Source organism: Anser brachyrhynchus (assembly GCF_964034855.1).
Source record: "Anser brachyrhynchus genome assembly, chromosome: Z".
Classification (NCBI taxonomy): Eukaryota; Metazoa; Chordata; class Aves; order Anseriformes; family Anatidae; genus Anser; species Anser brachyrhynchus.
In genome coordinates this window covers 36,524,395-36,596,483 of record NC_137697.1, presented here as the reverse complement: position 1 = coordinate 36,596,483, position 72,089 = coordinate 36,524,395, and positions in this window count along the sequence as shown.

Here is a 72,089-nt window from a genome sequence, read left to right as displayed (position 1 = left end):
GAGTGAAACACATCCTCCCAAAGCGTGTCTAGAAAACATATACAAAGCTGGATAGACCAGTGTGTGCCTACCTGGCAGCATGGCTCTAGGCCTTTCCAGAAAGTGAAAATCACACAGTCACAGACTTCTTGAGGTTGGAAGTGATGACTGGAGGCCATCTGGTCCCTTGCCCCTGCTCAAGCAGGGTCACCTAGAGCAGGTTGCTCAGGACCATGTCCAGGCAGCTTTTGAAGATATCCAAGACTCCACAATCTCTCTGGGCAACCTGTGATAGTGCTCTGTCACCTGCACAGTAAAGAAGGGTTTCCTGCTTTGCAGGCAAATTATTGTATTCCAGTTTTTGCCTATTACCTTTTGTTCTGGCATTGGGCACCACTGAAAACAAAACAAAACAAAACAAAATCAAAACCAAACCAACCAACCAAAACCAACCAAACAAAAAATAACAAGCCAGAGGACTTTATTTATTTTTCAGTGTGTCACAAGCCCCTGGCTCTTTTCATCTTTGGAAGGAGCCATGGCTTTTCAACAGTTTGAAAAATTAGAATCCAAATGTTTTGGGCTCTGGGCTCAAATTTGCTATGGTGGAATGGAAAAACCTGGCAGGTTTATTTCTTCCCTCCATTGCTGTTGGCTGGGGATGTTCACCCTCTCCTGCCATTGTTGGTCACTCACAAGCCCTACCTGTGCTTGTGAAGTTATGCCACTTCCCTCGTAGACAAAATACGGGAGGGATGGGAAAGTAGTATCCCTGCTGGGCCCCCCTTATCCACTGCTATGTATTAACTGGCCACCACCTCAATCACCGTGATATCATTTGCTCTCAGCACGACCCTAGACTATATCTGTCATTCATCTCTATGAAATAAACAGATGAGGCTATGACAGCAAAATTAAACAGGGTGTGGACAGGGGACTTGCATGCAGGTCCAAAAGCAACAGATTTACAGGAGGTGGGAAGGACTTCTAGCTCCTAATTAGACCCTGCACAGGCAGTGTGGGCTCCTCATTGTGGGAGGTGGGAGCATCATGGCTTTACCTGGCTTTGAAAGGTAGACTTACCATCCGTGTTTTAATGGTGGATCCTTCTCACCTTCTATCTCCTGAGAAGGTGGCCAGAATACTTTGTGCAACAAAAAACATCACTAACATTATTTTCTCCTCTCTGCTCTTTCACAGGAACAGTAACTAACTCTTTTCATTTGTGTTAAATTGCTTTGTTAAAAATGACTGAAAAGATGTGAAATGTCTTGCCTTGGATCAAAAGATAATTTTATTAAGATCTCAAACAAAAAATATAAAAGAAATAATAGCATTTCTACTTAAATTAACAATTTTTTTTTTTTTTTTAAGAAAACTGTCACTCACTTTGGCAATAACACGCTGCCTAGGGCTTATGCAGCTAAGTTTTGGTAGCAGGGGGGCTGCAGGGGTGGCCTCTGTGAGCAGAGCCCAGCAGCTGCCCCATGTCAGATGAGGGTCAGCACCAGCAAGCTCCAAAAGGGACTCACCGCTGGCCAAAGCCAAGCCAGTGAGAGAGACTGGTTGGGCCTCTGGGACAGCAGATTTAAGGAAGGGAAAAAAAATCTGCTGTGTAACTGCAGCTGGGAGAGAGAAGTGAGAAACAGCCCTGCAGACCCCAAGGTCAGTGCAGCAGGAGGGCAGGAGGTGCTCCAGGCATGCAGCAGCAGTTCCCCTGCGGCCTGTGGAGAGGCCCCTGGTGGAGCAGGCTGTCCCCCTGCAGCCCATGGGTCCCACACGGAGCAGATCTCCACGCTGCAGCCCGTGGAGGAGCCCCCGGTGGAGCAGGTGGAGGTGGCCTGGAGGAGGCTGCGGCCCATGGAGAGCCCCCGCAGGAGCAGGCCCCGGGCCGGAGCTGCAGCCCGTGGAGAGGAGCCCACGCAGGAGCAGGGGGTCTGGGGGGAGCTGCCGCCCACCCGTGGGGGACCCGTGCTGGAGCAGTTTGCTCCTGGGGGATGGACCCCATGGTACGGAGCCATGTGGGAGCACATCTTGAAGGGCTGCTGCCTGTGGGCAGCCCTGGTAGGATCAGTTCGGGAAGCATCCCGTGGGAGGGACCCCACGTGGGGCAGGGGCAGAGAGTGACCATGAAGGAGCGGCGGAGATGAAGCTTTAGGGTGGAAGTCCTAACCATAACTGTTCCCCTGCACTGCTAGAGAGGAGGTGGTAGAAGAGGGTGGATACAGTGGAAGGTGTTTATAGTTTGCTTTTAGTTTCTCACTGTTCTAGTCTGCTAGTAATAGGCAATAAATTACATCAATATCCCTACATTGAGTATGTTTTGCCCATGATTTTAACTGGAGAGTGATCTCCCTGGCCTTACCTCAGCCTATGAGCCTTTTTTCACCGTATTTTCTCCCTCTGTCCTTCTGAAGAAGGGGAGTGAGAGAGTAGCTTGGTGGTGCTAAGCTACCTACTGGAGTGAAACCACCACACCCATATAAAGTAAAAATTTGTAATTATCCTAAATTTACATGCTTTTTTATAAGAATACATTTATACTCCATAAAACTTCTGGCTACTTTTTTTAGCCATATACATGGCCAAGATCAATACCTTGGTGAAATATTGTTATGATGTATTCCACAAACTAATTACAGACTGAAGGCCTTCTTGAAATTTGGTTGTTTTCATTTTCCACATGCTCTCATGCTGTTTGGAAGAATAAATCAGAGGTCATGGTTTACTTTACCTAAATTGTTGTATGTGCCTCTGACTTCATCTCCCTGATGAACAAAATTATCTCATTTTGTCATCTCTCCCTATTTTGTTCTTCGGCCTCTTCTACCTTATATTTATTTCTCTCACAAGAAACTATGCTTGGCCCAATTTGCAGGCTCTGAAAACACTTTAGAATCAGTTTCTGTCGGTGTGATTCTTTTGAAATGATTTTCAAAAGAGTTTTCCTATTTTATAAAAATTATAGCAACACATTTCCTGTAAGAATTATTTGCTAGTAAAACTTCTATAAATGTAAACTTCAAATTATTCATAACATAAATTGTAGTAAAAAACATCAGGTTTTGACCATTGAAGATCAAAAACATTTAAAATTTCCTTTTTATTTTCTCTGATACATTTCAAATATTTGTTTAATGCTAATTACAATATTCAGACACTTCATAGAGAGTGAGGCACTTCTTAAGATTTACAGTTATGATAATTAAATACAATGGTGTGAAATGGTGTGAAACCAACATCTCTCTCTGATCAGGTGCAGTAGTATCTATCTGATAACTTTGATGCCTTGCTACCTATGTTTCACCTCCCAGTGCAGGAGCTATACATAATACATATATAGGATATATGCTTATATATATATGTATATATATTGCCACTTTGTTAGTTGGAGACCTGAGAAAAGCAATTCCAAGAGATTGCTAGGCTGGGGGAAATGAAAGAGAAGATTGATTGCTTAATTGTAGTTGAAAAATGCAAGCTGACTTGCTAGAGCAAGAACACAGCAGAAAAAAATACTAACTTGCTTAAGCCCTGTCCAGCCAAAGCCTGGGATTCCTTGCCCCTCACCCCCTTGAGATACGAGTTGATCCTTAGCAGAGATCACATTTGGTCAAGGTCTGGTTGCTGTGACTGGGCAGCCCCTGAAGGGCTGTGCATAGCTGGGGCCACCCAGGTGTGTGTCTGAGGAAATTAAACAGCTGCAGCTGCGGTGGAGGTGAGGAGAAGAAGCTGTGGATTATTTATTCCCAGCAACAGATGGGAAAGTGCTATTTTGCCTCTCCTAGAAGGTAGGTTTGGATTGTTTTGCGGTGACCATGCCGTCAGCATTTCTGCTGTTTGCAGAGTTATTTAGCACTGCCTGGTAGCAGGTAGGAATGGGTCAAGCTAACAGAAACCTGTCAGTGCCAAAAAGTGAGGACTTGTCTCAGTGACACCCCCCCATCAGGCTCCCACTTTGCCTGTTGCATAAGCGGGGTTCAAGAATATATTTCAGATCACTGAGATGGTGTTTGTGTAGTGTTAAGCCAATCAGAAACTGATAAGATTGATTAATTATTAGCAGATCACATTAATGAGGCTGTAAATGTCTACCTTCCCATGTCTACTACTTTGCTGTCTAGGAAGAGCAGCCCCCTAGCCAATTGGACATTTCTAAAATTAAAATAATGAAATTTGTTCTGATTCATATCCATCTTGTTTTTAAAGCTAGATGTCATTATCCCAAATAGCAATATGCTATTTCTTTCCTACTACTGACTTCTGTTATTGATTGCCTTTGGTGATTCAGTCAGCAAACATGCTTTCATCCCAGGTGGCCTTTCAAACCAGATCTCATTGACCTAGGTTGTATCTGAAAACATGCTCAAGGAAGGAATTGGCTGCCTTTTAACTATGCAACTGGCAAGCCTTATTATTTCTGTTTAGCATCAAATTAAACTGTTTCCAGCAGCTGCCTCTAAGTTTGTGAGGCTTCAGAAGCAGCTACACATCCTACTCTGCTTTGGATAGAAAGTTCAACTGTTGCTGCATTTTTTTAAAACAGCAGAGTGCCTTCAAGTTACCTCATTAAGTCTGTATTTCCTAGCTATAACGTTGCCACTTCCCTCCAGGTCCCCAAAATCTTTGATCAGAGATCCAGGCTGAGAATCAGAGGCTGGAGGCTGAGTCCCAGAGATGATGCTCAGTAACATGTGTTCTTGGTCCCTTTTCCTGAGGCAGTTTTGTGTAGCTAGGCTTTTCTCTGTCCTCTGTTACAGGAAGAAATGTGCGTTGTTTTTTTTTTTTTTTTTCTTCCCCTCCTTTCAATCTTATTGCTGTTCTGTCTCCTCTACTTTCACTTGACTGTTGTCTGGCTATGTTGATGAGAATTGTAGCATGAGAGGCAAAATAGGCAGCATTTCAGAGGTCCCTCTGACAGCAGTGCCAAACACATGCATGGGAACAGCTGCAGGCTCATGGCAATGTGAGGGCCAGGAGGGAGTGGTATCTGGAAAACCTAGCACAGCTGGTAAATGCCAGAGGATGCCCCGAACAGCATAGCATCCCAATAGGCAATCGATGCCTGCCCAGAGAACAAGAAATCTCCTCCTTTTCCTCTGCTTAGGCCTCCAAAGTGATGTGTATTCACGTCTATATCTATCTGACAAAATGAACACAAACTTTCACACATTATATGCCTAGGCATATAATTTTGGATATTAAGTGGGCTGCTGGGAAACTGCAGGTTATGTTGTAGCTCAGATACCTCTCACGTAACCATATTGGATCATGTGTAAAATATAAATACAGAGTCATATCCACTACTTTTTCTAATTGTTAGAGTGAAGCAATTTCAGTTTCTGTCAAAGAAGCTTATGTTGCTGACATCAGAAAGTGGTAGTATGTCTTTAGTCTAACCACTTAATTATATATATAGACGTAATCACATAATGTGTCAGTGTTCTGAAAAAAATAATAATAATCCTGTGTCTGAAGTTGTTTGAGAGAAACCCATGGAAATATGAACAGTACTGCCTTCTCCCAAAAGTAACTTCCAGAAGTAGCTGAAAAATCATATTTTTTTTCCTATGAGGGCTGCACAATATCTCAAAAGTAGCTTTGTTGTAAGTTGAGCTAAAGCCAACCAAATATCAAGGACCTTCCTTGAGTGGGATATTATCTAGGAAGGGCCAACAATTAATGCAATAAGCTGTTTTAATTTTAATCAATGCAAAATGTTGTCTCCACAAATGTTTAGCAGAAGAGCCAGGAACCTTAGGGAAAAAAAAAAGAAAAAAAAAAAAAAAGGACACTTTCTAGTGAGAAATACCAAAATCAACTTCTTTCAAATCAGTCTTTGAAAATTAATTTTATTTTAAAAACAGGGAAGATGTTAACAATTTGATTTTCCATTCTCTATTTGTATGCAGACATTCCATTTAAAAAAAAAAAAAAAGTTTTCCTATTTTTGTAGTGTAAAAATCAATCCAAGAGATCGAACATGGTAAGCTGTTTGAATAGCATTAGTTTATTATTTTTTAAGGTTTCTATACCTCTTTTAGTACTGCCTAACAGAAAGGTAGGTTTTGGTGGGAAGTATTGTGAGGAAAAATGATTTTCATTATGTGTAGATAAAATTGCATCCTCTTTGACCTTTATGAAGGGACAGGCTAGGATTTGAGTGATACCATCTAATCCAGACAAGGAATGCAGACAATTAAACAATGCTTCATACTTAGGAGGTCATATCAAATATTGTTAAAAGCTTTAAAATATATTGTCTGTGCTGGCATGTGATTTAAAAATAAAAAATAAAAATTACACAACCACAGGAGCCAAGGAGGCTAGTTGCATGGAGGTGTAAGCCTTGCTGAAATGGACTGAGGAAACCTGATAGGTGTCTTGTTATCATTAACTAAGCAATATTCCACTAGAGGGAAAGAAGAGATGGGAAGGGAGATGAAACAAGCCTTCTATCAGGATCACCTCTAGTGTTTCTTCTCTCCTCTGGCACAGGGTGCTCCCCATTAGTGGCCTCTCCTTGCAAGAGTGATTAAGGGTCATGTTGATCAGAATCTTAATTATCTGTGCCATGATATACCTATTTGCAGCAAAATACATGTAAATGGAAGGAAAATAATTAGTAATTCTAAGCATCATGGTGATAATAAGACACCTGCAGGAAAATCATCCAAATCAAATATTTGTCTCAGCTTCTTCAGATGACCTCTCTTCCTGCAGCCGCTGAATGGCAGTGGAACAGAGCATGCACTGAAAAGCAAGGACACCAACTTGACAAAGGCAGCAATCCGCCTACATGCAGCAGCAAACCCCTCCTTCCCAGTCACTGTCACACTTTGCCCTCAGTAGCAGCTTATATTTTGAAGGGAATTAGCAGTCTTCCACTGCATGAAGAAAGAGAAACTGATGCACTCTAGGCCTGAGTACAAAAGCTTCCACATTCAGCCATTTACACAGCTGATATACTGGTAGGAGTGAGTTTTCTTGATGTGTACACTGCATATAGGATATTGTCTTGCGAAGGCTCTCAGGCAATATGAAGATGTGATATCCGGGTCCTGCACCTGGGAAGGGGCAACCCAGACTGGGGGACAAGAGGCTGGAGAGCAGCCCCACAGAGAGGGATCTGGGGGTTGTGGTTGATAGCAAGTTGAATATGAGCCAGCAGCATGACCTGGAAGCCTGGAGGGCCAACTGTACCCTGGGGTGGATCAAGCATGGCATCACTAGTCAGTTGAGGGAAGGGATTGTCCCACTACTTTGTGTTGGTGCAGCCTCACCTCAAGTACTGTGTTCAGTTCTGGGCAACACAGTACAAAAAGGACGTGAAACTATTGGAGAGTGCCCAGAGAAGGACTACAAAGATGGTGAAGGGCCTAGAGGGGAAGACGTATTAGGAGCGGCTGAGGTCACTTGGCCTGTTCAGCCTGGAAAAGAGGGGGCTGAGGGGAGACCTCATCATGGTCTACAGATTCCTCACGAAGGGGAGTGGAAGGGCAGGCATCAATCTATTCTCTTTAGTGACCAGTGATAGGACCTGAGGGAATGGAGTCAAGCTGTGACAGGAGAGGTTCAGGCTGGATATCAGGAAGAGGTTCTTCACTGAGAGGGTGGTCGCATACTAGAACAGGCTCCCCAGGGACATAGTCACAGCACCAAGCCTGGGGGAGTTTAAGAAGCATTTGGACTGGGCACTTAGTCATATGGTCTAAATTTTTGTGTAGACCGATGTGGTGCCAGGAGTTGGACTCAATGATCCTTATGGGTCCCTTCCAACTTGGGATATTCTATGATTCTATGATTTATCCTCATACAGAAAACTTTTTCAGCTCTGGAACCCTGCTTAGTATTTTTAAGAGTTTAATCAAGGGAAGATTAGCTTGAAGATAGGCTAAAGGTAGAACGATACATTTCTTTCTCCCAAATAGCTGGGAAAATAATTCAGTTGCATGTTTTTTTCCTCAGTCACTAAAAGGTCATATTTAGTGACTGGAAATTTCAACCGTGTTTAGCTTGGTTGAATAGTTATTTTCTAGAAATTAGGGGTAATGCTAGATGGTCTTGAAATCAGACATCTGAGAAGGGTTTCCTGGCATGGCCTCAGTGCTGCCCTCTGCACTATAATGATGGAGAGCTAAGGCAAACATACTCAATGCAATTTATTCTTTTTCTACAGAAAAGTAGAATTGGCACTGTTTTGTGTCGACAAGTGTTGCCACACTGGAGGAAACATTTACATTCAACTGTGGAGGATGCTTTCAAAATCCATTTGGGGTTCACAGGAATGCCTGCTGTCAGATGTTGCCAAGGAAATTTGCTGAATCAATACCTAAATCTGTTTCCTTTCTGCTTGCACTGCTTTGGGCAATTTCTAAGGTTGCAGTGGCCACCCTTCAGCTTCTTGGCAGAGACATTTTGTAGTTATCTGGAGTCATTGATTTCTTGGGCCCTAAATAATGATCTGGAGTGGACATAGGTATATTTCTATATCTCATAGAGTGTGCCTGCTTTTTCTTTTTCTTTCCTGAGAAGAAATATGTCCTGCAGCTACATTGTACATGTGATAGACCATTCAAAATATTTCAGATTTTTAAATCATCACATAGGACTTAACTGAATAAAAAAAAAAAAAAGTGACTACTGAGCAATTACAATTTTTATCAATGAAAGTGGGATTTCCCTATCCAATTTATTCAGACTTATTTGAAACTTCATGCCCATACCAGTACTTCACTACAGGTAGCAATAGTTCTGCCAAAACATTCTGTGTTTGTGGTTTTATCCAATGTTAGGAATTCATGTGAATAAAGTTTTAGCACTCCGAAATGCAAATAGTAGATTTGTCATCTTGTCACTCTACCTCCCTGTATTTCATGCTTCTCATGTGGGCTCACTGAGGACCACGAGAAGAAACATTAAACAAAACAACACTGTACTCTTTCTCAATCCTCTTTTTTTTGAACCCTGAATATCACATAGAAATATGTATACACTTGTGGTGATATTTTAGATGAAAGATCAGAGAGGTTTGGAAAATTATTTTTTTTTATTTTTTTAAAGCAACAGTGAAAACCTTTATAGATGATCATATTAGTTTTATGTAAATGCTAGGAACTTTATTCACTTCATAGAAATAAGTAGGGAGGGCAGAAATTTGATCTTTCTGAAAAAAAAAGAAAAAGAGTTTTCTCTTGATCTAGAATTATTTTCCATTTGACAGCCATTTAGGATATATATACTATGAGAAATATTTCTCATCAGGTAATAGTAAGCTATAAATACATACTATAGAATAAGCTCAAGGAATAAATTTTTCTTCATTTTGTCCAATGGACCATGCCAAATCTCTGGTAGCATACTATGAAATTGTTTGTGATTTGCCTCTCAGAAAATGTGTGTAAACAGCATCATTAAGCCAAGTTGTTCCTATTTCATGTATCTCTTCTGAGGTGAAGTGAAAATAAAAGGACTTGCCAAACTGAAGCCCACTCATGCCTATATTTAGCTTGTTCAGAAGGCCCTTTGTCCATTGCTAAAACATTGCTTGCCTTAGAGAATAGGGTGGGGGTGGTTTGCAATAGACGTATGAATTCCTTTGCAGGTAAATGCCTCACTCATACAACCTATATATATTATATAGATTATACACAGCTTCTTTTTCTCTCCCCCTTATTAAACTGATGAAGTAGTGGCATAAATTCCTTTTACAGATCCTGTTTCTTCTTCTGTAGCTATAAAGCTGGCAGAAAAGTAAAATCCATATTTTTTTTTTCTCCTTTCACATCATGAGCCTACAGATAGATCAGAAGACATTATGAATATGAGTTAGAGTGAATGTGACAACAGCCTGAAGCTATACTTCTTCAGGCTGTAATCTTGTTAAATCTTGCTAGCTAAGCAGTCAGACGTTTCCTGATACTTAAATGGAAGAACTCAGGTGTATATGGAAGGAGTGACTCTGCTGAATTTTCTTGTTGATATGGAGTTAATAGGTCACTGCTGATGGCATTAGCTCAGTCTGTGGCTTCTAAATTTACTATTAGAAGAATGTGTCAAACTGAATTGGTGAACTTTAAACAGGAAATCTCATTGCATAAAAAGCACTTTAAATGTTGCATCCCAACATAATTTTAGCAGTAATATCATTTGAATTGATTATTCAATTGAATATTTAATACTTTGTCCCCTTTTTTATGCCACAGTATCACTTTTAGATGGAGCTCTGCCTCCGTTCTGGGGACTAGTGGTTTGCAAGTCAAGAGTGCATTTTTCATTGAATAGTAGTAAAATACTTCTCATCTTTGTCTCCCAGACATTGAATAGGAGAATTCAAATATGGTAATAAAGTAGATAATGAGAAAAAATATGTATATGTAGACAGGAACTAAGAGAATTATGAAAATTAATTTTACATGAGATCTGCAAATGGAATCTCATTGCTTAATACTGATCAGTGTCTGCTTTGGAATTCTAATGCGTCATATCCCAAAGTCTGAAAGCATTTCCCTCATTTTGCTCACGTTCTTTCAACAAGAATCTGAAATGCAACTTTCTTAAAAGAAATCCAGAACAATTTCAGCTATCTGCCTTTTGACTCAGTTCTTAAGCTGAGCTACTGTTTAATCAGTGATTTTTCTAGAAAAGATAATACAGCTTTATGGATGCATACCCCTTCCCTATCTGTACATTATTCCTTCACTGTTTCTGATCATGTCAAGAACTTTTCATCAGGGACCTGACTGCCAGAAAGCCTGGGGACAGTTTACACTGAAAATTATTACACAACATATTGTAGTAGTCTGTGAAATGCTGATGTTGAAGGACTTTGCTGCAGGTGATAAGATGATGCACGCTCCAGGTGATAGATTTAAACTATGTTTAAAGACATAAAGACTTAATGAAAACCTAATCTGAAGATCCAGCAGGGTGACGTCTTTATCACTATGCACAGAAAAACAGCAACAATAAAGCTTTATAATAATTGACTTTAATCCTTGAGTCTCCTGAGGCCAGGGTGAATTATTTATTGATGTTATATAGACAGTTCTTATAGTTGTATAGACATGACCTTTAATCACAATGTGTGTATGTTAGAGTATAATATTCTTCAAAATTGTGTTATCTTAATTGTTTTTAATTTTTTAATATATTTTTAGCATATCTAGCATAATTTTAAAGTTCCTATCTTCTAAACTTGTGTTTGAACTTCAGACATAGTTATGTTGTTGTTGCTAATTTCCTGTGGTGTTAATTTACTGGCTGGCAGATTTGTTTTTCTGAATACGACAATTTAAGTAAGAATGGATCAAAAAGATTTTGTAAGTTAGCGTAGATGACCGTTTTTATGGTCTCCACCAGATCCTGTTTGTTTTTCATCTGTGTGAAAACAGATGTTCAAAAGGCAGGTAACTGTGCATTAATTTTGTGTTTCATGTTCCACTTGAGGTCAGGCATTTGAGCAATCTTTGTTGTAATTCTGGGCTGGTTCAGATACCCCATACCTTGGTAATCCATGGAATGGAAAAGCACGTTGAGAGTGTTCCTAAATCACTGTTCAGATGGTGCCTTATTTTAAGTAAATGATTCATATTAAATAAGCCTAAATTGCTCTCTCACACATTCTTCAAAAGGCTAAAATGATTGCATTTTTTCCATTTCTATCATGTCATTTAGAAAAGGGCTAAAGAAATAATGTTTCTTTAAGATGATAAACTTTTACTGATTTAAAATGGCTAAAATAATAACAAATTCAAGTAAAGTCAAGTAACATGCAATTTTAACGATTTACCATTTTTACTTCAAAGCTCCAAATCTGGAAATAGTCTAAGTGCTACTGGTTAGCACAGTACAGAGATCTGTATATATTTTTATGTTGAATTTAGCCACTGGCAAGAAAGCATTTTTATTTTTTTTTCCTGATTGAATGTACCAGTCTGCCACATAATAGCTGGAGCATCCCAGTGATCCGTTCATCCATTTGACTGAACCTTCTGAAACTAGCTAGGAGCATTCTACCCCCCATACTTCTTCCTGCATACGCTTCAAAATAAGAAAAGCCTGTAAAAGAGGACTTTTTACTGGCAGCCCTTTGCTGACAGCTCAGTACCACAAATCAGGTATGTTCACCCTTCCCACCCCCCACTCCTCAGCCTCCAGTTGTCATATTGAGTGTTTTTTTCCTGACCATTCCTATTTGGCAGCATTCAGACTGTTTTATAAGGGTCAGAGACAATGGCACTATTCTGGCAGTTGCTGGTAAAAAAATAAAAAAATAAATTTGAAAATACTCATGTTTATTTGAACAAAAGATATTTCCTTCCCCCTTATAATTCTTTAGCAAAAAACACAGAGACCTTTAATCAATGGGTTCAAAACTTTCGAAACCAAAATCTTCAGGAATTGTTAAAGCACTCGAAACAAGATGGGTGGCCCGTAGCTGTAGCTCTGTAAAGGCTGTCTGGGAATGCTATTAAGCGTTGTACAGAACAAATACTCTAAGAGTTCTTCAGAGAGTACTCAGTGTGACAGGAAGGGAGGAACAATGTATGGAGAGCCTGCAATGACACATTCTTCAAAAGCGTCTGTCATGAACCTAAGAATCACGTCTGTGTAGAGCTGTGTGAACTTGAGAAAACTGGCTTGCTGAACAGACTTAATTCGTCCCTGCTCACCTATCGTCTCTAATTCTTCTCCAGCATAGTTCAGTGAAGACAGACAAACCAAGAATCAACGGCTCCAAGAATGAATAGATATAGTTAGAAACATTTTGAAAAAACATGGATTGAAAATCCCTGGGAATAAGATAACGCAAAGATTAATGCATTTAGCATTTTTTCTCTGTGGATTTGGATTCTTTCCTTAGGCTGAACTGTGAATAGAAATTAATATACTGATCTCTCCCAAGGGTTTTATCCACAGCTGAGTAGGACTGTCTGTATTGACCTTAGTGACAGCCAGTCTTGGATTCTTAGTCTCATTTGTGCTATTTAATGTTTCAGAAACTGTGATATAATTTGCTACATTTGAAAATTATTGTACTATCGCCATCTAGGAATATACTAATGGAGACAGGTAGTCCAAGCTCTGATAACATGAGCAGCATTACAATAATGTTTATACAGCACTAGAGAAGTTAAAAACATTTTTGACAATAATTCCTTTGTAACTTTTTTTTTTTACTTAATACCATATAAAGAGTGTTTTCTGTGTCATAAGTTTTTTAATGAACATAAATAGTAAAAGAGTTTAGATTTACTCTGTTGGAACTTTTAATCATCCTTATCAATTTAAGGAGTAAAGGGCATCAAAGGGACAGAAAATACATGGAAGATAAAATATATACAAACAACTCTATACTCACAACAAATAACTGACACATCTAATGTCATTGGTTGTTTCTCTTCCAACCTCATACAAATAAGAATGAGCCTGCAAGGCGCCGAGCTCTACCAGTTTCACCAAAAGCTTTCAAACTTTCTCATGTGGCCAGTCAATCCTAAAGATTTCTAAATACCAAAAAAAAAAAAAAAAAAAATTATCAGTAGAACACTTCCGCAATCTTTTCTTCACTGTTATGCTAATGGTATTGTAGTTGCTCTACATCAAACAGGTTTCTGATGATTTTTTTTTTTTTTTTCCTCAAATTGCAAGGTGTTCCTTGTCTCCCAGTTCATGTATTTAAGGTGCTCGAGTAATTTTGCTCTCATGTTCTGGGTCAAGTTTTTCTGTTTTCTGTAGGTCCTCGCACATACGTAAGACAAAGTTTACCTTCAATCAAAAGGAATAGCACTTAGAAGTGCTCTTAACCATAAGGTTTAGTCTCACAAGAGCTTAGCTTTTCATTTAGGACAGAATAAAATAAAGACTTCTGGGGGTGGGGTAAGCACTTAGAAAAGAGGGCAAAAGACTCTCTTTCTTTTTCTCTCATCCTTGTGCTCAAAATGCAAAGTCTTTATCTTCTTCCCTTGACTGATCACAGAGAAATGGGTAGGCGGAGGTAGAAAGGGGAGGGAGGAGAAGACGAAAGAGTTTTCTTTTGAAAACCACAGATCTTTACCCCGAATTGGAAGCATCCCAGAATTGCAATGAGGGGCCTTCAGCACAGGCAGAGAGAGCAACAGCAAGCTAAGTTTCAGATCCTGTCCCTGCTTATATCCTTTCCTGCCCTGTTTCTACCCCCAGGAAAGGTTAAGCTGCATGTCGAGCAGAAAGAGGGCTTGGAGGGTCTATCCAATCAAGCCTTTTCCTTTTGCAGTGATGAGGGTGGGGGCAGGAGAGAACAATTGGTTTGAACTGGCTTTAAATCACTGCAACGGCTTCCTTCTCCTTTTCTCAATGGTTGGCATTAATAAGAATGATAATATAAATGCTCCTGCTCTGAAGTGTTTTTGGTGCTTGATTTGTGCTCACTCTTCTCTTAGTTTCATAGGTACTTAAGAGGCTTAAAAGCCCTTAAAAGTAATGTTTAAGGATCTGAACCATTCTCTTTCTTTCCCCAGTCCCATTCTTTCCGGCCCTCCAAAGATGTTTCAAAAACAAAGCTCTCCAGATAGTCTTGTTTCTCAGCCTGTGTGGCACCCTCTTCACATTTTCTTCTTAACATCTCTCACTCATTACTCCCAGTTGCACAATAGTTGAATGCAGCTCTGTTACTTCAAACCTTGGAGCTGGTCTGAATTTTCCAGGAGAAATTCAGAGCAATGCCATGTTTCTATCCCATTTTTGGGGTTTTTCTTCATAACTGTTGCCAGCCTCACTGCCACTTTCAGGTTCTTATTGAAAAGACTGATACTGAAGGTCTTGAGAGAGTGGGAAAATATTGCTTGAGTACGGTTGATCTAAACATGAGAGTTCTGCTGAGATGTGGCTGTGCTGGAACAAAACTGAAGGGCAAGAACTCCAGATGGGTGGCCACTGGACAGGGTCCTGATATTGGTAGGAGCTGTATTGTCTCCTCTTGGTGCATAGACGATAACAATGGTAAATGCTGTAGAAATTGCAGTGTAGCTCTCAGCAACAACAGGCTCTCTGGCTGTCCCTTCACTGGTTAGAGGTTTCTTGCTATATGCAGCTCAATACCTTAGCCCTATCTTCATTCACCAGCTTCTCCAAACCACAATATCCTAGCCAACATGCACAAGGATTAATTTCCCAATGAATGGTTTTTATCTAGTTGTGGGAAAGTTAGGGGAGCATCCTAAAGGGAGAGAAGGATATGATCAAAGAAAGTTTTGGAAACTGCCTGAGTCACTTGTTGGTCATGGCTCCTCCCAGTTAGATGTATAGTGCAATTCCATCTTCCTTTCATGCTGCTCATACAGTTGTAGTTGCTTACATCATTGTAGTATAAGCTTATTATTCCTCATTTACATAAACTATAATTTACACCCAAACAATTGTATTCATGATACTGGCAGTTGTGTTGGTGCAAACACTCAAAGAATGTCAGGCCATACTTCAATTACATCTATGAATAGCTCTCTGAGTTCATATAGCAGACATTGGGGAAATTCAATGGAGAACACCAAGAAGAAATAAGAAACTGAAAGATAGCAGCATTGTTTAAGGGATAAGAGAATGCCAAACAAACCTCATGTACACCTCATGAATAAGATAAGCCTCATTGACTGGGACTGAGTAGTTGAGAAGAGTGCTGCAGGTCAAGGATTTTATTTATCCCTATGTATACAAGAGCTTGAATCACACTTCTGAACAGTGAAAAGTGTTAGCATTATTTCATATATTTCTTGACTTGTTTAACAAAGATGGTGTTTCTAGTGTAGGCACAAGAGAGCTTTCAGATTTGTTCTGAGATTCAAAGTGGAGAACCTCAAACTGCTTATATTTGTCACTTCTTAATCTTGTTGTTTTCAAGCATGATCATTTAGGATGAAAACTGATTGTCAGAGGAAGACCTGTTAGCACATGACCATCTGAGCTTGGGTTAGTCTAGTTATTGACAGAATGGGTACGGGTACACTTTGCTCAATACTGTTAATTTGGGGTTTACATCAATGCCAATTTTCTTAACAATGTCTATCTACTGATCTCTGAAATACTCTAGTCTCATGAGGGAGGCAGAGTCCAGAATAATGTCTGGAATTCTGTATCTCAAAAGCTCAGAGTTATAGTAGGCTTTCTGAAGCTTGCTTTTGATTTATGCTTTTGGAATAACTGTTACCGTTTCAGATAAAACAGGGAGAAGAGAGAAATTCTATGTAGGATGTTTTTCTGTCATCTACTCACAATCTTTTCTCAGACTTCTCATTTAATTATAGGGTTTAGTCTAGAAATAATTTATCCATTTTTCAATAAAACACCCTTCTTTGGACTTTCTGTGAATTCTTTTAAAAGAAAGGCTTAAAAAGCTTGCTATGAAACAACAGACACAAAAATAAATGGTCTTGAGGCTTTCTGATCTGAATAAAATTGCAACAACTGCCCATTGAAATGAGAATTTGTTGTAAAAGTTTCTCATCTTACCAAAGTTAATTTTGCATATAAAAATAACCTTGGTTGATAGAAAATGTTATGGTGGATTTTCTTTTTTCATATTTGTGAAGAGAAGAAAGTTGATCCAAATATCAAAACCAAGATGTGCTAATTTGTTAAGTATAACTATGCAATGCATATGATTATTTGCTGTTTTTCAAATTCTTCATGAGCTGATTGTCAGCCTGAATTAACTCTCAAATGCCTCTGGACTGTCATGGAGAGGTATGATGATATGCTTAAACTTTGTATCGTAGGTAAAAAAGACATGAAGGCTTACTGGCTTGCTCAATATAATAATAATTTATGGGATATGTAAAGATAAGTGCTGGGATAAGTAAAGAATTTCGGCATTTTTTCTCACTCCTGTAGATAATATTGCTTTCCAAAATATGGATTTGAGGGAGAAAATGGAAAATGATAATTTTTAGTGCTTGTACCTGCACTTATTTTTTCCATTTTGACTACTGTAAGATGCATACATCTTCCAGTTTTCAGTTTGCTTGCTTGTTTGTTTAAATAAAATGATATTTCAGTTGAGATCCTTGAATGGACCTTTAGTAACTCAGGTGCTTTCTAAAATTGATTTATTGCATGGATTGGGCTTTAGTAATTCTCAGAGGTTAATATTCATGCTACTCACACTGGCATATTTTTCTTGCATATCTTTTATCACTTGATTGCTATAGACAAATCTTCAGCATTTGTAGAAGGAGTATATGAGATGTGGACAAGTTTGACTGTAGTTCAAAGATATTTGGCTGGATCTGTATAAGCCAGTCTGGTAAGAAGAATTTGCTGTGTTCAGGCAATCTGTCCTGTGTATTCATCTGTTTGCATGGTCACTAGCTCAGGAATGTGGTCAACAATCAGCTATCACCAATTTTCTTTTATCCTTTACATTCTCCTTGTCCTTTCTTCTGATTTATATGTATTTCACGTCATATTTCTGTTTTATCCAGACACTTCTCAACCTGCTGTCTGGCTGCTTATTCAGGATAACAGATAATTGGCAATATGGAGGTGAAAAACCTCTTGTGTCTTAAAGAGCACCGCTTCTCCCCATTCACCTAATCAAGGTTTCCTTGTCCCTGGGTGATTAAAAATTTGTCCACAGAATGATTTTCACATTCATCTGGCAAATGGCCTCAGCAGTTGACTAAATACAAGAGTGTCTATTTTATTTTGAACTGTTGCCTTGGGATATGACCATCACAGACACTGCAGTTACCTTCCCATTATCCTCTGCCCCTTTTCAGAAGGATCTATTTTTACAATATTTATAAAGAAGTGGAAACAATAAAAAAAAAAAAAAGGAAAAAGGAAAACACAGCCCATAGCATCTCTATCCTGAACACTGTAACTTTCTGTAGTCACTACTGGATGCCTCATGCCCTTGCCTCAGCAGCACTTCAGAAGAGGACTGTATCCCATTTAGGTGTCATTTACTCCTCAGCATTCCATCGTCTTTCATCTCCATTTATCTCCCTCTGGGGGAATCTCTGCCTTCTAATGGGCATCTGCATATGTTTGGGGTACTGTAATCTTGAGTATGAAATGTGTGTTAAAAGCACCTCAGTAAAGAGAGGGGAAATAGAAAGTAAACATAAGGCAAGAAGACCTGGAATAAAGATCTGGACTCAAGTCTGGTATTACTTTTAGAAGCCAAGTCACTATAAAAAACACTGCTTCTTTGTTGAAACTGGTAAGAAATTTCACCATGTTTTGCTGAGTAAAAAGTAACAAATGCAACAGATGAGAATCTCTAGTATTTCACAAATATGTTCAGTACCATATTCAACTTCAAGTAGAGTTATCATGTTAGTGGCTTATTGTCAGGTCTTGCTTTATGATGAAAGCAACCCTGAGCTTATTTTAGTTGACATTTGCTTGATTAAATCTACAGAAACATCATTTGCTTTGCAATCCAATCAAATGGACAAAAATGCAGTCTGGAGGGAAACTGACCCATAGAGTAGGAGAATGGCAGTTCTTTGGCTCAGAGTTCCTTAAAACCAAAATATATCACAGCAGAGATGGATCTAGAAAGGAGAACCTGTCCTGTCCTTGCCCTGAGAGTCCAAGCTTGCCCCTAGCAATGTAATTCAGAGCATTCTTTATGGCTTAGTAGACCAAATGAAACTCATAACAGGACCTTTTGTAGTTCTAATTCCAGGTGGCAGTTTGCACTTTTATTATTTATAAACACTCTGCAAGATGCTTAGCATCTGATCTATAAGTTTTTATATGTCTCTTTGTCAAGCTTAGATTGGATTTTATATTTTCAACTGTTTTATTCTAAAAAAAGTCCATAAAATGCAGGTCAGACTTCTTTTTGGTGACACAAGGGTTAAACTTGTAGTAACTTCCATGATTTATTCTTAGTCTACCCTAGCTCTAAGGAAATAGAAATCACAATCAAAATCTCATCTCCATTGAAGATCATCATACCAATTATGTGATGGCAGCATTTGTCAGTGTTATTTGTTCATTACTTCAAAGAAGAATTACTAAGTACATGATGATGCAGTTGTCTTATATGTTAGACAGCATGGAATAAGTTAATAATGATGCACTTACTATATTCCTTAGCTCATAAGCAGAGCCTTTTCTGGATTTTTACAGTCCTAAAAAGCTCCATATGGGTTTAGGCGATACAAGTGTCTCTATGTGCATTTTGAGTAAGTGAATGCAGTTGTATGCTTTGTCACACATTGAAACAGTGCAAGGTGTTTTTCTTGTTGTTTTTTCACTATGTTTGGGACCAAGTGGTAACTCTTTGTGTTTACAAGCATTAATCATCTCTGGTATTGAATACCAAGGGCCCTGTCTTCACTACCATTTATCACTGAGTAGGCTTCCTTTGTGTCCCGCAAATGTGCTCACCCTTACCCTTGAGAGCACACCCCTTCTACAGGGTGAGAAATGACAGAGCCATTGCTCAGCTTTGGGGTTTTTCAGTGTTTTCCTGTAATGATGATCCATTGGTCCCATTTATGAACAGAGTTTATATGGCAGCTGCCTGGCTTCCAAACTGACTTGGAGAACTGATCAGTGAAACAAATTTGGTAAATAACAGAACATGTTACAGTCCAGCTAACTGATGTACTCCTATTAGTCCAGATAGCACTTTCTGTCTCTGTCTCTACCTGGTTTTTGCATGTTTACAGGGGAAAGTGAAGCTTATTTTTTTTTCCTTCATTAATAGTAATATCTTGTTTTTACATTGGGACTGTCAGAATGGAACTACTGTCTTCTGATATGGCAGGCTGAGGTTCACAGACTTTGCAACATTCACAGAGTGATTTATACAGACTTAGCAAGTATTTTCAGACAAAGTCAAGATGAATTACTCTGTAAACGCAAACTAAGGTGACACCAGCTATTATAGAGGGTAATATGGGTTGCTTAGAGATGACCAGCTTATCATGTTAATGCGATCATTGTATCGAGTAATTGCACTTTATATCAGCATTTCTGGCAGCTTGGTCTTCATCAGTGAAATATTTCCCACAGTAACTATCAAAAAGCTGAAAGTACATCAGAGCCCAAACTTAACTGCAAAACTGTAAAATCAGTTACACTGTATTAAAAACCTTTTCATTTTCTCTTCTTTCTCTCCAGTCTTTGCATCAAATAGAAGTGCAGCCTAGGTTAAAGAGAATTACTCATTCATAATCTTGAAGCTATTAAGTTTGAGTGGCTTTCATACACACAAACAGTACTGTACCATAGGCACCAAATCCAATACAGTGTACAGTTTCCAGTTACAAATATGAACTATGTTTTTGCCTTTGGATATAGATATCCAGTCCTATGTGGCTTTGTATCTCTTATTAAAAAACAACAACAACAACAAAAATCCATCAACTAGATCCCAATAAGAAGTCTCCAAATCCCATCCAAACACTACAAGTCTTCTCTTAAAGCAGACTCAGATATTTTTGTTAAGAATAAACATTGAAAGCAATTATAAAAATGTGTATAGTTTCTAACGGAATTAGAGAAACAAATTTATAATTATTATTCTAAACTAATTTGGTTTGCTCAATTTAAATCTTAAAAGACAGGGGAAGGATAAAAGAATAAATTTATTGGACTGAACTTATTGGACTGCATTGCAGATTGGGCCTCTCTTTCTTTCTTTCTATTTTTTTTTTCAGTGTTAGCAAGCAGTTTGTCCTTCTTCTCACCCAACTTTTCTAGAAAAATACACACAATATTATTTTGTATGAGTCAGACAAATTAATTTTTATGAAAGACTTCTGAAAGGGTCAGCCGGATTTTTCATTTTCCACTGAACATTTTTAGCATTAAGAATGCATACAGGGAGTTAGAATTGACAAAGCCAAATTCCTTTGAAATATCTTTTCCTAGAAGCTGGGTGTCAGACTGGGCAGAGCTTTTATTTTGACCTGGGGTAACAAATGCTAACACAGACTTTTCATGCCAAACTCTGTCTTGTATTTCATTTCAAAAAGAACCTGAACTTTTGCTAATTAGCTTTGGTGTACCTCACTTCAGCATGTAGATCCCAAATTTTTGTGTTGTCCAAGCCTGCACAGTGTTAATTCCCCTTAGCAATTATCTGTGAAGGTTCCTAAATGTTTATCCTGTGGCTGCCATGAACTTCTGAGGTCTTGATAACACTAAGCATCCAAGTGGATATTTCACAGTAGTCTCTTACCTATCTGACCTGAAAGGCCTTATTCAAAGTATATTCCTAGTATTTTTTAACAGGTCAGGCCTACAGCAACGTAAAGGTTGCTAGAGCTCTGATGCAATGCCCCAGATGCGTGGTACTTTCTACCAAGACTGTTGGAGATCAGGTTCTATAATACCAGATCATAAAAGGGGATATGAGTGCAGTTCCTGAGAGATAACCCTGGTCACAGGGATATTCTTATTTTGTCCTGCTTGGGTCAGCTTCTTTTGAGTAAACAACTATTCACCAGGATGAGAAAGAATGTATTTTCGTAGCTTTTTGTATGGGACTTCTGTTTGGGAAGAAGATAGGGATTCCATTTTTTTTCTCTAAAAAGCACTAAAAACCTAACCCAGAGTACTTAGAAGAGTCAAGTCCAAAGCCCTCATCTTGTCTTAATTTTCTATATGTCTTTGTTTCTGTGATTTCGTATTCAAATTTACTTCTCTTTCTTTACTCAATTCATTAATTCCAAGTGATGAGTGAACTTAATGAGAAATTTCATTCCACTATGGTACAGATTTAATGCTTCCTTAACAAGACAGAGAAAAGATCTCTCTTATCAACAGCAAAGAGAATGCACAGGCTCTTCCAAATGCAGTGGTTATGAAAATAAATTGTCAGTATCTTCACCACTGTGTTTCACAGGGGTCGAGCTAGAATATTACACATGTTGTTTTTTTAAAGCCACTAATTATTTTATGTAATGTTTATTAAGCCCTCCAAGTCATTGTTGCTCACCAGCTACCCAATTTCCTCAAGTGTGAGCACAAGAAATAAAGGCCATCGATGGCTATGACATGCCTTTGATGAATATGGCTGGTATAACGTTTACCACAACTCAGAACAGAAGCCATTATTTCAGCAAAGCCTGTTATTGTTCATTAGTACAAAGAGTGTGTAATAAATATAATGAAAGATTGCTTGGTTTACTATATCTTTGTCATCTAAAGCAGTTCCATGAATAACTACAGGGATTTGTCTTTGAATGACTTATTTGCTTCCTGCCTAATAAATAACATGTAATTAGGGTAATATATTGTTTCCTAGTTATGCTAGCAGTGTAGTGGAGGTAAATAAAGAATGATTTCAAATATAAAAGAACAGTAGATAATTTTAACACTATCCCTTAAAATACATGGACTCATTATGCATGGCTTAAACTGCTGGGAGGTCTATGTGTAAAGGAAAAGCAGGGAGTAGGTTTAATGAGTTCTTTATTACTCAGGTCATGAATTATTACACAGGTAGTATAAAACTGCAGCAACTGTTCTGCATGTAAAATTTCCCTCTGTTTGAATAAGGCATCCGTGGTGACCTGACACTGGTGAATGAAAATAGATTGTACTATCCCACAATTCTGGATGCTTTACTCCATCTATTAATATTTTTGCAGGAGCTGCTCCAGTGTACTTCAGGATCAACAGCAAGTGGGTGTCCATTCTCATCAGCAGACTGCACTGGTGATGAGAGTTTGACGAACTGCCTTGAAAAGACCTCATGGCACTCAGAGCTGTTGCTTGCTTTGCAATTTGAGTGTTGCACAGGGTATATACGATGATGTGCAAGAGCAGTGACAAAAAAAAAAAATGCAACAACAACAACAAAATCTAGTACTTTACTGGGGGGGGGGGGGAGGGAGCGAATTTGTAGCACCTTCTCAATTCATGTTTGCAAAGCCAGTTTATAAAAGATGTGATAGATTCAATCCCTGGTATTAACCAGACTGAAAATGGCTCCTCTGTGGAAGTCACCACTTCACAAAACGAACACTGCTGCTGACCCATGCTTCTGAGGCAGCATGGCCCCAGCTGTTGTAAGGATGGCCAGAAGACAGGGTGATGTTGAGATAATTGGTGCAGGCTTCCTAGGAGATCAACTGTATTGGGTTTATGTGGCAAGGATTTGGTAGCATGGAGGGCTGCAGGGGTGGCCTCTGTGCACAGAGCGCAGCAGCTGCCCCATGTCAGATAAGGGCCAGCACCAGTAAGCTCCAAAAGGGACTCACTGCTGGCCAGAGCCAAGCTAGTGAGCTGCATTGGTTGTGTCTCTGGTAGAACAGACTGGAGAAACGGGAGGGAAAAAAAACAAAACAACAACAAAAAAAAAAACACTGTTCTGCAACAGCAGCTGGGAGAGAGAAGTGGGAGCCAGCCCTGCAGGCCCCAAGGTCAGTGCAGCAGGAGGGCAGGAGGTGCTCCAGGCACGCAGCAGCAGTTCCCCTGAGGCCTGTGGAGAGGCACCTGGTGGAGCAGGCTGTCCCCCTGCAGCCCACGGGTCCCACACGGAGCAGATCTCCACGCTGCAGCCCGTGGAGGAGCCCCCGGTGGAGCAGGTGGAGGTGGCCTGGAGGAGGCTGCGGCCCATGGAGAGCCCCCGCAGGAGCAGGCCCCGGGCCGGAGCTGCAGCCCGTGGAGAGGAGCCCACGCAGGAGCAGGGGGTCTGGGGGGAGCTGCCGCCCACCCGTGGGGGACCCGTGCTGGAGGAAAGGTTTGAAAGGAGACATTGCTAGGACAGCTGACCCAAACTGGCTGAAGTTATATGGATATCCTGCATGACATCATGCTCAGTGATAAAAGCAGAAAAGGAGGGACATCCGTGGTCCTGGTGCTGTCTTTGCAGCTAACTGAGGCATGCTAAGGCCCTGCTTTCCAGGGAGTGACTGTCTGTCTGCCTGCCCATGGGATGTAGTGAATAAATTTCTTATTTTGCTTTGCTTGCACACACAGCTTTTACTTCACCTATTAAACTGTTTTATCTCAACCCACAATTCTTCTCACATTCCTTCTATTTTCTCTCCATCCCACGGGACAAGGGAGCGAGCAAGTGACTGTGTGGGCACTTGGCTGCTGGCCAAGGCCAACCTACCACATTTTCTTTGTAAGCTTGGGACAGATAACATGCATTTTTAGAAAATCAAATCATAGTACTATGCAGGGCCCTATGATTTCTCCAGCATTTTTTTTTTTTTATTCCTGTATGGTTTGTGTTTTGCACCTCTAACCTATTCCCAGCAATTTGAAAATCAACTTGTATTCCTTAAGAGTGTCTACAGGCAACGGACTCAGCACACACTGCTTTCATTATCTAGCCTTAAGGCTCTGGCAAGTTCACGAAGGCAAGGAATTTCAGAGAGAAGATTGTTCCTTTTGTCCTTAATTCACCCCCTTGGATTTACAAGCAACTGTTAATCATGGCATGGTCTGTATCACACACTGTTCTCTCAGGCCTGTGCAATGCCACAGGCACAATAGGACCAGACAGGGAAAGGCAATCAACCCACAGTTCGAAGGAAAATGGCAGGTCTGTTCTTCTGTGAGCTTAGAATAGGCCAGAGCAGAAAACCTGTCTTTGCTGTGCAGTATGTGAGGTGTTTGGAAATCTGCAGAGTAGTTGACTTGAGAAGTGAGGCTTATATTAACCCCTTAATTGCAGGCTTGCCAACACTCTTCCATCATTTTCTATGGACTATTGAGCAAATGACTGATTTTAGTACGTTCAATAGTGTGGGTTATTTTGTGCAAAGCTATTATAGGTTTTTAATAGGGAACTACATCAAACCTCAGTTAAGACACACACCACCTGATCTTCATCAGGTGTTAGCTGATATTAATGAATACATCATTTAGTGGAACTGTCACCTTATTTTTTGTCCCACTGCAAACTGATAGTCCATGAATTTATCTGATGTCAGTAGTATTTTCAGTCTTGTTTATTTAAGACCTTTAGCCAATCCTCTGTTATAAATTTCACCTGATGTCCTTTAAGATGGGCTGTCTTTATGAGGAAATTTGAAATATATGGGTGTGCACAAAAACATCCACGTCTTGCTGTTCAAGGCCAAGTCTGTAGGAAAAGAAGAGTTTGTAAATCTGACTTTTAAAGCTCTTTCATTACCCTACATCTTTCCTTTATATTTTTGCACACAGTGAAAAAGACCGAGATGATCCCTCCTCAGTGCCTAAGGATTCCCAATGCTGGTTCACTGGTTCAGGGGAGCAAAAGCCAAAGCACTGCTGAGGCAGAATGTACCAAAATATTTTCTTAAATGTGCTAAATAGACTTTACTGCAACTTATATTATTAAATTAGCAGAGAGAAATTTAATGAAGTAAACAAAGGCAAGTGTAGAGTCCTGCATCTGGGCAAGAACAACTCCAGGTATCAGTATAAGCTGGGGACTGCCCTGCTGAAGAGCAGTGAAGGGAAGAGGGACCTGGGGGTCCTGGTGGACAGCGGGATGACCATGAGCCAGCACTGTGCCCTTGTGGCCAAGAAGGCCAGTGGGATCCTGGGGTGTACTAATAGGGGTGTGGTTAGTAGGTCAAGAAAAGGTTTTCCTCCCCCTCTACTCTGTCCTGGTGAGACCACGTCTAGAATATTGCATCCAGTTCTGGGCCACTTAGCTCAAGAAGGACAGGGAACTACTTGACAGAGTCCAGCACAGAGCCACGATAATGATTAAAGGAGTGGAGCATCTCCCTTACAAGGAAAGGCTGAGGGAGCTGGGTCTCTAGCTTGGAGAAGAGGAGACTGAGGGGTGACCGTATTAATGTTTTTAAATATCTAAAGGGTGAGTGTCAGGAGGAACGAAACCAGGCTTTTCTCAGTGACACCTAATGATAGGACAAGGGGCAATGGGTGCAAGCTGGAACATAGGAGGTTCCACTTAAATATGAGAAGAAACTTTTTTACAGTGAGGGTGACAGAACACTGGAACAGGCTGCCCAGGAGAGTTGTGGAGTCTCCTTCTCTGGAGACATTCAAAACCCACCTGAATGCATTCCTGTGTGACCTGATCTAGGTGTTCCTGCTCCGGCAGGGGGATTGGACTAGATGATCTTTCAAGGTCCCTTCCAATCCCTAACATCCTGTGATTCGGTGATTCTGTAAAGGTGATCAAGGGCATAAAGTAACATTGTGCACTGTCTCACTACTTCATTAGAGCAGCTCCTAAACTTGAAGTTTAACTACCTTACTGAGCTGGCTCTTTAGAGAATATGCTTTATATAAAGTTATCTAGAGTTCTAATTTGGGTTACATTAAAATGCATTTTCCAAATTGAAGACTTTTCTTTATGTCTAGTTCACAGCAAGGCCATATCCTATTTGCTACTGTCCATGACAAAATTAATTTGGGTGGGGTGGGGGTGGAGTATCACCTAATTAATACAGATGACAAAAACCAAATAGTGGAGTTCCTTGGTGCAATAAGACAGCCAAGTGTGCACTCTTTACTAGTATGGGAGAGACAATTGCAGAGTCAGGGACGAAAGCTTTCTCCATTGTGCTCCAGGGGGCGTGCACCATTTATCACGCTGACTGCTCTGTCATATCAGTGGAAGGACCCTGGAGAGCCCTGACCATGAGATAGAAGGTTGGTACCAATTTACTGCAACACAAATGCATTGAACAGGAGAGAGCTCCTAATCTCTTCAATTTTCTTACATTACCCTGAAGGCTAGGGAATTAAATGAAACAGTAGCTGGTGACAACTTTAAAGGGTCCTGAATGCATGACAGAAAAAGTATTAAAATAGCTCAATAGTTCTATTTTATATGTGTATATTAATCTTACCCCTGCATAAGGAAAAAGGTTAAAAAAGACTGTCTCTTGGATACATGCCTCCTTGAGAGAAGGAGGGAAAGCTATTGAATTCGGTATCTTTCTGATTAAAACTTGGAAGAAACATTTTAAAAAAATATATAAGATGATATTTTCAAAAACAAACAAAGTATATCCGGAGTCTTGTCATTTTCTGTTTGTTTGTTGACTTTGGCAAACTTGTATTGTACTTTTGATCTTTAGCAGTGCCAGTCTCTGCAAAATCATACAAACAGGAGAATTAGTTGTGCTGGTCAGCCTTCCTGCACACCTCGCCAGCAGTTGTAGCTCCACTCTCTCCAGGGAAGGCTGAAAGAGATCCCCACACTGAGCTGATCGGAGGCAATCAAGATCTTGTTGAAACACTTTAGTTGGAGTGTGTTTTAAATATGAAACATCCAACTTTATTTCCTGATTAGTAATTTCTCAGCTTGCATTAACTATTACAATGCTGGTTATTTTTTATCTATATAAATGTCCACCCCTTCCTTAGATCTTCCTTAATGCTAGTATTGCTGACTGCTCTGTGGAATCCTTCTCTCCTCGGAGACTGCAGTGTTAGTTCACAAAAATATGAAAAGAAAGTGTTTATATAGCATCATCTCCCATACACATTTAATACTTGTTCAAAACACATAGTACCTTCCTTTACAAGGCTACCCATAGGAGCAGCTGCATTCCAAGTGCCGCTAGCAAGATATAAATAATAATAATACTACATGGGTATATATAACTGGGAATAAACTTAAGGCATCCCTATACCTTCAATTTAAAGGACTGCTAAAGGCCATCATTTTCCATTTCCTAGTGGGCTGGGGGAGAGGGGAGTCACACAATAAAAGGACATACACAATTATTATAGCATTACCATTTGCAATCCTAGAGTTAAAGGTCAGTGTGGTTTGCTACTGTAATATTTCCAGGGATTTATAACCTGCCTGCATAAAAATTTGCTCCAGGTTAATATTTTCTACACTGAGTGTTAGTCCGGATATGAATTTTATTTTTTGTTTGTGGGATAAAAAAAGAAGAAAAAGCCTGGCTGTAGCTACAGTTCCAGTCCTGGGTTGCTTAAAATTTATGCTGTCTTGTAAACGTACACAGTCAAAACACAGTTGATAAGAAGTCTGCTTTATAAAGTGAGAAGAAAAAAAAGAGAGCCCAACTGATTTCAAGAGCCTGAAAAATAAAGAGAAATGACACTGAAATAAAAATTTCCAAGTTTTACAAGGTCTGAAGTATTTGTGTGTCCACATACAAGTGTCATGTACAGATCTTACTCTTACAGAAGCAACACAGGTCTTAAACAAGTAATTCCTCTTTCCTTGGTTGAAAAATTGATTGTACTGCAAGAAATGGTGATATATGATCGTGGCAAAAACACTGCAGTTCTGCATGATAAGTATCATCTTCCTCCCAAAAGCCATAAGCAGGTGAACTTTTCTAGGAAGGGCCCCTGCAACCAGGTCAGAGGCTGGTATTGGCTGCAAGTCAGTGCTATGCACAGGGAGGGCTTCTTCATATTTTCCAGAAGTTCATTAGGGAAATTCCTGCCTCCCCAGGCCCGTGGCTCACCCTAAACACAGCTCTGGGGTCAGATGACTTGTGAGGACTTCCGGGAACTCTCCCCACTCTCTCTGCAGAGCCCAGCCAGACACACAGACACATAGTTGTGTGTGTAGCATAGCCCCCCAGCTGTGTTAGCATCTTCCTGTCAGAACCACACCGCACACCCGGTTAGACCCTGTGGGTTTAAAATGGTCCTTGAAGCTGTCTTCTCATGACACTTGCTAAGCCATGTTTCTTCATAAAGAATTATTCAAGTAGATTAATTAGCTTTTGTCTTCCCTCTTCCCACAGTTTTAGATATCTCTTATGCCATACTCCCTGTCTAAAAGACTTGTACCCACAATGGAGTAGTGGCCTTGAGGACCAGGAACATGTGGGACATCTCCTTCAGTTTTTTCCCCACCTGACTTTCTTACCTGCTGCTCTCTCAAGAGAAATTCACGTGTAAGTGGCAAAACCAATCTTCACCAGATCGTGTGGCTTTGAAGAAAGAGCTAAAGCAGTAGGCTTCTTGCTTTTAATCCTGGAGTGGGAGATGCTGCAGTTTCCCTCCCTGCTCCCTTATGCTTCTTGCACAGGGGAGTTGACTTATGTGTATGCACGTCTACCTTTGGAGACCTCAGTCTGCAAAGGCCTTGTCTTTCTTGTTTTTCTTTTCCTCCTTTTTTTGCCAGCCCCTGTGTTTTCTCAATCTTGACCTTGAGTGGCTTTGCTTATTTGGATGTTAGCTTCTTCATAGTATCACGTCATTCTGCAGTACCAAAGTAAGCATTCTGGCCCAATCTCTTGCATCTCTTTCTGGTGCTGTAGGCTGACCTTAAAAGAAGCATTTAAACTGCTTCCTGACATTTGAAATTCTGATTGATGTTTGTCCTTATTTTATTCCACCTCTAAAAATTATTCCTTTTTTTGTTTGTTTGCTTGTTTTATTTTGTCAAATTATGTTATAGAATATTTTATAAGGTAAAAAAATGTATAAATTCCATTGAATTATAGCCCCACAAGAATATTAGTTTGCCAAATGTTTGCCCTCTGTTCAGCAACTAAGTCTTCCTTTATGTTAAAGTATGTCCCAGACTTTAAGAAATAGGTTTAAATACTACTGCTCCTATTTTTAATTCAAAAGGAGATGGATGACGGCAATCCCCCAGATTAACTTGCAATAAAATTGGGTCTCACTGTACCTGGACCTTCCAGCTCTCTCACACTGTCTATCAGAGTTTCCTATTTTAAACTTCCATTCAACATCAGCCCCCCAAAAATAGTGCTTCCTTTTGTCCCACTGTAAATAGTGAAGCCCTGCAGTGAAGAATTATGACAGCGAAGCTAAAAATTACTTTTCTTACCTTGGCTAAATTTTTTCCACTTTGCGAGGTGACTTCTTTGTGAAAGCTTGTTAAATCCCTTGTCTAGTGGATTCTTCAGTCCTTAAAAGGTAAGTGGCCTCATGCCATTTTTTTTCCCTTTCCCCATCAGAGGGATTTTCTTCTCAAGTGTTTTGTATCAATCATTACCCATACTCTAAGATCTAATCCTAAGAAGCTTCCAGAAATGACAGAATCTTTTTTAAATGCTATCTTTTTTGAGCACAAATGCTAAAAGAATCTATTTTAATGTGAGTGCAGTTCCTGATGTCCTCAGCTGCAGTGCCCTTTTAGGTAAGAAATATCATGACATTTGATCTACTGTCATGGAGTCATCTGTGCAGGCTAATTCAGGACAGGTGAGAAAGATGATAAAATACTTCTTTTATTAGGACAGATAAGAATTAAATTGCTTTCTACAGAAAATGAAATCATGATAAATGAAGTAATTAGCCTCTCAGCTTTTATGTTTTGGGGTGTTGAGTATTTGGGTACTGTTCATACGACCTGGTGGAAGGAAAGCTCTCCAAAGGTCTGATCCCGCAGGGAGGTTCAATGATCTTGACTTCCCTTGTTTTTTGGCTTTTTGAGTGCATTTCTAATTCCATTGTCTGAAGGGTGGACTTTTGTCATTGTAAAGCAGTAGTTGCAGGAGGGGTATATTCACAGACTTTTGGGGAAACATAGAATTGTCTGTTAAAAATGCAGTCTTGTCACTTGTGATAGAGCTTTAGTAGGATATGGGATTTAGATGTCCAGACAAATTAGTTTCTCTGGCCTTGGTGTTTGCTTGCAGATAGACAGGTTTGGGGTGTGTAGCTGTGAACTAGGTAAAGTGAAAACGAGTGACAGTGCGTTACATATCCATGAAAACTGCCTGACTCATTAAACTGCTCCTTCCTCTGCAGTCTGATGTTTGCAGTTTTAATATGCTGTCAGGCTGACTAATTAGGCAGGGCAGAGCACTGGGCTGACACGTTTGAGGGGTTTCCAGTGCTGTATCTCTGCATCTCGCCGCGCTGTGCCTGGGGAGACAACCTGGAGGGTCACGCATCCAGCTGGAGGTCGCAGGAGTGTGCCCATTCCTGCGGCCCCCACGTGCCACCACACCAGCCACACAGGCTTGGAGTTCTTTGGGTTGCAATAAAGGTAAAATCCACCATGGGAAGAAGATGGCTTCATGGGATGAGACGGCCCTTTATGTCATCGGGTCTAACCACTTGCTTCGGCAGCCTTGTCCTCTTGTACACCAACCAGGCTCGGACTCTGTAGGAGCCATCAGGCAGTAGCCGTGCAATCAGCACTCTGTTTTCTGGTGACTTTTTTGCAGCCCTTAATAACCCGGTTGCAAGTAGTCTTCAGAAGCACAGGTATGGGGGCAGAGGGCAGTTAGGTGCGTCACAGAAAGCTGAATGAGAAACGCTTCTGTGGCAGGCTGCAGGATGGTATGTGTGAAACCATGTTGTAATCTGAGTGTGTCCCCTGTTAATGAACCTTAATAGGTGTTAGGAGGAAGGTGGCTTAAAAATACATAGGGCTTTTAGCTTCACAAATGAGTTTAAATGCCTCTGCTGTGATTTATTCCTTTTGTAAAGGCATAATGGTAACAAGAGATGCACCGGAAAGCAGGGCACTTAGCAGCCACTAAATTAGTAGCCGTGTTGTGTTTTTCAGAACAAAGCCTTTTGTTTATTTAAATTAACCTGCAGATGTACAATTTCACAAAATAAAAGCCAGCAGCTCTGGTAGGATCAGAAGGAGAGAAGGGGACTCTTACACACTAAGCAACCAACCCTGTTACTTACTCTAAGGCTTGATAATTTTAAAAAATGTGACAGCTAAAACCCACTGGCACATGCTGCAAAGAAGGATGTGATAAAATAATGCTACTCATCTTCAAGGCTGTCAGTTCAGCAATCAGTACTTCTATTCATCTCCGCGGCCTGCTAACTCAGTGCTACCATGCGATAGATAAACCCTAATCCAAGTGACAGCGTTCAAATCAGAACTGATTTGATTGTTCACATATGATACCACAAGACACCAGAAGCCTAAAGAGTTTATAAAAATGCCTGGATGTCTCTTGTAGGCACACTTTCCCTCAGAATCTCTTGCAGTGTAGGATACACCAGCTCTTAAACCCGGGGTAATTTGTAGGTCATGAAAATGCTTTGGCGGCAGTCAGTTCTTATCATAATCTAACTCAAGCTGGAGCAGGGAATGCTCAAAAATAAAATGCAGTTCATACCTTGTAAAACCTACCTGTTCTGCTTTCATGTCTCTCTCACAAGAAGTGAAATCCTTTTCTTTCTCTGCAGAGACAAAACTTGTTCTTGAAGAGATCAAACACAAACATATTTGTTTCTGTGCATAAAGCACAATACAAGGGAGAGTGGTTTTATGGCACATATGTTGGTATCGTGAAAGTCATTCTTGATTCTCAGGGTGCAACAGAGGTACTTGCAACAATAGTCACAACAGAGCTGCTATTCAAACCTGAGGCAGTAACTGGGATTTTGTAGACATTCAGTGGCAGCATTACATTTAGGTTTCGAAACTTGATTCTGAACAAGACTGTGATGATACTTGTACTTTGTGGAGAATTCAAAGTGTAGACTACCTTTCTTTTCTTATTTTTCTGTGGAGTCTCCAGAAGTTTTGGAGTAAAGCTTAGGAGAATAATTGTTCAAGTAGTTCAAGAAGACAATGGTGATGGAGTAATTGAAAGCAGAATGTGACCTGTAGCTGTTCAAGATCAAGAATGAAAACTAAACGACTTTTCAAGGAAGTTGTCAAAGTGTCTGAAAACAGAGTGAAATTATGGGACTTCTAGAGGCAATAGCTTTTCCTCTTGTGTCCCGGTCATTTCAGAAAACAAAGAGGAAAGTTCTTTTTGTAGTCTTATGTTAAGGAGAACAGATGTCTCGGTTTAACAAGGTACTTAAGTCTGTGTCTAGCTTTGAGTTTACAAGAAATTCTTTAGTTCTGTGCTTTAAATATGTAGCAGAACTAGGATAGTGCAGTGAAGGACTCCTCTGCAGTCAGACTTTGCACAACTTATACATGTATATCAGAGCTCTGTGGTTCTTTTCTTTCTCAAATGACATGAATGAGAAAGAATGACTTATCTTGTACCTAAAATGGATTGTTGACCTCTTAGTTCCTGGTACTACTATAGAGTTCGCTTTTCTTACTGTCATATTGATCATGATGTAACTACTTCCCCTCCCCCCCACTAAACATGGATTTAAACGTACATTGACTAATATTTGTCTTATGTCATCCTCCAGAGGAACCTAGTTTAAACTTGCCTCTACCACAGTATGCTTGTTTTCTTGGTGCTTTGCTTATTCTATCTTTGGTTTTGCTTTTGTGAGTTTATGCTGTTGTGCTAACAGTGGAACAGAGAGAGGTCCTGCAGAGTAGTCTTCAAAATGGAAAAATGTAGCATATGGAATTTACAAAAGCAAGTAGACGGTCTAGATACACATAATTCTCTGTGATTTCAGTGGAAATTCAGCACTTGTCGAATTTCTTCAGACACTTGTTTGAGCTGTAAGGACTTAAACTTTTAAGTTTAGTCTTTTAATTTTGTTATACAGTTCCATTTTGTTTTCAGTACTTTAGACCACCATTATAACAGCTGCTATCTCTATAACGTGTAGAGTTAAACCACAGACCAAATTGTGAGTTTACACTGTGCTCAGAAACGCATATCTCACTTGGCAAGTTCACTTCTATTGGTGTCGTCCTCATCACACCTGAGTCACATTGGACAGCTGTGGCCTCTGTCAATGCAGAATGTCTTGTCCTGTGCAGGTCATGCTTTGCTAATTTTTTCTGTACACTTCTGTATTTAGCTCAGTGAATGTTTTTCATACCAACAAGTTAACATACTTTGTACCTGGAACTGAAATGCAGGCAGAGCCTCCAAATCTTTGTGAGCGCTGATCCTGTCTGCACTGAATTGTTGCTGCTCATTTTAGCAGTACCCACTGACTGGTCACATTGTAATGGTACACTTGACAGGGCAGAAATATTTAATCTTGCCCTGACAGTGCTAGCATACCTGAGGATGTAATACCTGTTCTGGAGTGTGGTTGCTTTATCAGGAGTGAGTAGGTCAGAAACAGCTTCACAATTCACTCTGTGTGGCCCTAATCCAGCCACTGCTGGTTTAGTATGGCTCTACTTCTGCTTGAAATATGTTCAACTGATTTGGTGAAGAGGTCAGAGACTTTTAGAGATTCTCAAATGTACTTAACTTAGTTAATGCAATTAATTTTGGTAATCTTATTTACATACTTTTTTCCTCTAGGTATGATGAATTTCACAGTTACCTCTGTCCCGTATCGTGTTTAGCAGTATACTTCTTTTCAAAGTATAAATTGTTAAAATAATCATATGTCAATGCATGACTTCACTGGGAAGGCTAATGTAAAGAGGAACACATGTATTTGTTTTGTTTTGTTTGTTTATTTAACTGCTTTCCACCCAAAAAGTTCAATTCATCTGAAGAAGAAAAAAAAGGAAAAAGACTTTCAGGCATTTTCTATCCTCTTATCAGCTGGTAAGTTTGATAGATTTCTGCAAACTCTTGTTCAGATTTTTGCATGAATACAGAAAGATTTTTGTTTGTTTGTTTGTTTTTTCCTTCTTCCATCATCTTGTTCTTTAAATGCTGTGTGTAAGCATTCTCACACATGCAACTTTCTGATTTTAAAATCTGTGAGAATAACCAAAATAACCATGTTATTTCTTAGTGACTCTCAGGGTAAAACCTATGGTTTTTATATTGCAAGTTGAGGTTTAAAAATAGCATTAGAGCCTGCATGCTTTTTCTTTATTGTTTTATTTGATAGTAAGAAAAGATATAACCTTGCTGAGTGGGTGACAAATTCAGTTACAGACAACCAGTACTTGACAGGTTCTATCAGAAAACCAAACAAGGGAAGAGTATGTAAGCCCACTACTAGCTGTCACAGTATTGAGCAATGAATGTTTGATGAACCTGACCTGCAAACACACACATCCCTGTGAAAGTCAGCTTTAAGTAGTGTCTGGGATGACAAAATTAACAAGTAGAGGCCTTTGTGGATTATATATATATACATATATATATCTCACTTATTTATTTTGGTCTCTCCTGACAGAACCACACAAGTAAAATTTAAAGTATAACTGCATTTTTGTCAAATGAGATGTGAGGAAAAACTCAGCTGTGGTCGACTGTCAGGTAGCACTGCTGGGGCTGATGGAACTGTGTTCTTTTACAGTGGGTTACAGAGATTAACTTGGACTGTGCTGTTTGTTCCATGAAAAACACTTTTATTTTCCTAAAATTTCACAATTAATCTTGTAATTAGGTGTAGTGAAGCTTTGAAGGTCTTGTTTGTTTTTAATAGTTTTGTTTTGACTTTCTGCTTTGAAAAATAACATAATAAAGACCACAAAAATGGAATTAGAATTGTCCAATTTTGGCAAATACTTCATGCACCCTTAGTAGCAGGGTAGTAAACCTTAGGCTAAGCAAACTTTTTTTATTACCTTGAAAACCTCCCTGTGAACATAGCTTCCTCTAAGCTGCAGGTCCTGGCGTGCATTGTACCACCTTACTCTGGTTAAACAAGGTTCCTTGCTTTCTCTTCTATTATTCTGTCTTTTAGCTACTTGGGAAAGATATTTATAATGCTATGGCCTCAGTATTGAAGTGCAGGTGCTAACAATGTTCTTTAGACTGGAGGAGGTGCTAATAGGGGACAGAACATTTGGTACAAGTGTCTTCTTGACCTAGTAACACACCTGGGCAACAACTCTTTACATTCATAATTTTGTTTTTCTTAGCTACAGTCATTATGTGAAATATGAGTGTAGCAACCTAGAAACAATGAAGAGTGGTACAAGGAAAGGAAAAGAAAGAAAGAAAGAAAGAAAGAAAGAAAGAAAGAAAGAAAGAAAAAGAAAAAGAGAGAAAGAAAGAAAACATCAATGTTGAGCTGCTTCTGGCTCTCCTCCACTCTTTCTGCTTTTATCAGGAGCTTAGAGTTTGAACCAGCTGTCCTAAGTATTCTCTAGGGCCCTGTCCTTCTTACTAGTTTTGAGACAAGCTTGATTCTGTATGGAAAATACATCTATTGACTGGATCCTAAGTAGTCCCAAATGTACAAGAGAGAGGAAGTTGCTCATCCCCCAGTTCAGGGAGTCAGTACGTACCACACTAGGTGTTTTTGCCTTTACTCCCTGCTCTTTTTTTTTTTTTCTCTGTTTATCAGAGAAAAGAAGTTTAGACTCCCAGTGTTTAAATTACAAATGACAGTAGGCAAAGTTTGTAGGAGAACTTTTTTTCTTTCATTAGAGTAGCTGATGTAGTCAGAAATAACAGATGAGCCCTTTTGGAAGACAGATCTGCAGCTGGTCTGTTTTTTTGTTTTGTTTTGTTTTGTTTTCCAAATATGTCAAATAGTCTACATAACAGATATGATCTTTCCTTACAAAACTTGTTATGCTAATAATATAATAATATTCTCAGATTCTTACAGCCAGAACAGTACTAAATCACTTCCAGAGATGATAACAACCAATCTGATTTAAAAAAAGAAAAATCCCATAAAATATGGGATGTCTGATGCAATGGACATAGTCAAAATTACCTGTATTTAAAATAAGAACAAACAAAAGACACACATTCACATGCATTGTTACACTGAAGTGTAGTAATCTGAGAAAAGTCTTCAAGATCTTATTTTTCAGGAGGTCTCTAATTATTAGAAATGCCTATTCAATGCCATATGATGCAATTCAATGCATACCATTCTGTCTCAGGAAAGTAGTCAAGGACTACTATCTTGAGTTATGTTTCAAATTTTGAAGGCTATTAATATGAATGATTCAGTTTGGTACTGTCATCTATACCTCATTGTCCTGCATGACCTCTGCTAAGATGCTGAACCAGCATGCAAGCAAGTTGTTTGGTGCAACTCCACTGAAGTTAGTGGTGCTATACTCTCCCCCTCGGGAAGTGATTACTTCATGTTATCTGATGAGATGCCTCTTTCTTATGCTTGGTCTATTTCTCATGCAAAAAGCATTTTTTTAATTTTATTTTTTTTTCCCATGGTGACAATGAGAAGTTACATATATGCATGAGCATCTGGTTTGTCACTGATAGAGAGAGAAATTTGTCCCTTAACCTGTCCCGATGCAAACATGAACGGATTTTGGTGCCGAGTGTCAGGGAGAAACTTGGTATCAAACTTGCTTTACATCAATGACTTTTTTTCTATATCGTAATGAAGGAATAATAAACTGCAATAATAAACTTCAGGGGCTTTGGTAATACATCCTGCAGGTGTCTAGTAAGGATAAGTGAACTGGCCCACTGCCTGGCCTGGCATTTGCTTCTATAGTTCAGTTTTGGCAGCTCTCCCCAATCTCAGATTAATGTCTTCCCCTTCCCACCTCTGATTTAACCTTTAAACAAATGTATGCCCGTGAAAAATCAGATATTTGAGTAAAGAATGGAACTAATATTTATTTATTTATATATAATCAGGCCATTTCCAGGTTACTCCTTGCACTATGATCCCTAGTGCACAGCAGTACTACTTGTCTGGCTTCAGGACTGTACCATGTTAATTTTTAAGTGTATTTTAAGAAGACTACTGAGTTGTACAGTAATTGTGGGAAATATATGATATGAAGAACAATATGTTTTCACTCTGTTTCTCAAAACTAAGTCTCCCTGGTTCTTAGAAGAACATTAGAGTATATGTAAGAAAGATCCTGCTGTGAGCTATGCTCATTGGACTATTGACATAAATCTACAAGGAGACAAGCTTGAAACACTGTCCATTTGTAGGAAGCAGAGCATAGACTTGGCTAGGTGATGTGATACCACATTGGATTGCTTGGTTTTTCTTGGGGTTGAGACCACACATGCCGTGCTTTCTTCTTCTCTGGCAAAGCACTGAGGCACTCAAACTGTAGTTAACTCTCAGCCATTCTCACAGTGGAGACAATACAGTCAAATTCTGATATAAGAGGGCTGATACTGTTGTCTTTTTCACTGGCACAATTATATTGTGTCTGGCTTACCTGTGTTTCACCACTGTGCAAGTGAGCTGAAAACCTGACAAACAGATATCTTTAATGATAATAATTACAATGAACATACATCTATGAAAAAGAGTACATTTTTATAAACTACAATTAAAACATATGCAATTATAATTAGTAGTTATGCTGTGGAACTACTTACTAAGTGCAACATCTGGATGGATGAAGGAATTTGGAAGAAAATAATTCCAAATTCACCTTAATGTTTTTTCTTCCTTTTTCTTAACTCTGTTGTAACTCGTGTTCTTCAGTATGCTTTGAGGAAGATGCTGTGATTTCACAATGTAAGCATATAAAGCTTTACATCACTCTCTAAAGGCTGTCATCTATCACTTAAATCCACTTCCTTTCTGACCTTGCCACTCTTTCTTATTACTAGTGCTTTTTCTTGCTCATACTTTTCATTATTTTTCCCATTTACTCAGCATCTTCCTCATTCTATCCCACTGTTTTTACCTAATTCTTTTTCATTTTGCCCCTCTTTCTATCAATGCTCTTATTTTATCTAAACCTGTTCGTGTCCTCCATGTCCCTCACCCTCCAGAGGTCAGACATTACCTGAAAGCTTGCTGCCATCCCTGTGACTTGGTGAGATATTTGAAGCTGACATCTTTTTGTCCAGCTTGGAGATTTACATTTTGGATAAATTCAGCAGTGCTTTAGAGCTGGGCCAGCAGCCGGGCAAATGTCAATGCATCATCTGGGCATGCTGGCTCAGAAAAAGCTGCCAAACCTCCAGTCTCAGGGGCTTTGCCCTGTTCCCTCAAAGAGGCTGAAATACTGGTCTGATGTTTACTGCTTATGCCTCAGTGCCTCATGGTGAACAGAACAAGCTGCTTCCCACTGGGGCAATAACCAGAGCTCTCCAGGTACCCCGTGATGCCTCTGCCGTTACCTTCACTTGGGCTAAGTGCCATCTGAGTTTCATGCTACCTCCTGTTCAACATAAAAGCTGACATCCACTCTTTCCCCAGTACCACCAACGCTACCTCTCTTTTCCCCCGGCCTGACATGGTGAAAGAGCTGGCTGTGGGAATGGCGGCAGCAGACTTGGTCCTGGTGCAGCAGCTGGATCCAACGAGGAACAGATTTTTTCTTCTGAACTGATTTGAAGGCAGGAGTTTTCTTGACTTTTACCCTAGATCTCTCAGCTGGGATAGAAATGGGAATGCAAACAAGGGACTTCAGAGATAATGAAGACTTGAAATTTTAGAGTGGATAGAAGATTTTGAGGATGTTGATTATCCTTTGTCAGTTTGTCTATATCCAGAAGAGAGCTGATTTGTCCACAGTGTGACTGAGCCAGGCTTGGATACCTATGAATCTGGCTCCTGCACGCTGGGCTTCAACTCAGTTCAGCATAGTGAAGAGCAGGGATCTCCTGGGAATGCAGCTCTGGAAATCCCAGCATCTTGGAAGTGCCAAGTAAAGGCTGTTGACAACTGCACTAGAAAAAGAACAGTGCCTTTTGAGAAATGGTTTAAGAAGGCAGTTCAAGAGAGACTGAGACGACTGTAGTACATAAAGAGATCCCTGTGAGATGCTGCATTTGCTCTGTACTCTAGATACACTGTTATTTCTGCAGCTTAGAAGTGCTCACGTTGAGCAAAGTGCTATGCAAACATGAAATAAAGCTTGGAACCTTCCTGGAAAAGCTAACCATTCTAGTATTGTCCTTACACAATGGAAAAACAATATCATTTACCTCCAGGTTAAATACACGTTTCAGGTCAGAATCTTTTATTGATAGCTGCGTTGTTTACTTCTACCTTTACAGACTCCTAGATCAATGCTTTTATTTTACAACGGATTTTTTTTTTTTTTTGATGGACATTGGTTCTTGAAATATTGATGCCACTGCTCTGAGCAGTAGAAATAGGAGGCAACATCTTGTTCTCTGCCAAAAATTCTCCTCCTCAATCAGGCTCTGTCAGTGACAATAATGTTGGCATTTCTCGATTTGGAAAGCCTGAAGTATAATGTGACTTCAGTGTATTCATACTTTGCAGGTGAAAGGTTTTTTTTTTCTCTTTTTTTTCCCTTTTCTTTTCTTTTTAGAAGACGATCTGTAGTCATTGAATTCCTATGTTCTTGACTGCATTGCTATCAACTGTCACGTCATGAGAATCTAGCAGCAGAAAGAGAAGACATAGGCTCTTGTATCTCAGATTTGGCTTAGGTTCAGCATACCCATAGTTATCACTTCAATTCAATTGATGCATTTGGAGATGGGATTTTTCTCTCCATGCCTGGATGTTGATCCTGCAGCCAGCTGGACTAAAACAGTCTATACTGCTTGCAGCTAGGAGTTAGCATATTCATATTTGACATATGGGCTGTGGTTTTAATATAATTTTCTGTCTTATCCTTAGTTCTGTCATGGTGTTTTTCATTATACCAGCAGTATTCTGTCACAGTGCCTCGTTTGGGTAGGTGGTACCAACCTTTTCTGGCAAGGGAAGAATGGGATGGAGAATAATGTAGAAAATACCACAATGGCAGGATGCAAATTGCTGGGGTGCAGTAACTAATGTGGGTCGTTGTACCTCAGAAATGGCCTGTCAAAGAGAAGGACTTCAGAGGCTGCTAAAGAGAACCAAGTGATCAGCCTGAAGAAAACAGCATATGAAAAGGGACTGAAAAAATTAGGCCTGTTTACCATAAAAATGAGGTAAATGGGAAGGTATGTAGAAGAGGGAAAAAAAGAATGGATATCAACAGAAGAACAGAATGAAATTCAGAAGAAAAGTAACGTGTGGGGGCTTATTAGTGTGTGAGGCTTGCTGTCACAACCAATAGCTGAGGCTTTTTCCAGTCTCTCTTTCCAAAATGCATGTGCACGCATACAAGTACAAGTCTTGAACAAGAGAAAAACTTGTAAGCTTCAGAGCCTATGCCAGCCATAAAGAAGAAACTGCCTGTGGACAAGTTATCATAGAATTTTATATTTTAAGAATGGTTTCTCACCTTTGAAGCACTGTCAATTTAATATTGGACTTACTCAGACCATAGTAGTTATATTGTGTCAGACAAACAGTGGTAGTGAACTTCATTTTTGACAACATGCTTTAGACTGAAATTTCTAAATTTTCATTGTACTCTGAGTTGGTTTTAAATAACTGAGCAGGCCAAACTCAGTAGAATATGTCTAATATATTTTCATGTCTCTTTTGCAAATACTTTGCTGTGGCATCTTACTTAGGAAAAGGGAAACAAGCTTCTATAGGCTTGCTCTGATTTATTTATTTATTTATTTATTTTAACCTAGCATGCTGGATGAGACTTGGAGATGGGGGAAAGCTAGGGGGAGGAGTTGACCCGTTGAATCTAAAATAATCAATGATAGTAGTATGGAAGCTCTTTGAATAAAATGTGCTTTTCAGAAAAGAAGTTCCCCAGTTTTCTGCAAAGATATGGATTGACTGAGAATCAAGAATGAATAGTTTCTTCCAGAAACATATCCTGTACCTTTTTTTTTTTTAATGAAACATGGCAACACAATTAGAAGAATTATACACAGTTTTGCTTTTCAAAAAGGCATATTTTATGAGATAAAAACAAGAATGTCCTAAACCTTGGGGGAAATGTTAATGAACTGGAGGAGGAAAAAGAGGAATTTTATAAAAACTAAATTAACAATGTAAATTTGAAGTGAAATAACTCCCACAACTAGGAGAAAATAACATTGACAGCACTTGGAGAAAGCAAACAAATTAACAAACAAAATCACTGAGTTTTACTTGAGAATTTCTGTGAATTTGAGAGTTGTTTGAGCAAATCCTGATTTCTCTTAAAAGCACTTGTAGTTTGAAATTATTTGATTTGTGCCTGTTCCGTCATGAGTGATTAAACACCCAAGCAGTAACTTGCATTGCAATGGGACTACTCATACAAATAATCATATATAAGTGGTAGTGAGAAAATCACAAATTTATCCTTTTGCCATTTCTGTGAATAACTTTTTTTTTTTTTAATTTGACTGTATTTTTTCACATTACTGTTTTCTTCTAAACTGCCCCAGGTATTGGACAGATAACTCAAGACAACACTATCAGCAGAAGTCTAACCTGTTCCTTTGCTGAGGGTTGTCAGACCTGCAGTGCATGTTGTCATTAAAATAACAGATATGTGTACTTGCTGATAGTGATGGTACAACCTGAAGTTAGCAGTCCATTTGAAGTTAATACACTGGATCTGGAGCATCAGTAGCTTTGCTACAAGCACATATTGTACTCTTTCTCCTGCATATGAAAGCAAAAGTGTCTGACAGCACTGCAAGATGAACACCACCAATGTCCTGAGATCTTTCTACTGAGTCTGCCAGATTACTGTGCCCTAGGCACCTTACAAGCAGAGGGAAGATGACCAGACCTCCTGATAGCATTTGTATAATATCTGGGTGGTCTAGCTCAATGCATTATAGGAAAAAAGTAGCATTTAAAATATATTCTCTGCAAATCATAAGAGGTTTCTCTGTTTCTGCCTCAGATGCATAGATCACATTTTGGTTATTACTGTGAATAGCCTGATCTCAACAAGATTTCTATAAATGGAATTTCAATTTTCAACTGCGATTAGTTAGTTAGCTAGTTGTGAAATTAGTTATATTGAATTTCAGCCACATATATTTTTGTGAATAGAATGAGAACAACTCAGTAGTCATTACTTGTTATTTGTTTAAATCAGCATTCACATCAAACAGCAGCCCAAAACTAAACCTTCTCTCTAGTCCTTGTTCATCTTGTGCCCTGTTTCTGTGCTGTACAATCTTCACAGGCATGTAGCAAATCACACTGAGAAACTGATCCACCTAGGTATGTCTCGTACCCCCTCTGTTCAATTATGGTTTTAGTTAGATAAGACTCCCAACCTGGTTACTTTGCAAATTGTGTTACCAGTACAGTGTAGGGATTGGTAAAAGAAGAGCAAGGGAGGTGCTGAACAAGAGAAACAAGGGAGCTGCTCCCTCAACAAGGGGGCTGCTGAAGTGTAGAGGGGGAGTAAGAAAGACATAAATTTCTTTGTTTGGAGGATGAATTGAACTACAGACTTAAAATCAGACTTCTACTTCAAACACATTCACAATACTTTTTCCACGGACATTCTCCAGTTTTCATTTGATTCCCTGTTTTCCTCCAACTTTCCCACAGGCAAACATTCCTACATTTGTTTCTGAACTGAGCAACAACAAAGGTAAACAACAAAGACGTAGTATTTTTTATAATGTCTCACTTAACATTTGCTGAAAATAGTTGCCCAGATTTTTTCAGCTCTAATTAGTTCTGTGGAATGAAGACTGATTGACTTACCTGAGTATAAGATTGTGCTGAATAGACATGTACTGCTTATCATTAGAATTTGGAAAAGTTGTTTTTGGAAAAGTTGTTTTTCTCTCTTTTTTTTTTTTTTCTTGACAGTTCCAATGGGATGAATAATATTCATCCACTGGTGAAAAAACTATTCATTCTTGTTTGAAGGGTCAGGGGGAAACGGACTGGCCACTAGTAGGAACAAATTGAAATAATCATTTTCTGTCAAAGTGAATATGTTGCTGTTGTAAAACACTGGCAATCTGTGTTTAAAAGGTTTGGGGAAAAGAAAAAAAGAAGTAGTTTGCACTTCTGTCTGGCTACTTTATCAATGAAGTGTGAGAAATGATACAGTTCTCAATTCCTGAGTATTTATGTAGAAAGCATGACCAGTTTTAGCACAGAATATCACTGTTTCATCTACTAGGTCATCTCCATTTCCATAATAATTATCACCAAGTTTTTAAAGTGTTGCAGTAGTATAACTACTTTCTTAGATTAAGTAATTTACAGAAAAAAAGTAGAGCTGATAAAATTATGTATTAAACCCACAACAAAATTCTTGTTATCGCAGTCACAGAAAGAGTGGGATTGGAAGGGACCTCTGAAGATCACCTAGTCCAACCCCCCTGCCGAGCAGGATCACCTAGAGCACATTGCACAGGATGGCCTCCGGGTGGGTTTTGAATATCTCCAGAGAAGGAGACTCCACAACCTCTCTGGGCAGCCTGTTCCATAAAGAAGTGCCCCCTTATATTGAGCTGGAACCTCTTGTGCTTCAGTTTGTGCCTCTTGCCTCTCCTGTCACTGGGCACAACTGAAAAGAAACTGGCTATTTCTGGACTGGGATTTCACCCAACAGTTCTATAATTGTTAGAGTGCAGAATGTTTCTCACTTTGAAATGTAAGTATATATACAGACACTTATAGGAGACCAGATTCGCAAATAATGTAAATCAGTGCAATTCCATTGAAGTCACTTATTTATAGCAGATGAGGTTCTGGCCGTATACTACTACATATGTACATGTAGTGTATATGTATGTGTGTGTGGTATGAAATCACTTGTGCATGTAACTATGCAACCACGTACAGTTGCTCTCTTCTGCCAGCAATCTTTTCTGTTAGAATGGAAAACTCACATTCTTTAGAAATTATTTCTGGTTATGAAGCACACAGTGTTCCAAAACCCTCCTGGTTTTTAGGGTTTCCCTTGCTGAAAGAGAGGTAAGGTTGTTTGTCTGAAACTCATCAATGATAGAAATAAAAGACTTGAGGTGGGGAAAAAAGATGGAAGTTTAATTTCACTGAATTTGTCCATGGAGAATAAGTTCAGTTAATATTATGACTTTTCAAATGTGGTATGCTATTGAAAAGCTATTTATAAAGCTTAGGTATATACATGATGCCTGGTATGTAAAATCTGCAGCTCTGTGGTCTGAATCAAGGAAAGAGAACTGTGCTTTGCAACAGCTAGCTAACAGGTCTCAAAACATGGGGCAGGAGGGGGAAGTTCCATTTTCTGCACCAGCTACAATTTCAAGTTACAGAAGAAACTGATGGGGAAAAAATGTTAGCAACATATAAGGGAGGTAGGTGTTACCAATGACAAAAACTTCCTTCCTTCCTTCCTTCCTTCCTTCCTTCCTTCCTTCCTTCCTTCCTTCCTTCCTTCCTTCCTTCCTTCCTTCCTTCCTTCCTTCCTTCCTTCCTTCCTTCCTTCCTTCCTTCCTTCCTTCCTTCCTTCCTTCCTTCCTTCCTTCCTTCCTTCCTTCCTTCCTTCCTTCCTTCCTTCCTTCCTTCCTTCCTTCCTTCCTTCCTTCCTTCCTTCCTTCCTTCCTTCCTTCCTTCCTTCCTTCCTTCCTTCCCTCCTTCCCTCCTTCCCTCCTTCCCTCCTTCCCTCTTTCCCTCTTTCCCTCTTTCCCTCTTTCCCTCTTTCCCTCTTTCCCTCTTTCCCTCTTTCCCTCTTTCCCTCTTTCCCTCTTTCCCTCTTTCCCTCTTTCCCTCTTTCCCTCTTTCCCTCTTTCCCTCTTTCCCTCTTTCCCTCTTTCCCTCTTTCTTTCTCTCTCTCACTTTCTTTCCTTTCTTTCCTTTCTTTCTCACGTTTGTCTCTATCCATTAAAACTATATTGTATGTTATTCCCAAGTGGACAACAAGACTAATTCTTTTCTCAGCTACACCTTCATAAAACCAATATAATTCTGTTTCAATGAATGGATTGGGTAGTAGTGTTAGTTTGCAAAAACAGCCTTGTTCCCGCAAAGGAAGGATATCTGCTGTTCTTTGAGCTTCCTATTATCTATATTAAGCCTCCAGGCTACTTGTTACTTCTATTGTGATTGCTAATGCTCGTTCCTGTTTAGCACTCAGATTCTCTGTTACAGGGTCTGGGCATAGCTTGTTCTGTCTTGGCATTAAGTGCTGGTGAAATGCAATCAAGTTTTGTACCTTCAGACCGCCATAAGTGACACTTAAGGAGATGATTCAGCACATCAACAGCACCTGCTTTAAGAAACCCCACCAGTCTAACAGTATTTTCTTTTCACTTGTGAACCACACATTGCATTATAATCTTGAAATTTACCAGTGAAGCATGAACCTTAAAACCTAAAGGAAAAAAGAGACCAAGTCAGCCAAAGAGTGATCCCAAAGATGATTCATACCCAAATCTTGTTTCCAGTTCAGAATCAACACCTCTCTCTTTGTGTTTCTGCCTGGCTTGCTACTACTACTAACTTCTATATCTTGGCTTTTTCACTAATATGTTCCAGGATAGCTCAGCTATTTCTTTAATCCCTCCTTAATGTATGTTTGATGTTGATTTTTTTTTTCCAGTGTCATAGTTTCTTATTGACCTTTATTTCCTTTTCCCTCTCCTCTCATCTTGCTCTCACGTTACTCATGACAGGTTTTTCAGGGCTAGATTTCACCTATGTGACTCCTCATTTCCAGCAGCCATTGTCCCATCACCTTCCTGTTGAAGTGCTCCTGGTGTAAAATTGAACACTTCTGGGATGCTATGCCTGCTACATGGCTGGGGACTGAAGCCCCACAGAGAGTAGGCTGGATTTTATAGATCTTTGCAAATACTTTGTCTCTTGGGAGTTTAAAGGAATAAGATATAAGGCCTAATGGAAAACTCGATGATGAAACTGAGGTGCTCCCTTAAGACTGTATGGGAATGGAGATGATTCAGACTTTGTTGGTCACGACAGAACCTGTTAGACAATGCATAGTAAAGTAGAACCATTTGTGTTTTGCTTCCCACTAGTATGCTTCTACAATCTTCAGAAGTAGGTGTCATTTGTGCAGTTTTCCTGTGGGCAAGGAAATCTGTAGACAAAATGTGGATGAGCCTAAGTAAAATGATTTTTTTACTTTACCTCCTATGGATAAAACTCATTATGTTCAAAAATGTTCAGAAATCTTGAAAGGGTGCTCAGAAAATATGTGTTCAAGAAAAAACTGTAATGGTCCAGGCTTTTACTGTGGGAAATCTTAGTTATCTCCCATTTTTGTAGCTGCAGCTAAAATTGCAAATAAGGTTGTCTCTAGGTGTTCACATCTTCAGAGACTATCCAGAAGAGTTTACAAGCTAAGCACCAAAGAGTACATACAGATGATCACATCTTGAGTGGAACAGTTCATATGAGTAGTACTTTGCAAGTTCAAAAGCAGAGCTAAGATTTTTAGAGAGAAGAAAATGTCATTTTTTTTTTTTTTCCAAATTGGTTAATGAGGTGCTGTTGGATTAAGTAACTTCCCAAAGGTCACATAAGTCTATGGCAAAATTATGAACTGAAATTGGTTCTCAAAGGTGCACAGTTTGACATTGCAACACAGTCTTTATTTCCATTCCTGTAGTATTGCCTTTATTTAATCTCAGCTGGCATAGGCTAAAATTTTCTTCTAAACTTAGAGAATATTAAAAAATCGCTTTAAAAACAAAAACAAAACCTCCTCTTAAATAGCCCTCCCAACCTGTTTTCCTGAATGCTTTCCTGTCCCTTGGGTTACAGAAGCAAATTCTGCTATAAACATGTTTAATTGTGTAGGCTCTATTCTCATCAAAGAGAGCAAACCTTCACATTAGGAAACCTGAGGGGAAAATGTTTAAAAGGGAAGAAGACATATTTCATATTGGAAAGATTTGCATGTGTTCAGCATTAGATAGAGAGCTTTAGAGAAAGCTTATAAGAGTCTGAGCATTCAGGCTTTTCTGGGTTCCCCACTGGGGAGGTGATACTGCACTCGGTTAATATGTTATAAACACAAACTGGCTAACACTTGCTGTATTTACATTGTGCATTAGAAATTTGAGTTTCCATAGGGAATTCAGAATTCCTCCTCTTATGGAACTGCTGCTCTCTGGAGAGACATAAAGCCACCGCCTTGATCAGCAATGGCACGGAAGCAAGAGGAGAAAAAAGTAACAGAAAAATTCTTCACTCCTTTAAGCCACAAGCTCTGACTCTGTGGGAGTTGCCCTATATGTATAGGGTGCTTCAGTCAATATTCGTAAGAAAGACCTTGTGAGAAAAAGACAAAGTGTGCCCTCAGCTATGCAGGATATGCTTTCTTAGTGAAAGCACAAACTGTTGTTAATTTTCCCAATTTCCTTAAGGTGAGATTTCAATAATAAAACCCTTTCATGTTTGTCCTTCTTACTGGTACCTTTGCTGATAGATTGATGCTTTTGACAACTTTTTTAGAAAGTGAAAGGTAATCCCATTGTCCCAAACCATATTCTACAGCTGAGTAGAATATATTTTTTATTGTGTAAGAAGCTGTGAAAATCACATTAGAAAGGGGGACATTGGAGTGCAGGTGTGGCTGTAAAAATTTACATCCCTATGCCCTGCATTACAGTCCTGACAACTGTTGCTCAGCTGTTGCCTGACTCTGAGGTGCCTTTTTGAGATAGTTCCCCTCCTGTAGCTTCTGCCAGCTGCTGGAGACCCATCCTGTTGTGCCCAGTGGGTTTTGGCTGTCCCTGGACACTCACAGGGCATCTCAGTGCCAGGCATGGCAACCAAGCCCACAAACACTTGGTGGTGTGGCATCCAAAACCTCAGCCCAGGTTTTCTGCTGGCTCTTGCCACATGGCTACCAGTGGGTAAGCAACACACAGCCTTTGCCATGACCCCGCCCCAGCAAAAATCTATCCCTATGCTTGCAAAGTCAGAAAACCTGGGTTTATTTATGCCTAAGGTGAGCTTCACCCCTTGCCTCCAATTCACTGATTTGTAAGGCTCCTTAAAATAGTTCAGCTGTCAAAGCTGATATATGAACCCCCCGTTGCTATACTAATGTAAATTATTACTTATCTAAAATTTTTAAAGGTGCAAATATATGGCATTGCAAAATGGCATTTGACAGCAAAGTGTGACTGCACTGAGTGATGTGAGCTTTCAGTCTGCTGTGCCCCTAGAAACAAATTGGTGTGCTTTCGCACATCTCCCGTCTCGCGGTCTGTTTGCGGTTACTACAGTGACTTCTCTTTGTTCTGTGCTTGAGTGCTGTAAGAGTCAAGGGCTCATCTGTCATGTGCTATAGATAATCTCAAAAACACCTTAGCAGACAAGGTACGAACCCCAGGGCTGTTTATATTCATGAAAACTTTTCCCCCCGCAGAGGTCACATTGAGTAAGATAAACCGGTGTCATCAAATATGCACCATACATTGCAACAGGGGTCTGGCACTGCAGGCTTAACACCTTTTGTGAGTTGTGGAAGAGGACTGGTTCTGTCCTTAGCTTGATCATCAGCTTCAAACGGCCAGCACTCTTGTAGTTCAAATGTAAATGAGAACATGGGTTACAACTATCCTCATTTCTCATTACTGAGGTGACAAAATGCATTTTCTCCTGCCTGGCTGCTTGATAGCGAGAGAGCAACTGATATACAGATATCGTGGTTCTAATGTGGATATAATAAAATAGGCCTAATAAAATAAAAGATCCGCTTGGCAGCAAAGCCACAGAGGATTGGCTTTCCATAGTTGCAGGTTGCAATATGTGTTTCATAAAGAATCAGGCCATAGGTTGTGTTTATACCCACTGCAACAGCAGTCATTTACAAAACCCATACAATAACTATACTTTCCCTAAGTATTTTCTGACTTGATCAGGGGATTGCCGCTGGAAACAGTTGTACATTTACCATATGGTATGGTACTGTTTTCAAAATTTTGCAGTTTCTTCTGAAAGTAGGAATTGGGGTTATATGAATATTTGCAGGACTCTCTTGTACACCCCATGGCCAGTTTCCCCTTGATTTCAGTGATTTTTAACTTAGATCTTTTGTTATTTAAAACTGTTTTTGAAGGCTGCTGCAGTAAACACTTCTCAAAAATACACATATTTTTATTTCTGTTTTGCCCTTTGCTATCACTGTAAATAACTTCGTGCTATCACTGATGTACTCTATTCCATTTTTTAAACAGATGAAATCCAGAATACAACTGTGCACCAATTGTCTAACAAATATTAAAAACATAAAAGCATATAAAAAACATTGAGTTAAAACTCCTTAGAATAATAATAATAATGAAGAATTTAGCATGCTTTTTTTTTTTTTTTTGCCTCCACACTTGTTTTATTTTGTTAAATAGCCTATGTAGAGTACAATTTACTTCTCGATTAAAAAAAAAATAAAAAAATCCCTGTTCCATTCTGTTTTGGTTTGTGGGGTTCTGTTGTCATTTTATCCTAAAGTGCTGTTTCCTCACATTTGCATCTACCAGCCTTTTTAATGTGATATTCCATTTAAACTGCCTTTTAATTGTATGTGCTGCCTTGGCAGAACATGACTGATGTACTAGCGTTAATTAGGGCTCCAGTCAGCAGCCTATGCCAGCTGGAAACTGAGAAACAAGCGTAAATTATTCTGTCATCAATCAGCTCGAAAATGTTTGAATCACTAATTAGTTTGCAATTTGGGTGACAGTTTATCTGACGCAGGCGGTGTCAGAAACTTCAGATCTTAGATGAATAATTTGCCAGCAACAAGCACATATTCCCTGCTTTTAAATACATGAAGGTTTATCTGCATGTTGAAAGGTGGCTCAGCAGTCTTCATTAACTTCCAACTGGGACTATGTAAATCAGGAATCAGTGTGAGGTACTTCAGTCTGTGGTGGTTTAGCAGATGATATTTAGAAAAAGAAAGCCTCTTTTCTCTCTTTTTTATTAATAATTCATAAACTGATAGACGAGAATGTTTGGGCTTTAACAGCTTAAAAAAAATCACAATGGTTAAAAAAAAAAAAAGGCAATCACCCCCTTTTACATGAAAATTAGTTGTGCTGCATCTTGCTGTTTAACTGATTTATTCTCCTCCACTGTCATGTGGCTGGAATGTTAAGCAGCAAGTGATTAGCCCTTGTCCTTTAAAGCAGGATCATTATTGGGGTTTTATTAAATGGCAGACTTGTGTTTCCATTTAAAGGATAAGGGGTGGGGAGGGGGGGGCGGTGGGGAGAAGAAATAACAGGAAGCAGAAAAGGTTATCCATGTCTCAAAAGGAGAAACTATTCAACATTATAAATGCAGTCAAGAGGGTCTTAACATCTATGTTACTCTTATCTATAAGAGAGATAAGTTTGATATCTTGCAAGGCATACAACTGTTGTGATAAATCAAAATTGCAGAAACAATTTAGCAAGATAGTTAGTGTTAAAAGGTAGGGAAGCCAATGTGTCTTCTACCTACGCATTCATCCTTCTATGCCTGAAAGACGTGTTGTTGACACAGAAAGTGTAATTACAGGTGCACAGAGGAGACCCGTTAAGTGTCCTAGATGCCAGATACAAAAGACAGGTGAAGATCTGATTTTTGGGTTCTCTGTGGCTGGCAAAGAGAGTGCTCTCTGTGCTTAGAGCCTCAGCAAGGTGAGAGAAGTGGGGGAAATGACATTGTGTAATTATGATTAGCTGGTACCACTCTGTAAGCACATCACAGCAGTAGCACAGGAGTGCAGCTGCTTAATAGGTGTACACAAAAGGAATAGATGTAACAAATCAATGATGTTTGGGTGACAGTCCTCTTCCCTTCTGCCCCACATACTTCTACTCTCAAGTCCTCTTTGTTATAGGCATAGCTAATAAGTCCATGGTACTTCCCATTTCAACACCCTATAAACATTGATTTAAAACTTTGCTAAACTTTGGCTACTTTAGTTCATACTTTCCATATGTTAAGTGGACCCAAATAAAAACATTTGTTTTCAGAATTTTCTAGGAAAAATAACTTTGCTGCTTTGGAAAAAAAAAAAAACAACAATATATTCTTTTTCAAGTGCTAAAAATTGGGATTTCTGTAGCTGCTTCACTGAGAACCTTTAGCGCATAAAGGAAAAACTTTTAACTTAAACAAAATAAAAGTGGTTTGCACCTTTCTCATGAAAAAAAGCCAAAGTTGGTCAAGTTGTAAGGCCTTCACCCAACTTCACTTCAAAGGTCAGAAGAGATTAGATGGAAATATGCTAGCTGTAGTCTTCAAAAATCCTCTGGCAACATTCATCACGATAAGGCTTCGTGTACCACTGTATGTGGGTTGCTCTTGTGAAGGAATGAGTGCCATGCAAGGAAGAAGAATGGAGAAATGCCTCATGCTACCTGAGATAATGAGCAACTGTTTACTGTGTATTTTCCATGGATCATCCTTTGTTGTGCCTTTTTTTTTTTTTTTTTTTTTCCGCTGTGTGCCCAAATGGTGGTCTGCACTGGGAGGTCCTGACAGCCTGAGTGCCCCACCTGCAACCAAGAGGAATGGATCTGCAAGCACAAAGTCACACTTAATGGCAAGTGGCCTACAGGACCAGGTTTTCAGGCTATCAGATCGAGTACCACTTCTGACCTTAATCCCTCTGTCTCAGCTCTGTCAGCACAATGAAGGAAAAATAAATTCCTGTTTGTCAAACACTTTCATGGACAATATAAAAAGCACATGAAGAAATTAATGAGTCTGGCTTCAGAGTAAAGTTTGAATAGTAGAAAATAAACAAAGCTTCGGACCGCACACTGCAGAATGAAGATAAAGCAAAATCGTGAATAGCTGCTTACTCTGTGAGCCCTCCTCTATCTATACATTGAGCAGAAATATGCTCTGTGAAGAAAAAAAAAAAAAAAAGAAAGAAAGAAAAAAAAAAGGAGCCACATGGGAATTTCTTTTTTCTTTTTTCTTTTTCCAAAAACTTTTTGCTTATTTATTTGCTTTATCAGAAAATATCAGTTTCTCAAAATTGTAACTCTTTATGGAAACACATTCACCTGAATGAAGTTTTTGATTAAATGAATTCTGGGGCTCAGCAGAGAATTTCTTGTCACAAGCCAAGTTGGAGAGTGATAAACCCATAGAGGCTGACCTGCTTAAGGGTGGTCACCAGCTTATTTGTTAGGCAACACTAAATGTGGTGTAGCCATAGAAGGATGCAGCTGTCCGGCAGGAGCAGATGATGGCTGGAGGCAACGTGTCTGCCAACAACCCACTTCCTTCTTCTATTACACATATCTCTGTTGTTATGTCCTATTTATTACAGACAGGTCTGATGTTGCCTATATACTTTCTTGACACTTCTTACCCTGCTTTCCATGTCCCAGAGGAGACCTGTGAGCATTCAAGCACTAGAAATCTGTTCCTTCTCTCAGGTTTACTTTTTCTCTCTCTGCTTTTATTTCAACAGGACTATTTTTACTCCCTCCATGTGATTTAAAACTAGCAGCATTTTATTAAAAAGTAACATTATTGGAGTTTAGAAAACTAAGGATGTGAGGATCACATAAATACTGTCATGCAAATGAATATGGGATGAGAAATGAGGCAACCTTAATTCTGGCATTTTCTCACTTTCGACTATTTGATTCTCCAACTTTAACGTGGAAAATACACACACATGCACACACTTAGTCTGTAAACACTGGCAGAGTGAGAAACTCCATATTCTGACAACTGCAAATTCTGTGATATGTCTAAGAAAAATAAAAATTACCAATTCAGTTTAAGCTAGTGCAAATGGACTAAATATTTATACAGCAGAGCTGTGACAAAAGACTTTACAATATCACTGTCCTACTCTATGTACAGAATCCCTGTTCTCAAAACCCTACAAACTAAATAGATATGACAGATGAATGATGAGAAAAGAAACTGTTTCTTTCCTTCTTCAAAAAGAAAAATGGCAGACAAGGCTTAGAGAAAGTGACACAAAAATGGCAGCTGAGCAGGAATCTACTGAATCCTAGTTTAAAGCTTTAATTTCTTCATAATTATTTTTATCTTTAATTGTAAGGGGTATAGGTAACTTCTACACTATCATATTCAGCTGTCTTTTGGGATGGTGCCATCAAGGAGAGGTGCTATGCCGGACCTCGTTCTCACCAACAAAGAGGGCCTGGTGAGGAATGAGATGCTCAAGGGTAGCCTTGGCTGCAGAGACCATGAAATTGTGCAGTTTAGGATCCTGAGGGAAGAGAGGAGGGAGCACAGCAAGCTCAGTATCCTGGATTTCAACAGAGCAGACTTTGGCCTCTTGAGGGATCTGCTTGGTAAAGCACCATGGGACAAAGTCCTGGAGAGAAGAGGGGCCCAAGAACGCTGGTTAATATCCAAGGATCACCTCCTCCAAATTGAGGAGTGATGCATCCCAAAGAGGAGGTCAGTCAGACAAAAACAGCAGGTTGCCTCTGGATGAGCAAAGATCTCCTGGAAAAAAACTCACACAGAAAGGAAGCATACAGAAGGTGGAAGCAAGGACAGGTAGCCTGGGAGGAATACAGAGAAATCATCCAAACAGCCAAAGATCAGGTTATGAAAGCAAAAGCCCTGATAGAATTAAATCTGGCCAAGGCCATGAAGGGCAATGATAAAAGTTTCTAAAGGTATGTCAGTGATAAAAGGAAGACTAGAGAAAATGTGGGTAGTCTCTGGAAGGAAACAGAGACCTGGTTACCTGGTGTATGGAGAAGAATGGTGTACTCAATGACTTTTTTGCTTCATTCTTCACTGAAAAGTGCCCTAGCCACCTAGATCACAGAAAGCAAAGACAGGGACTGGGAGAATGAAGGGCCACCCACTGTAGGGGAGGATAAGTTTCAAGACCAGATAAGGAACCTGAAGACGCATGAGTCCTTTGGACCTGATGAGATATATCCACAGGTTCTGAGGGAACTGGACAGTGTAGTTGCTGAGCCATTATCCATCCTATTTGGGAAGCTGTGGAAGTCTGGTGAAATTCCCACTGACTGGAAGAAGGATAATATAACCCCCATTTTTAAATAGGGAAAAAAATAAGACCTGGGAAACTGCAGGACAGTCAGTCTCAGCTCTGTGCCTGGCAAGATCATGGAACAGATCCTCCTGGAAACTCTGCTAAAGCATGTGGAAAATAAGGAGGTGATTGTTGACAGCCAACACAGCTTCACTAAGGGCATATCATGACAAATCTGGTGACAAATCTGACAAATCTGGTGACCTTCTACAACAGGGTTAGGACATGGACACAGAGGGGAAGAGCAACTGACGTCGTCTACCTGGACACATGCAAAGCATTTGATACTGTCCTATATGATATCCATGTCTGTAAATTGGAGAGGCATGGATTTTATGGACAGACCATTCACTGGTCAAGAAATTGGCTGGATGGTTGCACTCAAAGTGTTGCAGTCAAGAAATCAATGTCCAGATGGAGGACAGTGACCAGAGAGGTGTTGTTCTCCAGGAGTCAGTATTTGAACTAGCACTATCTAAAGTCTTTGTTGGTGACATGGACAGTGAGATTGAGCGCACAGTCAGAAAGTCTGCCAATGTCACCAAGCTGTGTAGTGCAGTTGACATGCTGGAGGGAAGGGATGCCATCCAGAGGGACATCAACAGGCTTGAGAGGTGGGCCCATGCAAACCTTATGAAGTTCAACAAGGCCAAATGGAAGTTTCTGCACCTGGGTAAGGGCAATGCCAAGCACAAATACAGGCTGGACAGACAATAGATTGAGAGCAACACTGAGAAGAAGAACCTGGGTGTGTTGGTTGATGAGAAGCTCAGCATGAGCTGGCAATGTGTACTTGAAACCCAGAAAGCCAACTGTATCCTGGGCTGCATCAATAAAAGGGTGGCCAGCAGGTCAAAGGAGGTAATTCTCCCTCTCTACTCTGCTCTCATGAAACCCCACCTGGAGTTCTGCATGCACCTCTAGGGCTCCCAGCACAAGAAGGACATGGACCTGTTAGAATGGGTCCAGAGGAGGGCCACAAGGACGATCATTGGGCTGGAGCATCTTTGATGCAAAGACAGGCTGAGGGTGTAGGGGTTGTTCAGCCTGCAGAAGAGAAGGCTCCGGGGAGACATCACAGCAGCCTTGCAGTACCTAAAGGGGGCCTACACAAAAGCTGGAGGAGGACTCTTTACAAGGGCATGTAGTGGTAGGACAAGGGGTAACAGCTTTAAACTGAAAGAGGGTGGATTTAGATGAGATATTGAGAAGAAATTCTTCACTGTGTGGGCAGTGAGGCACTGCACCGGGTTGCCCAGAGAAGCTGTGAATGCCCCATCCCTGGAAGTGTTCAAGGCCAGGATGGATGGGGCTTTGAGCAACCTGGTCTAGTGGGAGGTGTCCCCGCCCATGGCAGGGGGGTTGGAATCAGGTGACCTTTAAGATTCCTTCCAAGCCAAGCTGTTCTATGATATTTTGTGTGTTTTTGCATTCAGATTTTCTGAGTTTAACTTATCTTAAGAGGAGTTATCTTTGCCTTTGTTACAGAGCATCCTGGGACCAATGAGAGGTGTTTTGTTTTGTTAGTGTTCAAATTTAGCTCTATGCAAATGACAATTGGAGAATTGCTTTAATTATAAGATGAAACTGTTATCCATAGGTTTTTTTTTAGAAAATTCAGCATTCTGATATTGTCAGTAGCTGGCCACGGAGATGTCATCCTGAAGCTGAAGAAAAGGGCTGAACACCAGCTCTGAGTGGTTCAGCTGGAAGAAGTTAATTCCCAGAGACTGCTTTGTTATCTCAGGACATGTTGTTGAACAAAACCATGATGAGATCAAGGAGTTGGGAAGGGTTTAAGTAATAAAAAAAATGGATTGTCTGATATCAGAGCTCAAATTTTTGTCATGTAATTTCTTGCCGTTTCCTTGGTAGCTCCTTCAAAGACCCTGAAGTGCTCTAGAAATTATTTGGTTTTCTTTTTGTAAGGTTTGATTTTTATTTTTATTTATTTATTTTATATATTTTTCTTACAATGCAATTATACTTTGAGTATGTTGTTGTTGCAAAAGATGCAATTTCTACTGTTGCTCACCACCTGTCATGCTGAGGTAGAGGGATGCTAAGTAAAGCATTAGTATTTACTTATCCATTACTGACAATGGTGTACTTGCTAAGAGAATAGGAAATTTACCTCAGCTTTCCAAACTACAATTTCAGAATGGGACCAGGTTTATTTACGTGAGACAGGTTCCAAGCAGAATACAAACCAAAGCTTTTGTATCCTAGTTTGTTCTTGATTCCTGCCACTTAATAACATTTTAATAAACAAAATGGATGAGGGAGGTGGATAGAGAAAGGGAAGTCCTCAGCATTGAGTGAATACACTTAAAAGAAGCTAGTCAGAGAGCAATGTGAACCTCAAAATGGTGAAGCTCACAACAGAGTGACAGCTGACATAGTTAATACACTGAAGTAGACTACCATAGTATTTTTAGCAGACAGCCACCAGTGAAAGAATAGCATGAAGACTGAGAAAGGGTGAATGAATCTGAGTGAACTCTAGCTTAATTTTAGACACTCAAGATAAATGCTTCATATACAAGCCTTTGTGCTTTGGAGGTCTTCAGCAGTCAGTGGGAAAAGATGAGCATTTGCAGAGTGTGATGGCTGAATTTCCTACTATACGCTTCCCCCCCCAGTTACATGGGGATTGGATCAGCATGCTCCCAACTTGAAAGGAAAGCCTCTTTGAAAAGCTGGGTTTCTCCACTTCCTGCTCTGATCTTGTTTAGTGGAAAGAAAGGTACTCACAGCTATTTCCTTCTCAGTCCTAAACACCTCTGTCCCTAAATGACAGGTTAGAAGGCATGCTAATCACAAAACTAGTCCGGATAAAGGAGTGCCATGGCCTGTTCCCTAAGAGAAGCATGTTGCATTGTTGTGAAGATGCTACAGCTGTCCAGGGGCTCCTGAACTGATGACTTCGTTTTCATTTTTTGTTATCTTTTTTTAGGATGAAAAGAATAGTTTTGCAGCCCTGTCTGAAGATGGCTTCTTCCTGGTGAAGACTTGCATGGCAAGTATCTGGCCTGTGACTGGCTCCTTGCAGTTAATGTGGAGACAGACTTCGTGTTCTCCCTTTGAATTTAACCTATATTGGTTATTTTGTAGAGAAATATCATGAATATGAATATTTAATTTCAAGGAAATCTTGAAACATCCTGAAGCACCTGTAAGCTGAAATCACAGTGATGAGGGTGCAGTTCACTTCCTTGAGGGGACACACCCTATTTTAGAAACTCTCTTGTGTCTCACACATTCTGGCTTTTTTAACTTGGACATTTATTAGCTGTAATTGTTATATAATTCACTGATACTTAACAAAAAATACTCCTGGAAAACCTTCTAATCAACTGCCAACACTTCAGGGATGGAAGCAATCAGCAGTGAATACGTTCAGAGGCTGGGATTTTCAAGCAGCAGTGAGGGAGTCAGCCGCCTAATTAAACTGAATGGGAATAAGTCATTTATATCTTTCAGAGCAGCTCTAAAAATCCCTGCCTTGTTTTCTTTTGGGTTCAACCACAGATGTTCTTATCTAATTCTGGATGCTTTCCATTTTCTCTCCTTCGGGTGCCTGGGAAGGGTCAATCTTTGTGCCTGATGTTCTTGGAGTCTTTATCACCTCTCTATCATCACTCATTCAACACATTTTCTAATGGATTTTCCTCACTTACCCTTATGCTCTTTGGTCAGAGTGTTTAAGGCCATGGGGATGACTTGATCTTTGTAAGTGTGCTCCTTCACTGCCCTCTTTAAATTTTAATGCACATCCATTGGATCCTGCTCAGGGAGCTGAGTATTATTGATTGTGTGATCTTATAATGTACTTTACGTTAAAAAAAAAAAAAAAAAAAAAAAAAAAGGAATCTCTATCTTTAGTTCTCCTTCTGTCCCTGCTGGCTTGAAGTAATTGGTAAGCTATTAAATGGGAAATGGAGTTTCTCTGAACTAGAGAGCCATTTCCAATATTTCAGTGTTAATCTACCATGGTTATATCGGGTCATTATGACCAAGTATTGTTTTATCATCATGATTATTCAAAACTTCTCCCACTACTTCTGGTGCAGCAGAAAAGAGCTGGACATTCATTTATTGTGAGTGGTAGGAGGAGCTTGTGCCTTTGCAGTATACCAAGATTAAACACAGGAGGTTTAATATTGGGAACTAAAATTCATAGTGGGGTTTTCAGCTTGTTTTTGTCAGGTAATATATACTGTTTCAACTCCTGTCCTTTGTACCTCCCTTAGAAAGAGACACACCTGAAAAATGCAGGATTTGTTTGTTTGTTCTTTTGTTTGTTTTTCTTTTCTTTTTAAAGTTGAGAAGTGAAAGGAGGTGTAAGTGTAGGTGTAGTGAAAGGAGTTAGCACTTCTCTGGAAGTCTTTCATGTCTTTTAGAATTCGGTCTTTCTTTCTTCCTTTCTTTAGGATTGGGTTAAGTGAAAACTACAAACAAATATTCCTATCTTTTTGTAATTCTGTTGATAACACTTTCCCTCCTGTGCCATACTGCAATATCTGCCAGGGGATGAATTCAGATGGTCTGAAGTTCATCCTAGTTAAAAACTCTGATGATTCTCCATCCTTGAGAACAGGGGACAGTCTCAACAGAGAGTTATAAAATCCAGACACTTCCACCCAGTTCTACCTCCCCTGCTTATTCAAAATATAATCTGGACTGTTTTGAAAACTGTTAAGACATTCCTATGATCATACAAGCCCCACTCACAGTGACTTGTTGTACATGGTCTGAAATGCAACTAGAATTTTTTTCTACAAATTTTTAAAAGCTATTGGCAGATACATGTTATCGGTAGTGAAATTACAATGAAGTATAACTCCTTGAAAATACTCAGTGTCACATGTAGATTCTGCATTACACATATATAATATTTTTATTCCTTTTTATGCTGCTTTTATCCTTTTCAAAAGGTACAGCACCATTTGTGAATAGGACTTTTTCAAATTATATGGTTTATATATTTTTTATCTTTCCAGGTGCTGTATGGTAGCCTGTTGACAGGTTTTCCAGAAGATTCAGCTGAGCAAATGACGGCACAACATTTTAACTTGTTTAATCAGGAAGTCAAGAACATAGTCTAATGTGTTCTAATTTTTTTTTTTAATGTGTTTCTTTAATTATGAAACTGATAACCAATGTCTTTAGAAAATATATATATTTTAGATCAATATATACAGCTTGACTAATATATACTTTTGTTCCTGCATATGCTTCAGAAGGTAATAAAAACAAATGTGAAGATGAAAAATTCAGCTTGTCTTCTAGCACCAGATCTTCATTTAGCGCAATTCATCCCAGCTCAATAGTAAATTAGACAGTATGTGATGATCTGGTCCCTTTTTTAATCAACTTTGAAGACCGTCATGGGGAAAGACAGTAGTTATATGACAGTTGACTTGATCAGTCATATGAGTTATTTAGCAGCAAATTTCAATTTAATGGAAATTAAAAGTCCAAAGTGTCATGAAGCTCTAAAGTGTATGGAAAAGCCTGATGACATGGAGGGAAGAGATAGGTGGCAATATCAGAAATTCTGGAAATATATCTGGAAAATCTTGCTTAGTGTTGAACATTATATGTATTGAGACATTACAGAGAACACAAAGAAGTGTAGGAAAATTAGTCAAGTCACTAAAATAGATAATAATTAACACTGAAATTCTCAAAGGAGTACTGTGGGTTTAAAAATGGATTCAGGAAGAGTTTTAATGGTGCTTAAGGCCCCTGCAGTGTTTGACAATCTTAGCCTAATTTTCTGAAGTATGTTGGATAAACGATGACAAAAAATAAGATATAAAAATAACCTATATTCTCATATATGAGGTTAAATACTAGATAGAAATATCAAGATGGACTAAAACCATAATAACAATTAAGATGACGACATTCAAAACAGAAAAGTAAGTTTTTTCATTATTATTTTTTATTTAACAATGAAATATAGTTCAGCCATAAAACTTCATTACCATCTCCAGTGGAGCTTCAGCTATTTCTAATGAGATTTTTAAAACTATTTAGGACAAAATACTAGAAAACACCACAAGGATCCTTCCTACATTAAGTACAGAGCAAATCTGAGTGTTCTTTCAAATAATGAGTTATAATTTTGTATTAATGTTGTCAACTTCTTTGATAGTAATAAAATATGCAAAAAGTAATTTATTATTCTTTTTCGATACTATTTTATTCACAGTAATAATAAATCCATACTGAACTTTCTTTCAGCTCTGTGTCAGACAGTTAACACCTTAACCACCACTCTTTCTACAGTAGGTCATTAAAATCAATGAGTGGACCCTGCTGAAACAGAAAATAATTTAAATATATCTTGGAAGATTCATATATTTGGACTCTAAGGCGCCAATAGAAGAAATTCGACCTTGAATCACAATAAATATCTAAGCAAAGCCATAGCAAGGTATTCTGATCCCTACGGCATAATTTCCTCTCCTCTTGTAGGTGGGGTTGTAAACATATCAGGGTATAACCATTCTTTCTCCTTTCATTTATGTTGTGTTTATCTTTTTATCCTCTGTGGAAACAGCTGTGTTAAGGTTTCACAGATATAGTTGTCCCCCTTTGGGAAACTTTCTTACCTCCTCTTCCTACAGCTCTGCCTAGATATTTAACTACAGGCAATAATGTAATGAGTACAAAAGAATGTCTCTTGAATTTCAGAAAGGCACTTAAGAGAAAATGTGGGCTGGGCTATGGTCTACTGTTTCCAAAGTTCAAGGGGAAGAAAAATAATGAAGAATTATACCTTTGTTTAATTGAAGGGCTGCACCAACATTTATCCTTAAAGCTAGAGAGAGCTTTCTGTAAAACAAAACGAAACAGAACAAAAAACAAACAAACAAACAAAAACAAAGCCACTTTGTCAAAGAGATATACCATGAGTACTGATAGGCAAATCACTGTATGAAAATTACTGTGCCACAATGAAATCTATAATGAAGTTATCAGTGAAAAATAGTGATTTCTCTAGCTTGACCAGGTAGGGCTTGCCTGTGCAGAGCTGTATGTGGGCATTTGATTCACGTATCAAACACCCAATATACTGAAACAAGGCAGATGAGTATTCTCCCCTCCCCTCTCAATATTGCTACTATTTTTAGTTTCTATTCTGAAAGTTATGTTGATGTATTGGGCAGTTCCAGCACTGCAGTATTAACTATAGAATGCCTGAAAATGTTTCCTCTCTAGTATTAACATTATTGTAAGTTTGCAGCTCAGACATTACTAAAAAATATAAAAGAATTCTAACAGTAATATATTTGACTTAATGAATATATTATTGACTATATATTGAATATATTATTGACTTAATAAAACTAAAGTGGTAAAGTTCAGATTGATGCATATGATACAAAATTTTTGCTGCCTCTTCCTAACAGGAAAACTGATTGAAGAAATGAAGACATTAGGAGATAGCTTTAAAAAAATCCTGCTTGTTGGCTGAATTAATTGGCAGAAAACTTTATGATGTGCCAATATATTCAGACAGAGCAATGCACTCCATACTAGTAGACCTCTGCCAGATTTCTAGTTCCTTCCCTGTCCACAAAAAGCTGTTGGTAGCAGGGTGGTTTTCATTTGGTCTATATATTTCAAGAATAAATACTTATGCAATATCTAGAAGAAAAAGAAAATTCTTTCAGGGTACGTATTTCATGTTAAGGATGCAAAGTGAAATGTAGACTTTGAATTACATGCTATTCTACATCTGGGTATGTTTAATGTTTCTCAGGCTTGAGCCCAGAGGAACAAATGATTTCAAAGCTTTTTGAAAAAAAAAAAAAAACACAACAAACAAACAAACAAACAAAAACACGTTGGCTTACTAGAGGGAAGACAGATCTGGACAGATTTTGGCTTTACAGACAAGGACACTGCAGATATCAGTTTGGGCCCATCCCTCTCATTTTTGTGTGTGTATTATTAAATACTTGCCTTTTGAGACAGCCACAACAAAAATTTCATACGCCACCAGGTAATCCATTTATATGTTGATCATTTCAAAATAACCTAAAGGGAGTGGGTGTACAGGTTTCATTTCTGACTTCCTCATTTGGAAATAATAGCAATCATGCTTTATGAGGTCCAATGGAGGAATGGGAAACCTGTTGTAAAATGTACACTGCATTTGGGTATCCAGTTTAAAGCTATCTAGCTAGTTTTTATTTATTTTATTTTATTTTATTTTATTTTATTTTATTTTATTTTATTTTATTTTATTTTATTTTATTTTATTTATTTTATTTTATTTTATTTTATTTTATTTTATTTTATTTTATTTTATTTTATTATTTTATTTTATTTTATTTTATTTTATTTTATTATTTTATTTTATTTTATTTTATTTTATTTTATTTTATTTTATTTTATTATTTTATTTTATTTTATTTTATTTTATTTTATTTTATTTTATTTTATTTTATTTTATTTTATTTTTTCATTTTTCTTTTCAACATAGTTAGCATTTTCTGTAATTTAATATATTGAGAGGACTGACATTAACCTCACTTACAACTGTGAGTGCTCATCTCTTTGCAGTTTATTCAGTACAGTCGCCATAAAATAGCAATACACAATTAGTGACTGCCAATGAAAACTTTGGTTTGTAACTTGTCTGGAATGACAAAGACACTGCAGCAGTGACAGGAGATATTGGAAATATAGATTCTTCCAAAGCACTGCTTTCATAGCTAGAGCTGTCTTTAGTCTTCTGCTAGCCAAGTGCCCCATTTGGTGACAGATGAAAACTCCTGCAGCAGGTGAAATAGAGATCTGACCACCATCCCCTCCATTACCCAGCAAGTTGAGAAATATGCCCACATTATGCCTTTTCTTTATACTGAATGAGACCAAGGTCAGGTGAAAATAAATGTATGATCATTTAATAACAATGCTTGAGTGAGCTAAATTGAAATTACTCTGGTAACATTAATGTTGGTATTTCTTTACTTCTGAGCGGTCATAATCCCACCAATTTTTCTTTAAAAGAGTACTTTATATGCATTTTTCTGAAGTTCTAAAAAGCATCCTAGAGCATTGACTTTTCTTTCTTTTCATTCCCTAAAAATCACATGCCATCAAAGCAAGGCATGAAGGCAATTGCCTTCCTAGACCTACATTGGTGGAGCCAAGAGGCAGTAAAAGCCTCTGTTGCATTAATAGACATTGGTAGCATATGTTGTCAGCAAAGCTCTGTTTTGCACTTCAGTCTCTGGAACAGGCTTCCCAGGGAAGCAGTCACTGCACCAAGCCTGTTGGAGTTTAAGAAGCGTTTGGACTGTGCTCTTAGTCATATGGTCTGAATTTTTGGGTAGACCTGTGTGGTGCCAGGAGTTGGACTTGATGAACCTTATGGGTCCCTTCCAACTCAGGATATTCTATGATTCTATGATTCTATGAACACTTCCCCCCAGCTTGGTGTCATCTGCAAACTTACTGAGGCTGCACTCAATTCCCTCATCCAAGTCATCAATAAAGATATTAAAGAGGATGGGCACCAACACCGACCCTTGGGGAACACCACTGGTGACCAGACACCAGCTGGATTTCACTCCGTTCACCGCTACTCTCTTGGCCCAGCAGAACAGCCAGTTTTTAAACCGGCAAAGTGTGTACCTGTCCAAGCTATGGGCTGCCAGCTTCTTCAGGAGGATACTGTGGGAGACCATGTCAAAGGCCTTGATGAAGTCTAGGTAGACTACGTCAACAGGCTTTCCCTCATCCCACCATCCTCATCAAGGTCGGGAGGCTGAATGCCCTGAGGATAAGTGGTCTGACTGGTAAAGACAGATGTAAACATGGCATTAAGAACTTCAGCTTTTTCCTTATCCCCAGTAGTTCCTCCCTGCATCCAGTAAAGAATGGAGATTCTCTTTGGCCCTCTTCTTGCCAGTAATATATTTATAAAAATATTTTCTTTATCCTTTACCATAGTAGCCAGGTTGAGCCTGTGCTGGGCTTTGGCCTTCCTGATTTTTTTCTCTGCATATGTGGGCAACTTCCTTGTATTCAGTAGCCTGCCCCTTCTTTTTCTCCCAGCTACTCAACAGAAGTTCCCTGTTCAGCCACACTGGTCTTCTTCCCCACCAGCCCATCCTACGGCACACAAGGACACTCTGCTCCTGTGCCTTTAAGACTTCCTTCCTGAGGAGCGTCCAGCCTTTCTGGACCCCTTTGCCCTTCAGGACTTACTCCCAAGGGACCCTTCCCAACAGTGTCCCGAACAATTCAAAGTCTGCCCTTCGGAAGTCCAAAGTAGCAGTTTTACTGATGCCACTCGTGACTTCACCAAGAATAGAGAACTCTACCATGTCATAGTCACTCTGCCCAAAACAGCTCCCTACCACCACATCTCCCACCAGTCTTTCTCTGTTTGTGAACAGCAGGCCTAGCAGGGCACCTCCTCTCATAGTCTCACTAACCAGCTGAGTCAGGAAGCTGTCTTCCACACACTCCAGGAACCTCCTGGACTATTTCCTCAGGGCTGTATTGTATTTCCAGCATATGTCCAGGAAGTTAAAGTTCCTCACGAGGACAAGCGCTGGTGATTGAGTGACTTCCACCAGCTGTTTGTAGAATGCCAGATCTGTCTCTTCATCCTGGTTTGGCGGTCTATAACAGACCCCCACCAGGATGTATGGCAAGCCATATATGCCAACGAGGAAGTCTTTTTAGCAGACACTCAGATACAGGTAATTTCTCCACACACTGGAAATCAAATTCATCCACATTACTCTTCTGTAGCAGACAGCAGTTGTTTTTCAAGGGGCAGAAAATAGTTCCTCATTCATCTTAGAGTAAGTGTTGGATTTCTCACTAGTCACATAACAGTTACTTTAACAACTTAATTTTCTGTTACTTATTATTTAATGCAAGAAAAAGTGAACAAACAAAAAGAAACAAGGAAATGAGAAATTTAGAAACTATGCTAGTGATGTATTTGAATTGAGTGGCAGTTTATAGTTGTCTAGTACTGAAGGGTTTAGTGATGCTTTTTATTTCTAAGCTGAGAAAAGTTAAATAATATTTATCTGATTTCGTATGGTTAAGCAAGATGATCAGCCAAGACACAGTATTTCATTTAAAAGAAGTACCCTGGTGGCACTAACAGCAGTATCAATTATAGAAATGTTACTAACAACAAAAACATTCAATTTCCCAACAAAGGTCAACAGTAAATCTATCTAAAATATGTAAGACTCATAAAAGTAATGGGTTTACAACTGTGATTGAAACAGATGTTCACAAAATCAGCATTTAAACATGAAGACACCATAAAATAAATGAAGGCAGAATTAATTTAACAAGTTATCTCAAGAGCAGAAAGAGGGAAATGAATGAACAGTTACTCATACAATTCAGAAGGATTTTCTTCTCTCTAAATTAAGTGAAAACAGAACTGAAAGCATAGGGTCAAATTCTGTCACTAGATAAGCTCAATGACAGTAGTGTAGATCTGTCTGTGCAACCAGGGGCAGAGTCTGATGTGTAGCAACAGAAAAAAAGAGATACTATTAATAACATTGTCTATCTTGTTATAAAAGAGTAGTAAGCCAGCCTCATTCTCGCTCTACAAGTTTCATATTGACTCAGATTCTCTAACAGCATAGTTCTTTACCTATATAAGTATTAGAAGACAGAAGCCAGCAGAATGAGATTACATTTTCACAGAAGTTTTGAGTAAGAGGGAAGGAGGGAAGGAGGGAAGGGAGGGAGGGAGGGAAGGAGGGAAGGGAGGGAGGGAGGGAGGGACGAAGGAAGGAAGGAAGGAAGGAAGGAAGGAAGGAAGGAAGGAAGGAAGGAAGGAAGGAAGGAAGGAAGGAAGGAAGGAAGGAAGGAAGAAAGGAAGGAAGGAAGGAAGGAAGGAAGGAAGGAATAGTTGTCATATATCTGAACAAGATATTCATATATTTGGAATACCTTCTATCAGCTGTTCCATCTTTTGTCATTCCTCTCTGGTATGACTGTTTGAAGGGGTAGAATGGTATTTGACTCCCAAAGATTCAGAAATTTCTAAAAAGGACCAAGGTTCTGGATTCAGAAATTTCTAAAAAGGACCAAGGTTCTGATTGAGGGTTTCTGACTAAGTAATGATCTTGGTGCAAGCTTTTAAACAGGTTCAGACTGACACCTGAAAGTTGCAATTGGTTGAGAATGTCGTGCACCACAAAGCATTAGTTTTGATTATCTACTATATTGCTGTATATTTAATAACAAAAAATAGACCAATACAGCATGTCTAATTTTAGTGTAATAAACACTGCACATACATTACTTGCCATTTTTATTAATATTCAGCACCAGATTCAATACTGTGACTTTTTTTTTTTTGTCTAATCAACAATTTTTCCTTTAGTCTAACAAAATTCTAAGAAAGTTACTAAAATGTCTCACTTCGTAAAGCCAAGTTCTCTGCTGCTTATTTTCACTAAATATGTCATTCTGGGGAGTAACAAAGAAGTGCTTGTGAATCATGAGCAGTGTAGGGACCACTGTTTGAGAATCAACTACATCATTACTCTAACCCGTAGACAATAAAATGTTTCTTTTTCCTCATCGTAGGATCTGACCCTACGATGTCCTTTTTACTCAGGCAGTAAGTTTTGCTAGAGTATAGACTAAAGATTGTCACATGGATCTTCCTTAGTGCTGTATTGGGATGTATCTGCAGGCCTCTGTTTGTAATTTTCTGTCTGGTACATTGAAAATTGCAGACACTGTGAGCTATTTCTTCTTCCATTGAAGTTTCTCCAGTTTGGGATAGTGGCTTTAACATATTTTATCTCAGAGGACTTTTCCAAAAGTATTTTCTGAAATATCTGTCAAGAGAGTTTAAAGTTATTTCTTCATTAAAAGATTCTATATACTACCTAGGTCTTTTGAGCTTTTTATAAAATACTTTGAAAAAGAGCTTGAGGTAGCAGAATATACAAAACCAAGCAACAATATGCTAATAGAGCACAGAAGTATCTCACCTTAGGAAGCAATTCACTGCTTCAGTATTCAAAGCAGATTCCTAGTGCATATTTACTCAGTAATTGAACACTCAGTGGATGAAGCCTTAATTTAACATCAGCATTGGATTCTCCTCATAGTTAACTTATCTTACAGAGTGAGTGGGCATTTTCCTGAAATATGTGCATCTATGGGTTTGACTGTGGTGTCAACTAGGTATTTATAAAAATAACCTTAAAAATAACACTGACTGGAAAATGCAGGTGGAGGGGAATGCTATTATACAGACCATTCACATTCAAGTTTCATAGTCCCTCCTTTTCTCCTTTTTTTTTTCTTTTTCTAATATATTAAAAGTAATTAGATGTTAGATTACTTTTGGACAGCACTTTGAACTAAAGCCATCATTTTAATAATATTGTAAGTTTTCTGTGTGGATACATTTGACTGTTTTTGTGTGTGTGTGTGTGTGTGTGTGTGCATTTATTTATTTATTTATTTGGTGGTGGTGGTGGTTTTTGTTGTTGTTGTTGTTGTCATTGTTTGTTTGTTTATTTGTTTATTTAAATACACAGAAGTTTGTATTTAACATCTAAATAATTATTATGTACATTATAACACAAAAGCAAACAGAACCTTCTAAAGAAAGCAATTTATAGCTTCTAGCCTCTACAATGACTAGCACTCTGATGTTTTCACCGATAACTTCACAATTCTTAGTGCAAACTCTTTCAATCTTGTTTCCATCAAACACATCTTCTTTTTCTCATTTGGACCTTGGAAAGGGGAGAGTTGTGTTTATGATCACCACCAGGCTAATTGCTAGGGTATCTCAAGCTTCATTGGCAAGTATTAAGTGATCATTTGGTCTATCCTTTCTCCTTTTAATACTCTGAGGGATAAAAGACAGCAAAAGAAGTGTCTGAGGTTATTCAGTACAAGATAGTCTTTATTATTCCTCCTGACCTCCAACAAATTTGTTTGTAAGGGTCAAGAAGAGAGCTACAAACTTACTCTTGCTGCTAGCAGCCTCTTCGTACTTTCTTCCCCCAACAATTAGGCAGTTATTCTAGTTCTCAAACCATCATTTTTTTTTTTTTTGAGAATATCTCTTCTTCACCACCCATACCCTCCTCAATATACCTATTTCAAGTTGGAAGAAACCTGTCTCTAGTAAACGTGATCTCAGCTTCTCCCTTTGCAAATCCTTTGCCTGACTTCCAGCATGAAACCCCTCACTGCCCCTTGATCTCTTGGACCTTTTTGTCAGAAAGCCCTGTACTACCCTTTGCTCCAGATCCCGGTGTTCCTACAGCCCTCCCCAACCCCAGCCTTTCCCACAGTCCTAGTCTTCAGTGGTTCCCCTGCCATGGATAGGGACTCCTGTGGGAAGGGGCAGCACTTCCTTGCCTCCACGAAGGCAATTTCCCATCCCCTTCCTCCCTTCTTTCTTACCTTCTTCCCCTTCCAGTAAGCATAAGGAGAAGTTTGAGAAAAGAGTGAGAAAAGAGAAATGCAGGGGGAAAAAAAAAATAAAAAAGTGGTGGGAATTGTCAGCAAAAGGTTTTGCAATGACCTTCGAGCCAGAAAAAAAAAGATCATTGAGAAACTGGTGGAGATAATTTAGAGATGAAGAAGAAGTACTTACAGTCTGTGAGACAGAATAAGATATTTTGCTCTATAGCATACCTTGCAGTGCTTTAATTCTCTATGTTCTTTCCTCTGGCCATTACCTCTAGTATTTGTTCCCATTTGAGCTACTGAATAATCCCTGAGAAGAGTATGTTGAGGGTGCTGCACCTGTGAGGTGTCCAGATCTGTGGCTATCAATAATTTTTACTTCCCAAAACAATCCCTCTATGCAGTCAAAAAATCATCTGGTACATTTTTGTCTTGCCTTTGGATATTAGGAGTTGTTCAGGATCTTCTGACACCACAACTTAAATAAGTATATTCTGTGTGAAGAACTTTCCAACCTGACACAAGATAATAATCTTGCTATTCAACAAAGTGCACTTTGTAGCCTATATAGCAACACAAGCATTTGAAATGAAATCCCATTGTTTGGAAAACATGGGTTTTAAAAGCTACTGTACCTCCCTCTGTGCTGTAAGAATTCAAAGTAAATTTTGACACTTGGCATTTTGCACCTTCTCAGCAGAATTAAAAGAAAAAGGTAAATCCACATCATTTTATTTATTTTCTGTTATGTAAAAGGTCAGATTTTCTAATTAGTTTTGTCTAGTGGTGTGGACTTTCTGCTGGATGGTTCTTGGCTATTCTTCCACTATTAGTATTATACTGTTCATCTTCCTTCTGTTTAGCTATCACCTCTGCTGCCTTCACAAAGCTTTCACACAGCTAAGGTATAAGCCTGAATATCTAAGAAAATAAGAAGTCTGTAATCTATTGAAAATATTGCAAGAAAACTGAACAGGAAACAAATTTCCATCCCGTGTGTCTTACGGAGACCATAGCAGTATCTTCTGTGTCCGTGTAATATAACATATTTGGCAAGAGGTATGTTTATTTCAGGGAAATATACCCGAAGTCAGAAAGAATTTTTTGAACTTACAGGACTGATGCTTATACCTTTTTTCTCCCAGATTTTCCTTAATCCCTCTCTGCAGCATAGTGTGTGGCCATGTAAATACAGGGCATGGTGGTAGCTGAAACTATGTCACTGGCTGTTGGGGTGTGTATCAGTAGCTCTAAATCCCTTCCCCATTTGATTTGGAGATTAAATCAGGGCTAACATTTGTGGTTTTTTTTTTTCTTCCAGAAATTTAATACCAAACCTGAGCAACTTATCTGGTGGAAGTAGAGCTGAAACCACTACGCTCTTCAGAAAGATCTTCTTGTGAGTGTTAGGCGTATTTACACTGAAAAGCTATTTTGCTAATAGTGTTTCATCACAATTGGTGCTGGGTCACTGCACTCAAACGCAGTTTTGTGGGGGGAGTTGAAGGTACCAGCAAGGAGTAGGAGGTAAGGAGGACATGGAGCTATTTGGAGAAACTAATGCAGAGCCTTATAATGTTTGGAATCACAGTTTTCATCCTCACAGTTAGTACCTCAGAGCCCAGCTAGTTGCTGGTGGCATGAAGCAAGAATAGTTTATTTCCTCCTTGAAAAAGTAGTCTAAGTATTACATTTGGTATTCTCTCCTAGAACTTTCTGCTTTCTGTTACTAACTTGTAGTTCTGTTCAGCATGGTCTGTCACAATGTCGATATTACCAACTGAAAAATATAATTCAGTCTGTGAAGTTTTTAAAAAGTACTATAATTCAGGTCAGATCATCACTATTTATCATAATATGATAAATAGTATTTTCCATTTCTTGACCAACAGTGCTTTCATTCCCTTTGGGATGGCTTCATTTTGTCCTTTGCATCATTGTGGCATCAGACATAACTTTGTTATTTCTACATTGAACTTCATGTGTATGTCTGTTAGAAGAGGTTCACACAGTCTTTTGGGATAGTAGGAGATATCCATACCAGGATAGCAGAACACTAGTGGATGTTTTTCTTATTAATGATTTTCAAAAACAAAACAAAACAACAAAAAAAAAACACCACCAAAAAAAAAAACAAACAGTTGGGTTTGACATGCAAGTAAAATCTCACTGTTATTGCATGACCAAAGAAATATCTTCCAGAATCCCCCAAATTTTTGAATTCCAGCAACAGCTACTATCCAAGCAGAGTTAGTGCTGTAGATTGAATAATTGTGATATCACCAGAAAGAATCCAGCAAAAGATTTTCAGAATGAGAACTTTTATGTAGGGCTTTGTTTCATAAAAATAGAGAGAACACTGCAAGCATACGTGTCCTGGTTTTCAAGCCATGAACAAGCATGGTCTTTGACACTGTTCCTGAGTGTACTATCCATAATAAGACTATAAAAGGATGGTTTTTCTTGTCTTTTTATTCCATTCTAAATGTTTCACTTGAGCTGTTGCTAATGTGGAAATCATGCCCAGCAAGTGTAAAAAGGTTGCCGAGCACTTCTGGTTGAATACAAGGAAGGTACTCTTTTGCTTTTGCTCCTTATGTCTGTCTTAGCTTTTTATAAAGTCTTTAATAAATGGGCCCAAATTTAAAAATCTTTCTTCTTTCCTTTTTTTTTTTCTTTCTTTTTTTTTTTTCCCTTCACTCCCAGCTACCTCCAGGACATCATGTTCTGCAAATTACAAAGGCTCTCATCTTCCCATTGAAAAACACATTGCGAAGGGGTCCTTGTCTGACTCCAACTGCTTATTCTTCCTTCTAACATGCCTTTTCAAATGAACCACCCCCAGTTTCCTAGGCAGAATGATTATGAAGCAGTAGTTTGTGCAGTGCTCCATAGCCTAAAGGAGAAAAGTGCGACTTTGCTATCAGCCTGAAGAAAAGGCCAGTGCAGACAGGAGTCACTGCATGTTCAGTTGTTTCTCCCCAGCAAGATGTGTTAAGCACACAGCTGTTGCAGCCTGGAGCAGCTGACCTCTTGCTGCTGTATGAAGCTCTATCAACTTTCTCTTCCCATCCTGTGGGAAAAAGGTAAACCTAGAAGGACTCTTTTTCATTCCCCTTTTTCCTAATTGCTAGAGGAAGAAGAGAGCTTCTTAGGTCACCCTACTTTCCTGTGAAAGCTCTGTCTCAGCCCACAAATACATGACTTGAGTCAAAGATACACG